Here is a 72,089-nt window from a genome sequence, read left to right on the forward strand (position 1 = left end):
TTGGTTTGAACCACTCACCACTGTGGACTTAAAATATCTCACATGGAAGGTGACGATGCTGTTAGCCCTGGCTTCAGCCAGGCGTGTGTCAGAATTGGCGGCTTTATCATATAAAAGCCCTTATTTAATATTTCATTCTGACAGGGCAGAATTGAGGACTTGTCCTCAATTTCTACCTAAGGTGGTTTCTGCATTTCACATGAAGCAACCTATTGTGGTACCTGCGGCTACTAAGGACTTGGAGGATTCCAAGTTGCTTGACGTGGTCAGGGCCCTGTAAATATATGTTTCCAGGACGGCTGGAGTCAGAAAATCTGACTCGCTGTTTATCCTGTATGCACCCAACAAACTGGGTGCTCCTGCTTCTAAGCAGACGATTGCTCGTTGGATTTGTAGTACAATTCAGCTTGCACATTCTGTGGCAGGCCTGCCACAGCCAAAAATCTTAAAATGCCCACTCCACAAGGAAGGTGGGCTCATCTTGGGCAGCTGCCCGAGGGGTCTCGGCTTTACAACTTTGCCGAGCAGTTACTTGGTCAGGAGCAAATACGTTTGTAAAATTCTACAAATTTGATACCCTGGCTGAGGAGGACCTGGAGTTCTCTCATTCGGTGCTGCAGAGTCATCCGCACTCTCCCGCCCGTTTGGGAGCTTTGGTATAATCCCCATGGTCCTTACGGAGTTCCCAGCATCCACTAGGACGTCAGAGAAAATAAAAATTTACTTACCGATGATTCTATTTCTCGTAGTCCGTAGTGGATGCTGGGCGCCCATCCCAAGTGCGGATTGTCTGCAATACTGGTACATAATTATTGTTACCAAAAAATTCGGGTTATTGTTGTAGTGAGCCATCTTTTATAGAGGCTTCTCTATTATCATGCTGTTAACTGGGTTCAGATCACAAGTTGTACAGTGTGATTGGTGTGGCTGGTATGAGTCTTACCTGGGATTCAAAATCCTTCCTTATTGTGTACGCTCGTCCGGGCACAGTATCCTAACTGAGGCTTGGAGGAGGGTCATAGGGGGAGGAGCCAGTGCACACCAGGTGATCCTAAAGCTTTCTTTAGATGTGCCCTGTCTCCTGCGGAGCCGCTATTCCCCATGGTCCTTACGGAGTTCCCAGCATCCACTACGGACTACGAGAAATAGAATTATCGGTAAGTAAATTCTTATTTTCCCTGTTGTAGGAGGGGTACCTTGATTATCACCTGCTGAGAATACAGCTTGTGAATGGCTTCCAATACCGTCGCCCTTTCTAAGGGAGACGTTGGTAAAGCAGACTTTAGGAACCGGCGCGGGGGAGACTCTGCAGGATCCACGGGTCCACCTGTGAGCGAGCCCACTGATTGCTGAAAATCTTTAGTCGACCCCCCACCGCTCCTGAGTCCGCTAGTAAAGCCCCAGCGTCATGCTGATGGCTTTGTAGAACCCGGGGCGGGCTTCTGTTCCTGGGCAGGGGCTGCTTGCTGCCCTCTCTTACCCTTTCCTCTGCCTCGGGGCAGATAAGACTGTCCTTTTGCCCGCTTGTTTTTATAGGAGCGAAAGGACTGCGGCTGAAAAGACGGTGTCTTTTTCTGTTGGGAGGGGGTCTGAGGTAAAAAAGTGGATTTGCCGGCAGTTGCCGTGGCCACCAGATCCGATAGACCGACCCCAAATAATTCCTCTCCTTTATATGGCAATACTTCCATATGCCTTTTGGAATCCGCATCACCTGACCACTGTCGCGTCCATAAACTTCTTCTGGCAGATATGGACATCGCATTTACTCTCGATGCCAGAGTGCAAATATCCCTCTGAGCATCTCGCATATAAAGAAACGCATCCTTTAATTGCTCTAAAGTCAATAAAATACTGTCCCTATCCAGGGTATCAATATTTTCAGTCAGGGAATCCAACCACACTACCCCAGCACTGCACATCCAGGCTGAGGCTATTGCTGGTCGGAGTATAACACCAGTATGTGTGTAAATACTCTTCAGTGTAGTTTCCAGCCTCCTATCTGCTGGATCCTTGAGGGCGGCCGTATCAGGAGACGGCAACGCCACTTGTTTTGATAAACGTGTGAGCGCTTTATCCACCCTAGGGGGTGTTTCCCAGCGCGCCCTAACCTCTGGTGGGAAAGGGTATAATGCCAATAACTTCTTTGAAATTAGCAGTTTTCTATCGGGGTTAACCCACGCTTCATCACACACGTCATTCAATTCCTCTGATTCAGGAAAAGCTACAGGTAGTTTTTTCACCCCCACATAATACCCCTTTTTGAGGTACCTGCAGTATCAGAGATCTGCAAAGCCTCCTTCATTGCCGTGATCATATAACGTGTGGCCCTATTGAAAAATACGTTTGTTTCTTCACCGTCGACACTAGATTCATCTGTGTCGGTACCTGTGTCGACTGACTGAGGTAAGGGACGTTTTACAGCCCCTGACGGTGTCTGAGACGCCTGAGCAGGTACCAACTGGTTTTCCGGCCGTCTCATTTCGTCAACTGACTTTTGTAATGTACTAACATTATCACGTAATTCCATAATTAAAGCCATCCATTCCGGTGTCGACTCCCTAGGGGGTGACATCACCATTACCGGCAATTGCTCCGCCTGCATACCAACATCGTCCTCATACATGTTGACACACACGTACCGACACACAGGGAATGCTCTTATCGAAGACAGGACCCCACTAGCCCTTTGGGGAGACAGAGGGAGAGTTTGCCAGCACACACCAAAAGCGCTATAAAATGTATATAAACAACCCTAAAAGGTGTTGTTTCTGTTATATGCGCTTTAAATATATAAATATCGCCAAAATATGCCCCCCTTCTCTTTGTTACCCTGTTTCTGTAGTGCAGTGCAGGGGAGAGTCCTGGGAGCCTTCCTCACAGCGGAGCTGAGCAGGAAAATGGCGCTGTGTGCTGAGGAGAATAAGCCCCGCCCCCTTTTCGGCGGGCTTTTCTCCCGGGTTTTGAGATATCTGGCCTGGGTTAAATACATACATATAGCCTCAATGGCTATATGTGATGTATTCCTTTGTCATAAAAGGTATTAAATATTGCTGCCCAGGGCGCCCCCAGCAGCGCCCTGCACCCTCCGTGACTGGTCAGTGTGAAGTGTGTAGCAACAATGGCGCACAGCTGCAGTGCTGTGCGCTACCTTCATGAAGACTGAAGAGCCTTCTGCCGCCTGTTTCCGGACCCTCGATCTTCAGCATCTGTAAGGGGGATCGGCGGCGCGGCTCCGGGACGAACCCCAGGGTGACCTGTGTTCCGACTCCCTCTGGAGCTATGTCCAGTAGCCTAAGACTCCAATCCATCCTGCACGCAGGTGAGTTGAAAATCTCTCCCCTAAGTCCCTCGGTGCAGTGAGCCTGTTGCCAGCAGGACTCGCTGAAAATAAAAAACCTAAAAACTTTTTCTAAGCAGCTCTTTAGGAGAGCCACCTAGATTGCACCCTGCTCGGACGGGCACAAAAACCTAACTGAGGCTTGGAGGAGGGTCATAGGGGGAGGAGCCAGTACACACCATGTGATCCTAAAAGCTTGCTTTTGTGCCCTGTCTCCTGCGGAGCCGCTATTCCCCATGGTCCTGACGGAGTCCCCAGCATCCACTAGGACGTTAGAGAAACAGGGTTAAAACAGAGAGGGGGGGCACTTATTTGGCGATATGACTATATATATTAAAATGCTATAAGGGAAAAACACTTATATAAAGGTTGTCCCTGTATAATTATAGCGTTTTTGGTGTGTGCTGGCAAACTCTCCCTCTGTCTCCCCAAAGGGCTAGTGGGGTCCTGTCCTCTATCAGAGCATTCCCTGTGTGTGTGCTGTGTCGGTACGTGTGTTTCGACATGTATGAGGACGATGTTGGTGAGGAGGCGGAGCAATTGCCTGTAATGGTGATGTCACTCTCTAGGGAGTCGACACAGGAATGGATGGCTTATTTAAGAAATTACGTGATAATGTCAACACGCTGCAAGGTCGGTTGACGACATGAGACGGCCGGCAAACCAATTAGTACCTGTCCAGGCGTCTCAAACACCGTCAGGGGCGTTAAAACGTCCTTTTACCTCAGTCGGTCGACACAGACACAGACACTGACTCCAGTGTCGACGGTGAAGAAACAAACGTATTTTCCTTTAGGGCCACACGTTACTTGTTAAGGGCAATGAAGGAGGTGTTACATATTTCTGATACTACAAGTACCACAAAAAAGGGTATTATGTGGAGTGTGAAAAAACTACCTGTAGTTTTTCCTGAATCAGATAAATTAAATGAAGTGTGTGATGATGCGTGGGTTTCCCCCGATAGAAAATTATTGGCGGTATACCCTTTCCCGCCAGAAGTTAGGGCGCGTTGGGAAACACCCCTTAGGGTGGATAAGGCGCTCACACGCTTATCAAAACAAGTGGCGGTACCGTCTCCAGATAGGGCCGCCCTCAAGGAGCCAGCTGATAGGAGGCTGGAAAATATCCTAAAAAGTATATACACACATACTGGTGTTATACTGCGACCAGCGATTGCCTCAGCCTGGATGTGCAGCGCTGGGGTGGCTTGGTCGGATTCCCTGACTGAAAATATTGATACCCTTGACAGGGACAGTATTTTATTGACTATAGAGCATTTAAAGGATGCATTTCTATATATGCGAGATGCACAGAGGGATATTTGCACTCTGGCATCAAGAGTAAGTGCGATGTCCATATCTGCCAGAAGTTGTTTATGGACACGACAGTGGTCAGGTGATGCAGATTCCAAACGGCACATGGAAGTATTGCCGTATAAAGGAGAAAAAGACAACGTCTTTTCTCTAACGTCCTAGTGGATGCTGGGGACTCCGTCAGGACCATGGGGAATAGCGGCTCCGCAGGAGACAGGGCACAAAAGTAAAAGCTTTAGGATCAGGTGGTGTGCACTGGCTCCTCCCCCTATGACCCTCCTCCAAGCCTCAGTTAGATTTTTGTGCCCGGCCGAGAAGGGTGCAATCTAGGTGGCTCTCCTAAAAGAGCTGCTTAGAGTAAAAGTTTTGTTAGGTTTTTTATTTTCAGTGAGTCCTGCTGGCAACAGGCTCACTGCATCGAGGGACTTAGGGGAGAGAAGTGAACTCACCTGCGTGCAGGATGGATTGGCTTCTTAGGCTACTGGACACCATTAGCTCCAGAGGGAGTCGGAACACAGGTCTCGCCCTGGGGTTCGTCCCGGAGCCGCGCCGCCGACCCCCTTGCAGATGCCGAAAAATGAAGAGGTCCAGAAACCGGCGACAGAAGACTTTTCAGTCTTCATAAGGTAGCGCACAGCACTGCAGCTGTGCGCCATTGTTGTCAGCACACTTCATAACAGCGGTCACTGAGGGTGCAGGATGCTGGGGGGGGGCACCCTGGGCAGCAATGATAGTACCTTATTCTGGCTAAAAATACATCACATATAGCCCCTGGGGGCTATATGGATGTATTTAACCCCTGCCAGGTCTCAGAAAAACGGGAGAAGAAGCCCGCCGAAAAGGGGGCGGGGCCTATTCTCCTCAGCACACAGCGCCATTTTCCCTCACAGAAATGCTGGTGGGAAGGCTCCCAGGCTCTCCCCTGCACTGCACTACAGAAACGGGGTTAAAACAGAGAAGGGGGGCACTGATTTGGCGATATGACTACATATATTAAAATGCTATAAGGGAAAAACACTTATATAAAGGTTGTCCCTGTATAATTATAGCGTTTTTGGTGTGTGCTGGCAAACTCTACCTCTGTCTCCCCAAAGGGCTAGTGGATCCTGTCCTCTATCAGAGCATTCCCTGTGTGTGTGCTGTGTGTCGGTACGTGTGTGTCGACATGTATGAGGACGATGTTGGGAGGCGGAGCAAATTGCCTGTAATGGTGATGTCACTCTCTAGGGAGTCGACACCGGAATAGATGGCTTATTTAAGGAATTACGTGATAATGTCAACACGCTGCAAGTCGGTTGACGACATGAGACGGCCGGCAAACATATTAGTATCTGTCCAGGCGTCTAAAACACCGTCAGGGACGTTATAATGCCCATTTTACCTCAGTCGGTCGACACAGACACAGACACGTACACTGACTCCAGTGTCGACGGTGAAGAAACAAACGTATTTTCCTTTAGGGCCACACGTTACTTGTTAAGGGCAATGAAGGAGGTGTTACATATTTCTCTATCGTCCTAGTGGATGCTGGGGTTCCTGAAAGGACCATGGGGAATAGCGGCTCCGCAGGAGACAGGGCACAAAAGTAAAGCTTTCCGATCAGGTGGTGTGCACTGGCTCCTCCCCCTATGACCCTCCTCCAAGCCAGTTAGATTTTTGTGCCCGGCCGAGAAGGGTGCAATCTAGGTGGCTCTCCTAAAGAGCTGCTTAGAAAAGTTTAGCTTAGGTTTTTTATTTTACAGTGAGTCCTGCTGGCAACAGGATCACTGCAACGAGGGACTTAGGGGAGAAGAAGTGAACTCACCTGCGTGCAGGATGGATTGGCTTCTTGGCTACTGGACACTAGCTCCAGAGGGACGATCACAGGTACAGCCTGGATGGTCACCGGAGCCTTGCCGCCGGCCCCCTTGCAGATGCTGAAGTAAGAAGAGGTCCAGAATCGGCGGCAGAAGACTCCTCAGTCTTCTAAAGGTAGCGCACAGCACTGCAGCTGTGCGCCATTTCCTCTCAGCACACTTCACACGGCAGTCACTGAGGGTGCAGGGCGCTGGGAGGGGGGCGCCCTGGGAGGCAAATGAATACCTATTTTGGCTAAAAATACCTCACATATAGCCTCCGGAGGCTATATGGAGATATTTAACCCCTGCCAGAATCCGTTAAGAGTGGGAGACGAGGCCGCCGAAAAAGGGGGGGGGCCTATCTCCTCAGCACACAGCGCCATTTTCCCTCACAGAAAGGCTGGAGGGAAGGCTCCCAGGCTCTCCCCTGCACTGCACTACAGAAACAGGGTTAAAACAGAGAGGGGGGGCACTAATTTGGCGTTAGAAATATATAAAAGATGCTATAAGGGAAAACACTTATATAAGGTTGTCCCTATATAATTATAGCGTTTTTGGTGTGTGCTGGCAAACTCTCCCTCTGTCTCTCCAAAGGGCTAGTGGGTCCTGTCCTCTATCAGAGCATTCCCTGTGTGTGTGCTGTGTGTCGGTACGTGTGTGTCGACATGTAGGAGGACGATGTTGGTGAGGAGGCGGAGCAATTGCCTGTAATGGTGATGTCACTCTCTAGGGAGTCGACACCGGAATGGATGGCTTATTTAGGGAATTACGTGATAATGTCAACACGCTGCAAGGTCGGTTGACGACATGAGACGGCCGACAAACAATTAGTACCGGTCCAGACGTCTCAAAAACACCGTCAGGGGTTTTTAAAACGCCCGTTTACTTTAGTCGGTCGACACAGACACAGACAGGGACACTGAATCCAGTGTCGACGGTGAATAAACAAACGTATTCCTTATTAGGGCCACACGTTAAAGGCAATGAAGGAGGTGTTACATATTTCTGATACTACAAGTACCACAAAAGAGGGTATTATGTGGGATGTGAAAAAACTACCATAGTTTTTCCTGAATCAGATAAATTAAATGAAGTGTGTGATGATGCGTGGGTTCCCCCCGATAGAAAATTATGGGCGGTATACCCTTTCCCGCCAGAAGTTAGGGCGCGTTGGGAAACACCCCTTAGGGTGGATAAGGCGCTCACACGCTTATCAAAACAAGTGGCGGTACCGTCTATAGATAGGGCCGTCCTCAAGGACCAGCTGACAGGAGGCTGGAAAATATCATAAAAAGTATATACACACATACTGGTGTTATACTGCGACCAGCGATCGCCTCAGCCTGGATGTGCAGAGCTGGGGTGGCTTGGTCGGATTCCCTGACTAAAAATATTGATACCCTTGACAGGGACAGTATTTTATTGACTATAGAGCATTTAAAGGATGCATTTCTATATATGCGAGATGCACAGAGAGATATTTGCACTCTGGCATCAAGAGTAAATGCGATGTCCATAACTGCCAGAAGATGTTATGGACACGACAGTGGTCAGGTGATGCAGATTCCAAACGGCACAAAGGTGTATTGCCGTATAAAGGAAGAGGAGTTATTTGGGGTCGGTCCATCGGATCTGGTGGCCACGGCAACTGCTGGAAAATCCACCGTTTTTACCCTAAGTCACATCTCTGCAGAAAAAGACACCGTCTTTTCAGCCTCAGTCCTTTCGTCCCTATAAGATCATATCTGCCCAGGGATAGAGGAAAGGGAAGAAGACTGCAGCAGGCAGCCCATTCCCAGGAACAGAAGCGTTCCACCGCTTCTGACAAGTTCTCAGCATGGCGCTGTGACCGTACAGGACCCCTGGATCCTACAAGTAGTATCCCAGGGGTACAGATTGGAATGTCGAGACGTTTCCCCTTTGCAGGCTCCTGAAGTCTGCTTTACCAAGGTCTCCCTCCGACAAGGAGGCAGTATGGGAAAAAATTCACAAGCTGTATTCCCAGCAGGTGATAATTAAATTACCCCTCCTACTACAAGAAAAGGGGTATTATTCCACACTATATTGTGGTACTGAAGCCAGAAGGCTAGGTGAAACTTATTCTAAAAAAAAAAAAAAAAAAAAAATTTTTTGAACACTTACAAAGGTTCAAATCAAGATGGAGTCACTCAGAGCAGTGATAACGAACCAGGAAGAAGGGGGTTATATAGTGTCCCGGGACATCAGGGATGCTTACCTTTATGTCCCAAATTTGCCCTTCTCACTAAGGGTACCTCAGGTTCGTGGTGCAGAACTGTCACTATCAGTTTCAGACGCTGCCGTTTGGATTGTCCACGGCACCCCGGGTCTTTACCAAGGTAATGGCCGAAATGATGATTCTTCTTCGAAGAAAAGGCGTCTTAATTATCCCTTACTTGGACGATCTCCTGATAAGGGCATAGTCCAGGGAACAGTTGGAGGTCGGAGTAGCACTATCTAGGATACTGCTACAACAGCACGGGTGGGATTCTAAATATTCCAAAATCGCAGCTGATCCCGACGACACGTCTGCTGTGCCTAGGGATGATTCTGGACACAGTCCAGAAAAAGGTGTTTCTCCCGGAAGAGAAAGCCAGGGAGTTATCCGAGCTAGTCAGGAACCTCCTAAAAACAGTGCATCATTGCACAAGGGTCCTGGTAAAAATGGTGGCTTCCTACGAAGCAATTCCATTCGGCAGATTTCACGCAAGAACTTTTCAGTGGGATCTGCTGGACAAATGGTCCGGATCGCATCTTCAGATGCATCAGCGGATAACCCTATATCCAAGAACAAGGGTGTCTCTCCTGTGGTGGTTATAGAGTGCTCATCTTCTAGAGGGCCGCAGATTCGGCATTCAGGATTGGATGCTGGTGACCACGGAGCCCAGCCCGAGAGGCTGGGGAGCAGTCACACAAGGAAAAAATTTCCAGGGAGTGTGATCAAGTCTGGAGACTTTTCTCCACATAAATATACTGGAGCTAAGGGTAAATTTATAATGCTCTAAGCTTAGCAAGACCTCTGCTTCAAGGTCAGCCGGTATTGATCCAGTGGGAAAAACATCACGGCAGTCGCCCACGTAAACAGACAGGGCGACACAAGAAGCAGGAGGGCAATGGCAAAAACTGCAAGGACTTTTCGCTGGGCGGAAAATCATGTGATAGCACTGTCAGCGGTGTTTCATCCCGGGAATGGAAACTGGGAAGCAGACTTCCTCAGCAGGCACGACCTCCACCCGGGAGAGTGGAAACTTCATCGGGAAGTTTTTTCCACATGATTGTAAACCGTTGGGAAATACCAAAGGTGGACATGATGGCGTCCCGTCTGAACAAAAAACGGGACAGGTATTGCGCCAGGTCAAGAGACCCTCAGGCAATAGCTGTGGACGTTCTGGTAACACCGTGGGTGTACCAGTCGGTGTATGTGTTCCCTCCTCTGCTTCTCATACCTAAGGTGCTGAGAATTATAAGACGTAGAGGAGTAAGAACTATACTCATGGCTCCGGATTGGCCAAGACGGACTTGGTACCCGGAACTTCAAGAGATGCTTACAGAGGTCTTATGGCCTCTGCCGCTAAGAAGGGACTTGCTTCAGCAAGTACCATGTCTGTTCCAAGACTTACCGCAGCTGCGTTTTGTCGGCATGGCGGTGGAAAGCCGGATCCTAAGGGAAAAAGGCATTCCGGAAGAGGTCATTCCTACCCTGGTCAAAGCCAGAAAGGAGGTGACCGCACAACATTATCACCACATGTGGCGAAAATATGTTGCGTGGTGTGAGGCCAGGAAGGCCCCACAAAGAAATTTCAACTCGGTCGTTTCCTGCATTTCCTGCAAACAGGAGTGTCTATGGGCCTCAAATTGGGGTCCATTAAGGTTCAAATTTCGGCCCTGTCGATTTTCTTCCAGAAAGAATTGGCTTCAGTTCCTGAAGTCCAGAAGTTTGTCAAGGGAGTATTGCATATACAACCCCCTTTTGTGCCTCCAGTGGCACTGTGGGATCTCAACGTAGTTCTGGGATTCCTCAAATCACATTGGTTTAAAACCAGTCAAATCTGTGGATTTGAAGCATCTCACATGAAAAGTGACCATGCTCTTGGCCCTGGCCTGGACCAGGCGAGTGTCAAATTGGTGGTTTTTTCTCAAAAAAGCCCATATCTGTTTGTCCATTCGGACAGGGCAGAGCTGCGGACTCGTCCCCAGTTCTCTCCCTAAGGTGGTGTCAGTGTTTCACCTGAACCAGCTTATTATGGTGCCTTGCACCTACTAGGGACTTGGAGGACTCCAAGTTGCTAGATGTTGTCAGGGCCCTGAAAATATGTTCCAGGACGGCTGGAGTCAGGAAAACTGACTTGCTGTTATCCTGTATGCACCCAACAAACTGGGTGCTCTTGCTTCTAAGCAGACTATTGCTAGTTGGATGTGTAATACAATTCAGCTTGCACATTCTGTGGCAGGCCTGCCACAGCCAAAATATGTAAATGCCCATTCCACAAGGAAGGGGGCTCATCTTGGGCGGCTGCCCGAGGGGTCTCGGCTTTACAACTTTGCCGAGCAGCTACTTGGTCAGGGGCAAACACGTTTGCTAAATTCTACAAATTTGATACCCTGGCTAAGGAGGACCTGGAGTTCTCTCATTCGGTGCTGCAGAGTCATCCGCACTCTCCCGCCCGTTTGGGAGCTTTGGTATAATCCCCATGGTCCTTTCAGGAACCCCAGCATCCACTAGGACGATAGAGAAAATAAGAATTTACTTACCGATAATTCTATTTCTCGGAGTCCGTAGTGGATGCTGGGCGCCCATCCCAAGTGCGGATTATCTGCAATACTTGTACATAGTTACAAAAATCGGGTTATTATTGTTGTGAGCCATCTTTTCAGAGGCTCCCTGTTATCATACTGTTAACTGGGTTTAGATCACAAGTTGTACGGTGTGATTGGTGTGGCTGGTATGAGTCTTACCCGGGATTCAAAATTCCTCCCTTATTGTGTACGCTCGTCCGGGCACAGTATCCTAACTGAGGCTTGGAGGAGGGTCATAGGGGGAGGAGCCAGTGCACACCACCTGATCGGAAAGCTTTACTTTTGTGCCCTGTCTCCTGCGGAGCCGCTATTCCCCATGGTCCTTTCAGGAACCCCAGCATCCACTACGGACTCCGAGAAATAGAATTATCGGTAAGTAAATTCTTATTTTCTGATACTACAAGTACCACAAAAAAGGGTATTATGTGGGGTGTGGAAAAACTACCTATAGTTTTCCTGAATCAGATAAATTAAATGAAGTGTGTGATGAGGCGCGGGGTTCCCCCGATTGAAAATTATTGGCGGTATACCCTTTCCCGCCAGAAGTTAGGGCGCGTTGGGAAACACCCCTTAGGGTGGATAAGGCGCTCACATGCTTATCAAAACAAGTGGCGGTACCGTCTCCAGATACGGCCGCCCTCAAGGAGCCAGCTGATAGGAGGCTGGAAAATATCCTAAAAAGTATATACACACATACTGGTGTTATACTGCGACCAGCGATCGCCTCAGCCTGGATGTGCAGCGCGGGGGTGGCTTGGTCGGATTCCCTGACTGAAAATATTGATACCCTTGACAGGGACAGTATTTTATTTACTATAGAGCATTTAAAGAATGCATTTCTATATATGCGAGATGCACAGAGGGATATTTGCACTCTGGCATCAAGAGTAAGTGCGATGTCCATATCTGCCAAAAGATGTTTATAGACACGACAGTGGTCAGGTGATGCAGATTCCAAACGGCACAAAGATGTACTGCCGTATAAAGGGGAGGAGTTATTTGGGGTCGGTCCATCGGACCTGGTGGCCACGGCAACTGCTGGGAAATCCACCGTTTTTACCCTAAGTCACATCTATGCAGAAAAAGACACCGTCTTTTCAGCCTCAGTCCTTTCGTCCCCATAAGCATATCTGCCCAGGGATAGAGGAAAGGGAAGAAGACTGCAGCAGGCAGCCCATTCCCAGGAACAGAAGCCTTCCACCGCTTCTGCCAAGTTCTCAGCATGACGCTGGAGCCGTACAGGACCCCTGGATCCTACAAGTAGTATCCCAGGGGTACAGATTGGAAAGTCGAGACGTTTCCCCTCGCAGGTTCCTGAAGTCTACTTTACCAACGTCTCCCTCCGACAGGGAGCCAGTATTGGAAACAATTCACAAGCTGTATTCCCAGCAGGTGATAATCAAAGTACCCCTCCTACAACAAGGAAAGGGGTATTATTCCACACTATATTGTGGTACTGAAACCAGAAGGCTCGGTGAGACCTATTCTAAATCTGAAATATTTGAACACTTACAAAGGTTCAAATCAAGATGGAGTCACTCAGAGCAGTGATAGCGAACCAGGAAGAAGGGGACTATATGGTGTCCCGGGACATCAGGGATGCTTACCTCCATGTCCCAATTTGCCCTTCTCACCAAGGGTATCTCAGGTTCGTGGTACAGAACTGTCACTATCAGTTTCAGACGCTGCCGTTTGGATTGTCCACGGCACTCCGGGTCTTTACCAAGGTAATGGCCGAAATGATGATTCTTCTTCGAAGAAAAGGCGTATTAATTATCCCTTACTTGGACGATCTCCTGATAAGGGCAAGGTCCAGAGAACAGTTGGAGGTCGGAGTAGCACTATCTCAAGTAGTTCTACGACAGCACGGGTGGATTCTAAATATTCCAAAACCGCAGTTGTTTCCGACGACACGTCTGCTGTTCCTAGGGATGATTCTGGACACAGTCCAGAAAAAGGTGTTTCTCCCGGTGGAGAAAGCCAGGGAGTTATCCGAGCTAGTCGGGAACCTCCTAAAACCAGGAAAAGTGTCAGTGCATCATTGCACAAGAGTCCTGGGAAAAATGGTGGCTTATTACGAAGCGATTCCATTCGGCAGATTTCACGCAAGAACTCTTCAGTGGGATCTGCTGGACAAATGGTCCGGATCGCATCTTCAGATGCATCAGCGGATAACCCTATCTCCAAGGACAAGGGTGTCTCTCCTGTGGTGGTTACAGAGTGCTCATCTTCTAGAGGGCCGCAGATTCGGCATTCAGGATTGGATGCTGGTGACCACGGAGGCCAGCCTGAGAGGCTGGGGAGCAGTCACCCAGGGAAAAAATTTCCAGGGAGTGTGATCAAGTCTGGAGACTTTTCTCCACATAAATATACTGGAGCTAAGGGCAATTTATAATGCTCTAAGCTTAGCAAGACCTCTGCTTCAAGGTCAGCCAGTATTGATCCAGTGGGACAACATCACGGCAGTCGCCCACGTAAACAGACAGGGCGACACAAGAAGCAGGAGGGCAATGGCAAAAACTGCAAGGGTTTTTCGCTGGGCGGAAAATCATGTGATAGCACTGTCAGCAGTGTTCATTCCGGGAGTGGACAACTGGGAAGCAGACTTCCTCAGCAGGCACGACCTCCACCCGGGAGAGTGGGGACTTCATCGGGAAGTTTTCCACATGATTGTGAACCGTTGGGAAAGACCAAAGGTGTACATGATGGCGTCCCGCCTGAACAAAAAACTGGACAGGTATTGCGCCAGGTCAAGAGACTTTCAGGCAATAGCTGTGGACGTTCTGGTAACACCGTGGGCGTACCAGTCGGTGTATGTGTTTCCTCCTCTGCTTCTCATACCCAAGGTATTGAGAATTATAAGACGTAGAGGAGTAAGAACTATACTCGTGGCTCCGGATTGGCCAAGAAGGACTTGGTACCCGGAACTTCAAGAGATACTCACAGAGGACTCATGACCTCTGCCGCTAAGAAGGGACTTGCTTCAACACGTACCATGTCTGTTCCAAGACTTACCGCGGCTGCGTTTGACGGCATGGCGGTTGAACGCCGGATCCTAAGGGAAAAAGGCATTCCGGAAGAGGTCATTCCTACCCTGGTCAAAGCCAGGAAGGACGTGACCGCACAACATTGTCACCACATGTGGCGAAAATATGTTGCGTGGTGTGAGGCCAGGAAGGCTCCACGAAGAAATTTCAACTCGGTCGATTCCTGCATTTCCTGCAAACAGGAGTGTCTTTGGGCCTCAGATTGGGGTCCATTAAGGTTCAAATTTCGGCCCTGTCGATTTTCTTCCAGAAAGAATTGGCTTCAGTTCCTGAAGTCCAGAAGTTTGTCAAGGGAGTATTGCATATACAACCCCCTTTTGTGCCTCCAGTGGCACTGTGGGATCTCAACGTAGTGCTGGGATTCCTCAAATCACATTGGTTTAAACCGCTCAAATCTGTGGATTTGAAATATCTCACATGGAAAGTGACCATGATGTTGGCCCTGGCCTCGGCCAGGCGAGTGTCAGAATTGGCGGCTTTGTCTCACAAAAGCCCATATCTGATTGTCCATTCGGACAGGGCAGAGCTGCGGACTCGTCCCCAGTTTCTCCCTAAGGTGGTGTCAGCGTTTCACCTGAACCAGCTTATTGTGGTACCTGCGGCTACTAGAGACTTGGAGGACTCCAAGTTGCTAGATGTTGTCAGGGCCCTGAAAATATCGGTTTCCAGGACGGCTGGAGTCAGGAAAACTGACTTGCTGTTATCCTGTATGCACCCAACAAACTGGGTGCTCTTGCTTCTAAACAGACGATTGCTAGTTGGATGTGTAGTACAATTCAGCTTGCACATTCTGTGGCAGGCCTGCCACAGCCAAAATATGTAAATGCCCATTCCACAAGGAAGGTGGGCTCATCCTGGGCGGCTGCCCGAGGGGTCTCGGCATTACAACTCTGCCGAGCAGCTACGTGGTCGGGGGGAGAACACGTTTGTAAAATTCTATAAATTTGATACCCTGGCTAAAGAGGACCTGGAGTTCTCTCATTCGGTGCTGCAGAGTCATCCGCACTCTCCCGCCCGTTTGGGAGCTTTGGTATAATCCCCATGGTCCTGACGGAGTCCCCAGCATCCACTAGGACGTTAGAGAAAATAAGATTTTACTTACCGATAAATCTATTTCTCGTAGTCCGTAGTGGATGCTGGGCGCCCATCCCAAGTGCGGATTGTCTGCAATACTTGTACATAGTTATTGGTACAAAAATCGGGTTATTATTGTTGTGAGCCATCTTTTCAGAGGCTCCGCTGTTATCATGCTGTTAACTGGGTTCAGATCACAGGTTGTACAGTGTGATTGGTGTGGCTGGTATGAGTCTTACCCGGGATTCAAAATCCTTCCTTATTGTGTACGCTCGTCCGGGCACAGTATCCTAACTGAGGCTTGGAGGAGGGTCATAGGGGGAGGAGCCAGTGCACACCACCTGATCCTAAAGCTTTTACTTTTGTGCCCTGTCTCCTGCGGAGCCGCTATTCCCCATGGTCCTGACGGAGTCCCCAGCATCCACTACGGACTACGAGAAATAGATTTATCGGTAAGTAAAATCTTATTTTCAGCCTCAGTCCTTTCGTCCCCATAAGGGCAAGCGGGCAAAAGGCCAGTCATATCTGCCATGGGATAGAGGAAAGGGAAGAAGACTGCAGCAGGCAGCCCATTCCCAGAAACAGAAGCCCTCCACCGCTTCTGCCAAGTCCTCAGCATGACGCTGGGGCCGTACAAGCGGACTCAGGTGCGGTGGGGGGGGTCGTCTCAAGAGTTTCAGCACGCAGTGGGCTCACTCGCAAGTGGACCCCTGGATCCTACAAGTAGTATCCCAGGGGTACAGATTGGAAATTCGAGACGTCTCCCCCTCGCAGGTTCCTGAAGTCTGCTTTACCAACGTATCCCTCCGACAGGAAGGCAGTAGTGGAAACAATTCACAAGCTGTATTCCCAGCAGGTGATAATCAAAGTACCCCTCCTACAACAAGGAAAGGGGTATTATTCCACACTATATTGTGGTACTGAAGCCAGACGGCTCGGTGAGACCTATTCTAAATCTGAAATAGTTGAACACTTACATACAAAGGTTCAAATCAAGATGGAGTCACTCAGAGCAGTGATAGCGAACCAGGAAGAAAGGGACTATATGGTGTCCCGGGACATCAGGGATGCTTACCTCCATGTCCCAATTTGCCCTTCTCACCAAGGGTACCTCAGGTTCGTGGTACAGAACTGTCACTATCGGTTTCAGACGCTACCGGTTGGATTGTCCACGGCACCCCGGGTCCTTACCAAGGTAATGGCCGAAATGATGATTCTTCTTCAAAGAAAATGGACGATCTCCTGATAGGGGCAAGGTCCAGAGAACAGTTGGAGGTCGGAGTAGCACTATCTCAAGTAGTTCTACGACAGCACGGGTGGATTCTAAATATTCCAAAACCGCAGCTGTTTCCGACGACACGTCTGCTGTTCCTAGGGATGATTCTGGACACAGTCCAGAAAAAGGTGTTTCTCCCGGAGAAGAAAGCCAGGGAGTTATCCGAGCTAGTCAGGAACCTCCTAAAACCAGGAAAAGTGTCAGTGCATTATTGCACAAGGGTCCTGGGAAAAATGGTGGCTTCTTACGAAGCGATTCCATTCGGTAGATTTCACGCAAGAACTTTTCAGTGGGATCTGCTGGAAAAATGGTCCGGATCGCATCTTCTGATGCATCAGCGGATAACCCTGTCTCCAAGGACAAGGGTGTTTCTTCTGCGGTGGCTGCAGAGTGCTCATCTACTAAAGGGCCGCAGATTCGGCATTCAGGACTGGGTCCTGGTGACCACGGATGCCAGCCTGAGAGGCTGGGGAGCAGTCACACAGAAAAAAAAAAAAAAAAAAAAAAAAAAAAAAAAAAATTTCCAGGGAGTGTGATCAAGTCTGGAGACTTCTCTCCACATAAATATACTGGAGCTAAGGGCAATTTACAATGTTCTAAGCTTAGCAAGACCTCTGCTTCAAGGTCAGCCGGTATTGATCCAGTGGGACAACATCACGGCAGTCGCCCACGTAAACAGACAGGGCGGCACAAGAAGCAGGAGGGCAATGGCAGAAACTGCAAGGATTCTTCGCTGGGCGAAAAATCATGTGATAGCACTGTCAGCAGTGTTCATTCCGGGAGTGGACAACTGGGAAGCAGACTTCCTCAGCAGGCACGACCTCCACCCGGGAGAGTGGGGACTTCATCGGGAAGTATTCCACATGATTGTGAACCGTTGGGAAAGACCAAAGGTGGACATGATGGCGTCCCGCCTGAACAAAAAACTGGACAGGTATTGCGCCAGGTCAAGAGACCCTCAAGCAATATCTGTGGATGTTCTGGTAACACCGTGGGTATACCAGTCGGTGTATGTGTTCCCTCCTCTGCTTCTCATAACCAAGGTACTGAGAATTATAAGACGTAGAGGAGTAAGAACTATACTCGTGGCTCCGGATTGGCCAAGAAGGACGTGGCACCCGGAACTTCAAGAAATGCTCACAGAGGACTCATGGCCTCTGCCGCTAAGAAGGGACTTGCTTCAGCAAGTACCAGGTCTGTTCCAAGACTTACCGCGGCTGCGTTTGACGGCATGGCGGTGGAACGCCAGATCCTAAGGGAAAAAGGCATTCCGGAAGAGGTCATTCCTACCCTGGTCAAAGCCAGGAAGGAGGTGACCGCAAAACATTATCACCACATGTGGCGAAAATATGTTGCGTGGTGTGAGGCCAGAAAGGCCCCACGAAGAAATTTCAACTCGGTCGATTCCTGCATTTCCTGCAAACAGGAGTGTCTATGGGCCTCAAATTGGGGCCCATTAAGGTTCAAATTTCGGCCCTGTCAATTTTCTTCCAGAAAGAATTGGCTTCAGTTCCTGAAGTCCAGAAGTTTGTCAAGGGAGTATTGCATATACAACCCCCTTTTTGTGCCTCCAGTGGCACTGTGGGATCTCAACGTAGTTCTGGGATTCCTCAAATCACATTTTAAACCGCTCAAATCTGTGGATTTGAAATATCTCACATGAAAAGTGACCATGCTGTTGGCCCTGGCCTCGGCCAGGCGAGTGTCAGAATTGGCGGCTTTGTCTCACAAAAGCCATATCTGATTGTCCATTCGGACAGGGCAGAGCTGCGGACTCATCCCCAGTTTCTTCCTAAGGTGGTGTCAGCGTTTCACCTGAACCAGCTTATTGTGGTACCTGCGGCTACTAGGGACTTGGAGGACTCCAAGTTGCTAGATGTTGTCAGGTCCCTGAAAATATCGGTTTCCAGGACGGCTGGAGTCGGGAAAACTGACTTGCTGTTATCCTGTATGCACCCAACAAACTGGGTGCTCTTGCTTCTAAACAGACGATTGCTAGTTGGATGTGTAGTACAATTCAGCTTGCACATTCTGTGGCAGGCCTGCCACAGCCTAAATCTGTCAAGGCCCATTCCACAAGGAAGGTGGGCTCATCTTGGGCGGCTGCCCGAGGGGTCTCGGCATTACAACTCTGCCGAGCAGCTACGTGGTCGGAGGAGAACACGTTTGTAAAATTCTACAAATTTGATACCCTGGCTAAAGAGGACCTGGAGTTCTCTCATTCGGTGCTGCAGAGTCATCCGCACTCTCCCGCCCGTTTGGGAGCTTTGGTATAATCCCCATGGTCCTGACGGAGTCCCCAGCATCCACTAGGACGTCAGAGAAAATAAGATTTTACTTACCGATAAATCTATTTCTCGTAGTCCGTAGTGGATGCTGGGCGCCCATCCCAAGTGCGGATTGTCTGCAATACTTGTACATAGTTATTGTTACAAAAATCGGGTTATTATTGTTGTGAGCCATCTTTTCAGAGGCTCCGCTGTTATCATGCTGTTAACTGGGTTCAGATCACAGGTTGTACAGTGTGATTGGTGTGGCTGGTATGAGTCTTACCCGGGATTCAAAATCCTTCCTTATTGTGTACGCTCGTCCGGGCACAGTATCCTAACTGAGGCTTGGAGGAGGGTCATAGGGGGAGGAGCCAGTGCACACCACCTGATCCTAAAGCTTTTACTTTTGTGCCCTGTCTCCTGCGGAGCCGCTATCCCCCATGGTCCTGACGGAGTCCCCAGCATCCACTACGGACTACGAGAAATAGATTTATCGGTAAGTAAAATCTTATTTCTCTATCGTCCTAGTGGATGCTGGGGTTCCTGAAAGGACCATGGGGAATAGCGGCTCCGCAGGAGACAGGGCACAAAAAGTAAAGCTTTAGGATCAGGTGGTGTGCACTGGCTCCTCCCCCTATGACCCTCCTCCAAGCCTCAGTTAGATTTTTGTGCCCGGCCGAGAAGGGTGCAATCTAGGTGGCTCTCCTAAAGAGCTGCTTAGAAAAGTTTAGCTTAGGTTTTTTATTTTACAGTGAGTCCTGCTGGCAACAGGATCACTGCAACGAGGGACTTAGGGGAGAAGAAGTGAACTCACCTGCGTGCAGGATGGATTGGCTTCTTAGGCTACTGGACATTAGCTCCAGAGGGACGATCACAGGTACAGCCTGGATGGTCACCGGAGCCTCGCCGCCGGCCCCCTTGCAGATGCTGAAAAGAGAAGAAGGTCCAGAATCGGCGGCAGAAGACTCCTCAGTCTTCTTAAGGTAGCGCACAGCACTGCAGCTGTGCGCCATTGCTCTCAGCACACTTCACACGGCAGTCACTGAGGGTGCAGGGCGCTGGGAGGGGGGCGCCCTGGGAGGCAATGTAAACCTATTTTTTGGCAAAAAATACCTCACATATAGCCTCCGGGGGCTATATGGAGATATTTAACCCCTGCCAGAATCCGTTGAAGAGCGGGAGACGAGCCCGCCGAAAAAGGGGCGGGGCCTATCTCCTCAGCACACAGCGCCATTTTCCCTCACAGAAAGGCTGGAGGGAAGGCTCCCAGGCTCTCCCCTGCACTGCACTACAGAAACAGGGTTAAAACAGAGAGGGGGGGCACTAATTTGGCGTTAGAAATATATAAAAAGATGCTATAAGGGAAAACACTTATATAAGGTTGTCCCTATATAATTATAGCGTTTTTTGGTGTGTGCTGGCAAACTCTCCCTCTGTCTCTCCAAAGGGCTAGTGGGTCCTGTCCTCTATCAGAGCATTCCCTGTGTGTGTGCTGTGTGTCGGTACGTGTGTGTCGACATGTATGAGGACGATGTTGGTGAGGAGGCGGAGCAATTGCCTGTAATGGTGATGTCACTCTCTAGGGAGTCGACACCGGAATGGATGGCTTATTTAGGGAATTACGTGATAATGTCAACACGCTGCAAGGTCGGTTGACGACATGAGACGGCCGACAAACAATTTAGTACCGGTCCAGACGTCTCAAAAACACCGTCAGGGGTTTTAAAACGCCCGTTTACCTTAGTCGGTCGACACAGACACAGACACGGACACTGAATCCAGTGTCGGCGGTGAATAAACAAACGTATTCCTTATTAGGGCCACACGTTAAGGGCAATGAAGGAGGTGTTACATATTTCTGATACTACAAGTACCACAAAAGAGGGTATTATGTGGGATGTGAAAAAACTACCGTAGTTTTTCCTGAATCAGATAAATTAAATGAAGTGTGTGATGATGCGTGGGTTCCCCCAGATAGAAAATTATTGGCGGTATACCCTTTCCCGCCAGAAGTTAGGGCGCGTTGGGTAACACCCCTTAGGGTGGATAAGGCGCTCACACGCTTATCAGAACAAGTGGCGGTACCGTCTATAGATAGGGCCGTCCTCAAGGAGCCAGCTGACAGGAGGCTGGAAAATATCATATAAAAGTATATACACATACTGGTGTTATACTGCGACCAGCGATCGCCTCAGCCTGGATGTGCAGAGCTGGGGTGGCTTGGTCGGATTCCCTGACTAAAAATATTGATACCCTTGACAGGGACAGTATTTTATTGACTATAGAGCATTTAAAGGATGCATTTCTATATATGCGAGATGCACAGAGGGATATTTGCACTCTGGCATCAAGAGTAAGTGCGATGTCCATATCTGCCAGAAGATGTTTATGGACACGACAGTGGTCAGGTGATGCAGATTCCAAACGGCACAAAGGTGTATTGCCGTATAAAGGAAGAGGAGTTATTTGGGGTCGGTCCATCGGACCTGGTGGCCACGGCAACTGCTGGAAAATCCACCGTTTTTACCCTAAGTCACATCTCTGCAGAAAAAGACACCGTCTTTTCAGCCTCAGTCCTTTCGTCCCTATAAGAGTCATATTTGCCCAGGGATAGAGGAAAGGGAAGAAGACTGCAGCAGGCAGCCCATTCCCAGGAACAGAAGCCTTCCACCGCTTCTGCCAAGCCCTCAGCATGACACTGGGACCGTACAGGACCCCTGGATCCTACAAGTAGTATCCCAGGGGTACAGATTGGAATGTCGAAACGTTTCCCCCTCGCAGGCTCCTGAAGTCTGCTTTACCAAGGTATCCCTCCGACAAGGAGGCAGTATGGGAAAAAATTCACAAGCTGTATTCCCAGCAGGTGATAATCAAATTACCCCTCCTACAACAAGGAAAGGGGTATTATTCCACACTATATTGTGGTACTGAAGCCAGAAGGCTAGGTGAGACCTATTCTAAATCTAAAAAAATTTGAACACTTACAAAGGTTCAAATCAAGATGGAGTCACTCAGAGCAGTGATAACGAACCAGGAAGAAGGGGACTATATAGTGTCCCGGGACATCAGGGATGCTTACCTCCATGTCCCAAATTTGCCCTTCTCACTAAGGGTACCTCAGGTTCGTGGTATAGAACTGTCACTGTCAGTTTCAGACGCTGCCGTTTGGATTGTCCACGGCACCCCGGGTCTTTACCAAGGTAATGGCCGAAATGATGATTCTTCTTCGAAGAAAAGGCGTCTTAATTACCCCTTACTTGGACGATCTCCTGATAAGGGCAAAGTCCAGGGAACAGTTGGAGGTCGGAGTAGCACTATCTCGGATACTGCTACAACAGCACGGATGGATTCTAAATATTCCAAAATCGCAGCTGATCCTGACGACACGTCTGCTGTGCCTAGGGATGATTCTGGACACAGTCCAGAAAAAGGTGTTTCTCCCGGATGAGAAAGCCAGGGAGTTATCCGAGCTAGTCAAGAACCTCCTAAAACCAGGAAAAGTGTCAGTGCGTCATTGCACAAGGGTCCTGGTAAAAATGGTGGCTTCCTACGAAGCAATTCCATTCGGCAGATTTCACGCAAGAACTTTTCAGTGGGATCTGCTGGACAAATGGTCCGGATCGCATCTTCAGATGCATCAGCGGATAACCCTATATCCAAGGACAAGGGTGTCTCTCCTGTGGTGGTTACAGAGTGCTCATCTTCTAGAGGGCCGCAGATTCGGCATTCAGGATTGGATGCTGGTGACCACGAAGGCCAGCCCGAGAGGCTGGGGAGCAGTCACACAAGGAAAAAATTTCCAGGGAGTGTGATCAAGTCTGGAGACTTTTCTCCACATAAATATACTGGAGCTAAGGGTAAATTTATAATGCTCTAAGCTTAGCAAGACCTCTGCTTCAAGGTCAGCCGGTATTGATCCAGTGGGAAAAACATCACGGCAGTCGCCCACGTAAACAGACAGGGCGGCACAAGAAGCAGGAGGGCAATGGCAAAAACTGAAAGGACTTTTCGCTGGGTGGAAAATCATGTGATAGCACTGTCAGCAGTGTTTCATTCCGGGAGTGGAAACTGGGAAGCAGACTTCCTCAGCAGGCACGACCTCCACCCGGGAGAGTGGAAACTTCATCGGGAAGTTTTTCCACATGATGGTGAACCGTTGGGAAATACCAAAGGTGGACATGATGGCGTCCCGTCTGAACAAAAAACGGGACAGGTATTGCGCCAGGTCAAGAGACCCTCAGGCAATAGCTGTGGACGTTCTGGTAACACCGTGGGTGTACCAGTCGGTGTATGTGTTCCCTCCTCTGCTTCTCATACCTAAGGTACTGAGAATTATAAGACGTAGAGGAGTAAGAACTATACTCATGGCTCCGGATTGGCCAAGAAGGACTTGGTACCCGGAACTTCAAGAGATGCTCACAGAGGACTTATGGCCTCTGCCGCTAAGAAGGGACTTGCTTCAGCAAGTACCATGTCTGTTCCAAGACTTACCGCAGCTGCGTTTGACGGCATGGCGGTGGAACGCCGGATCCTAAGGGAAAAAGGCATTCCGGAAGAGGTCATTCCTACCCTGGTCAAAGCCAGGAAGGAGGTGACCGCACAACATTATCACCACATGTGGCGAAAATGTTGCGTGGTGTGAGGCCAGGAAGGCCCCACGAAGAAATTTCAACTCGGTCGATTCCTGCATTTCCTGCAAACAGGAGTGTCTATGGGCCTCAAATTGGGGCCCATTAAGGTTCAAATTTCGGCCCTGTCGATTTTCTTCCAGAAAGAATTGGCTTCAGTTCCTGAAGTCCAGAAGTTTGTCAAGGGAGTATTGCATATACAACCCCCTTTTGTGCCTCCAGTGGCACTGTGGGATCTCAACGTAGTTCTGGGATTCCTCAAATCACATTGGTTTAAAACCAGTCAAATCTGTGGATTTGAATCATCTCACATGAAAAGTGACCATGCTCTTGGCCCTGGCCTGGGCCAGGCGAGTGTCAAATTGGTGGGGTTTTTCTCAAAAAAGCCCATATCTGTTTGTCCATTCGGACAGGGCAGAGCTGCGGACTCGTCCCCAGTTCTCTCCCTAAGGTGGTGTCAGTGTTTCACCTGAACCAGCTTATTGTGGTGCCTTGCGCCTACTAGGGACTTGGAGGACTCCAAGTTGCTGGATGTTGTCAGGGCCCTGAAAGTATAGGTTCCAGGACGGCTGGTGTCAGGAAAACTGACTTGCTGTTATCCTGTATGCACCCAACAAACTGGGTGCTCTTGCTTCTAAGCAGACTATTGCTAGTTGGATGTGTAATACAATTCAGCTTGCACATTCTGTGGCAGGCCTGCCACAGCCAAAATATGTAAATGCCCATTCCACAAGGAAGGTGGGCTCATCTTGGGCGGCTGCCCGAGGGGTCTCGGCTTTACAACTTTGCCGAGCGGCTATTTAGTCAGGGGCAAACACGTTGGTAAAATCCTACAAATTTGATACCCTGGCTAAGGAGGACCTGGAGTTCTCTCATTCGGTGCTGCAGAGTCATCCGCACTCTCCCGCCCGTTTGGGAGCTTTGGTATAATCCCCATGGTCCTTTCAGGAACCCCAGCATCCACTAGGACGATAGAGAAAATAAGAATTTATTTACCGATATTCTATTTCTCGGAGTCCGTAGTGGATGCTGGGCGCCCATCCCAAGTGCGGATTATCTGCATTACTTGTACATAGTTACAAAAATCGGGTTATTATTGTTGTGAGCCATCTTTTCAGAGGCTCCGCTGTTATCATGCTGTTAACTGGGTTCAGATCACAGGTTGTACAGTGTGATTGGTGTGGCTGGTATGAGTCTTACCCGGGATTCAAAATCCTTCCTTATTGTGTACGCTCGTCCGGGCACAGTATCCTAACTGAGGCTTGGAGGAGGGTCATAGGGGGAGGAGCCAGTGCACACCACCTGATCCTAAAGCTTTACTTTTTGTGCCCTGTCTCCTGCGGAGCCGCTATTCCCCATGGTCCTTTCAGGAACCCCAGCATCCACTACGGACTCCGAGAAATAGAATTATCGGTAAGTAAATTCTTATTTTTTAGAAGCTAGAATAGATTAAAAAAATAAGATAGAAATAAGATAAATACATATATTTTTATAAGGTAGGTAGGTAGATAGATATCGATAGCTAATTGTAGATATATAGGAAGATATAGAGTTCTAGGTAGCTAAGATAGAAAGAACCACGTATCGTTCGCATCGTTTAGCGTTGCAGGCACCGACGGTAAGTGATGCGCGTCCCCGCCGTCGTTTTTTTTTTTTCCCCCCCATGCGTTAGTTTGGACCATCAGATAGGTAGATACACAGTAGGTTGCTATAGATGGCAATCTCTATTCTACCTATCTACTTATCTTTACATACAATATAGGGCATGTGGTTGGAGCTGCGCCCCCAGACTTGCAAAGTACCGTTTTATTTTCGGTACTTAACGCATGAGCAGGACCCCTTCTGCACGTGCGCGACCGGTCCCGCGGAACAAACAGACTCAGTGTTTGACAGTCTGCTGCCCTCTGGAGCCAGGGAAGGGGTGGGGACGACCTCAGTTTGTCAAAACAGAGGCGCGTCACCGCCGATGGTGGGAAGAGGACAGGGATCTCCGTCCTAAGACGGAGTTTTCCTGTCCTCTGCGGGGGGGGGCGGCTTCAGCGGCACCATGGGTGCCCTAAGCCCCCCGATGGTGACAGCAGGAGGCGTTTGCTTGTAGCAGACGCCCCCTGCTGCATCGCCATGCGGAGCTATCCCTGCTGCTTCCAAGGAAGCAGCAGTGATAGCAAACTCCAACCACTTCTTAATTAACCCGCGAGAAGGGTTAGGCTGCGGTGGGAGGTTAGGGTTAGGCTGCGGAGAGGAGGGAGGCGGGCGGCGGGGTTTAGGTTCCGGTAGCGCCGCGGGGATGGTCAAGGTTAGGCACGATAGGTTTAGGTAGAATAGATAAATATTTTTAGAAGCTAGAATAGATAAAAAAAATAAGATAGAAATAAGATAAATAATAAGAATTTACTTACCGATAATTCTATTTCTCGGAGTCCGTAGTGGATGCTGGGGTTCCTGAAAGGACCATGGGGAATAGCGGCTCCGCAGGAGACAGGGCACAAAAAGTAAAGCTTTAGGATCAGGTGGTGTGCACTGGCTCCTCCCCCTATGACCCTCCTCCAAGCCTCAGTTAGGTACTGTGCCCGGACGAGCGTACACAATAAGGAAGGATTTATGAATCCCGGGTAAGACTCATACCAGCCACACCAATCACACTGTACAACCTGTGATCTGAACCCAGTTAACAGTATGATAACAGCGGAGCCTCTGAAAAGATGGCTCACAACAATAATAACCCGATTTTTGTAACTATGTACAAGTAATGCAGATAATCCGCACTTGGGATGGGCGCCCAGCATCCACTACGGACTCCGAGAAATAGAATATCGGTAAGTAAATTCTTATTTTCTCTATCGTCCTAGTGGATGCTGGGGTTCCTGAAAGGACCATGGGGATTATACCAAAGCTCCCAAACGGGCGGGAGAGTGCGGATGACTCTACAGCACCGAATGAGAGAACTCCAGGTCCTCCTTAGCCAGGGTATCAAATTTGTAGGATTTTACAAACGTGTTTGCCCCTGACTAAATCGCCGCTCGGCAAAGTTGTAAAGCCGAGACCCCTCGGGCAGCCGCCCAAGATGAGCCCACCTTCCTTGTGGAATGGGCATTTACATATTTTGGCTGTGGCAGGCCTGCCACAGAATGTGCAAGCTGAATTGCATTACACATCCAACTAGCAAAAGTCTGCTTAAAAGCAAGAGCACCCAGTTTGTTGGGTGCATACAGGATAACAGCAAGTCAGTTTTCCTGACTCCAGCCGTCCTGGAACCTATATTTTCAGGGCCCTGACCACATCTAGCAACTTGGAGTCCTCCAAGTCCCTAGTAGGCGCAAGACACCACAATAAGCTGGTTCAGGTGAAACACTGACACCACCTTAGGGAGAGAACTGAGGACGAGTCCGCAGCTCTGCCCTGTCCGAATGGACAAACAGATATGGGCTTTTTTTGAGAAAAAAACCACCAATTTGACACTCGCCTGGTCCAGGCCAGGTCCAAGAGCATGTTCACTTTTCATGTGAGATGCTTCAAATCCACAGATTTGACTGGTTTTAAACCAATGTGTTTTGAGGAATCCCAGAACTACGTTGAGATCCCACAGTGCCACTGGAGGCACAAAAGGGGGTTGTATATGCAATACTCCCTTGACAAACTTCTGGACTTCAGGAACTGAAGCCAATTCTTTCTGGAAGAAAAATCGACAGGGCCGAAATTTGAACCTTAATGGACCCCAATTTGAGGCCCATAGACACTCCTGTTTGCAAGAAATGCAGGAATCGACCGAGTTGAAATTTCTTCGTGGGGCCTTCCTGGCCTCACAACACGCAACATATTTTCGCCACATGTGGTGATAATGTTGTGCGGTCACCTCCTTTCTGGCTTTGACCAGGGTAGGAATGACCTCTTCCTGAATGCCTTTTCCCTTAGGATCCGGCGTTCCACCGCCATGCCGTCAAACGCAGCTGCGGTAAGTCTTGGAACAGACATGGTACTTGCTGAAACAAGTCCCTTCTTAGCGGCAGAGGCCATAAGTCCTCTGTGAGCATCTCTTGAAGTTCCGGGTACCAAGTCCTTCTTGGCCAATCCGGAGCCATGAGTATAGTTCTTACTCCTCTACGTCTTATAATTCTCAGTACCTTAGGTATGAAAAGCAGAGGATGGAACACATACACCGACTGGTACACCCACGGTGTTACCAGAACGTCCACAGCTATTGCCTGAGGGTCTCTTAACCTGGCGCAATACCTGTCCCGTTTTTTGTTCAGACGGGACGCCATCATGTCCACCTTTGGTAATTCCCAACGGTTTACAATTATGTGGAAAACTTCCCCATGAAGTTCCCACTCTGCCGGGTGGAGGTCGTGCCTACTGAGGAAGTCTGCTTCCCAGTTTCCATTCCCGGAATGAAAACACTGCTGACAGTGCTATCACATGATTTTCCGCCCAGCGAAAAGTCCTTGCAGTTTTTGCCACTGCCCTCCTGCTTCTTGTGCCGCCCTGTCTATTTACGTGGGCGACTGCCGTGATGTTTTATCCCACTGGATCAATACCGGCTGACCTTGAAGAAGAGGTCTTGCTAAGCTTAGAGCATTATAAATTTACCCTTAGCTATATTTATGTGGAGAAAAATCTCCAGACTTGATCACACTCCCTGGAAATTTTTTCCTTGTGTGACTGCTCCCCAGCCTCTCGGGCTGGCCTCCGTGGTCACCAACATCCAAAACTGAATGCCGAATCTGCGGCCCTCTAGAAGATGAGCACTCTGTAACCACCACAGGAGAGACACCCTTGTCCTTGGATATAGGGTTATCCGCTGATGCATCTGAAGATGCGATCCGGACCATTTGTCCAGCAGATCCCACTGAAAAGTTCTTGCATGAAATCTGCCGACTGGAATTGCTTCGAAGGAAGTCACCATTTTTCTACCATGGCCCTTGTGCAATGATGCACTGATTTTAGGAGGTTCCTGACTAGCTCGGATAACTCCCTGGCTTTCTCTTCCGGGAGAAACACCTTTTTCTGGACTGTGTCCAGAATCATCCCTAAGCACAGGAGACTTGTTGTCGGGATCAGCTGCGATTTTGGAATATTTAGAATCCACCCCTGCTGTTGTAACAGTATCCGAGATAGTGCTACTCCGACCTCCAACTGTTCCCTGGACTTTGCCCTTATCAGGAGATCGTCCAAGTAAGGGATAATTTAGACGCCTTTTCTTCGAAGAAGAACCATCATTTCGGCCATTACCTTGGTAAAGACCCGGGGTGCCGTAGACAATCCAAACGGCAGCGTCTGAAACTGATAGTGACAGTTCTGTACCACGAACCTGAGGTACCCTTAGTGATAAGGGCAAATTTGGGACATGGAGGTAAGCATCCCTGATGTCTCGGGACACCAGATAGTCCCCTTCTTCCCGGTTCGTTATCACTGCTCTGAGTGACTCCATCTTGATTTGAACCTTTGTAAGTGTTCAAATTTTTTTAGATTTAGAATAGGTCTCACCTAGCCTTCTGGCTTCAGTACCACAATATAGTGTGGAATAATACCCCCTATTCTTGTTGTAGGAGGGGTAATTTAATTATCACCTGCTGGGAATACAGCTCGTGAATTTTTTCCCATACTGCCTCCTTGTCGGAGGGAGACCTTGGTAAAGCAGACTTCAGGAGCCTGCGCAGGGGAAACGTCTCGACATTCCAAACTGTACCCCTGGGATACTACTTGTAGGATCCAGGGGTCCTGTACGGTCTCAGCGTCATGCTGAGAGCTTGTCAGAAGCGGTGGAACGCTTCTGTTCCTGGGAATGGGCTGCCTGCTGCAGTCTTCTTCCCTTTCCTCTATCCCTGGGCAGATATGACTCTTATAGGGACGAAAGGACTGAAGCTGAAAAGACGGTGTCTTTTTCTGCAGAGATGTGACTTAGGGTAAAAACGGTGGATTTTCCAGCAGTTGCCGTGGCCACCAGGTCCGATGGACCGACCCCAAATAACTCCTCTTCCTTTATACGGCAATACACCTTTGTGCCGTTTGGAATCTGCATCACCTGACCACTGTCGTGTCCATAAACATCTTCTGGCAGATATGGACATCGCATTTACTCTTGATGCCAGAGTGCAAATATCCCTCTGTGCATCTCGCATATATAGAAATACATCCTTTAAATGCTCTATAGTCAATAAAATACTGTCCCTGTCAAGGGTATCAATATTTTTAGTCAGGGAATCCGACCAAGCCACCCCAGCTCTGCACATCCAGGCTGAGGCGATCGCTGGTCGCAGTATAACACCAGTATGTGTGTATATACTTTTTATGATATTTTTCCAGCCTCCTGTCAGCTGGCTCCTTGAGGACGGCCCTATCTATAGACGGTACCGCCACTTGTTCTGATAAGCGTGTGAGCGCCTTGTCCACCCTAAGAGGTGTTTCCCAACGCGCCCTAACTTCTGGCGGGAAAGGGTATACCGCCCATATTTTCTATCGGGGGGAACCCACGCATCATCACACACTTCATTTAATTTATCTGATTCAGGAAAAACTACGGTAGTTTTTTCACATCCCACATAATACCCTCTTTTGTGGTACTTGTAGTATCAGAAATATGTAACACCTCCTTCATTGCCCTTAACGTGTGGCCCTAATAAGGAATACGTTTGTTTATTCACCGTCGACACTGGATTCAGTGTCCCTGTCTGTGTCTGTGTCGACCGACTAAAGTAAACGGGCGTTTTAAAACCCCTGACGGTGTTTTTGAGACGTCTGGACCGGTACTAATTGTTTGTCGGCCGTCTCGTGTCGTCAACCGACCTTGGCGCGTGTTGACATTATCACGTAATTCCCTAAATAAGCCATCCATTCCGGTGTCGACTCCCTAGAGAGTGACATCACCATTACAGGCAATTTGCTCCGCCTCCTCACCAACATCGTCCTCATACATGTCGACACATACGTACCGACACACAGCACACACACAGGGAATGCTCTGATAGAGGACAGGACCCACTAGCCCTTTGGAGAGACAGAGGGAGAGTTTGCCAGCACACACCAAAAACGCTATAATTATATAGGGACAACCTTATATAAGTGTTTTCCCTTATAGCATCTTTTTTATATATTTCTAACGCCAAATTAGTGCCCCCCCTCTCTGTTTTAACCCTGTTTCTGTAGTGCAGTGCAGGGGAGAGCCTGGGAGCCTTCCCTCCAGCCTTTCTGTGAGGGAAAATGGCGCTGTGTGCTGAGGAGATAGGCCCCGCCCCTTTTTCGGCGGCCTCGTCTCCCGCTCTTAACGGATTCTGGCAGGGGTTAAATATCTCCATATAGCCCCCGGAGGCTATATGTGAGGTATTTTTAGCCAAAAAAGGTTTTCATTTGCCTCCCAGGGCGCCCCCCTCCCAGCGCCCTGCACCCTCAGTGACTGCCGTGTGAAGTGTGCTGAGAGGAAAATGGCGCACAGCTGCAGTGCTGTGCGCTACCTTAAGAAGACTGAGGAGTCTTCTGCCGCCGATTCTGGACCTCTTCTCGTTTCAGCATCTGCAAGGGGGCCGGCGGCGAGGCTCCGGTGACCATCCAGGCTGTACCTGTGATCGTCCCTCTGGAGCTAATGTCCAGTAGCCAAGAAGCCAATCCATCCTGCACGCAGGTGAGTACACTTCTTCTCCCCTAAGTCCCTCGTTGCAGTGATCCTGTTGCCAGCAGGACTCACTGTAAAATAAAAAACCTAAGCTAAACTTTTCTAAGCAGCTCTTTAGGAGAGCCACTTAGATTGCACCCTTCTCGGCCGGGCACAAAAATCTAACTGAGGCTTGGAGGAGGGTCATAGGGGGAGGAGCCAGTGCACACCACCTGATCCTAAAGCTTTACTTTTTGTGCCCTGTCTCCTGCGGAGCCGCTATTCCCCATGGTCCTTTCAGGAACCCCAGCATCCACTAGGACGATAGAGAAACATATATTTTTATAAGGTAGGTAGGTAGATATCGATAGCTAATTGTAGATATATAGGAAGATATAGAGTTCTAGGTAACTAAGATAGAAAGAACCACGTATCGTTCGCATCGTTTAGCGTTGCAGGCACCGACGGTAAGTGATACGCGTCCCCGCCGTCGTTTTTTTTTTTTTCCCCCCATGCGTTAGTTTGGACCATCAGATAGGTAGATACACAGTAGGTTGCTATAGATGGCAATCTCTATTCTACCTATCTACTTATCTTTACATACAATATAGGGCATGTGGTTGGAGCTGCGCCCCCAGACTTGCAAAGTACCGTTTTATTTTCGGTACTTAACGCATGAGCAGGACCCCTTCTGCACGTGCACGACCGGTCCCGCGGAACAAACAGACTGTCAGTGTTTGACAGTCTGCTGCCCTCTGGAGCCAGGGAAGGGGTGGGGACGACCTCAGTTTGTCAAAAGAGAGGCGCGTCACCGCCGATGGTGGGAAGAGGACAGGGATCTCCGTCCTAAGACGGAGTTTTCCTGTCCTCTGCGGGGGGGCGGCTTCAGCGGCACCATGGGTGCCCTAAGCCCCCCCGATGGTGACAGCAGGAGGCGTTTGCTTGTAGCAGATGCCCCCTGCTGCATCGCCATGCGGAGCTATCCCTGCTGCTTCCAAGGAAGCAGCAGTGATAGCAAACTCCAACCACTTCTTAATTAACCCGCGAGAAGGGTTAGGCTGCGGTGGGAGGTTAGGGTTAGGCTGCGGAGAGGAGGGAGGCGGGCGGCGGGGTTTAGGTTCCGGTAGCGCCGCTGGGATGGTCAAGGTTAGGCACGATAGGTTTAGGTAGAATAGATAAATATTTTTAGAAGCTAGAATAGATAAAATAAATAAGATAGAATATAAGATAAATACATATATTTTTATAAGGTAGGTAGGTAGATAGATATCGATAGCTAATTGTAGATATGTAGGAAGATATAGAGTTCTAGGTAGCTAAGATAGAAAGAACCACGTATCGTTCGCATCGTTTAGCGTTGCAGGCACCGACGGTAAGTGATGCGCGTCCCCGCCGTCGTTTCCCCCCCCCCCCCCCCCCATGCGTTAGTTTGGACCATCAGATAGGTAGATACACAGTAGGTTGCTATAGATGGCAATCTCTATTCTACCTATCTACTTATCTTTACATACAATATAGGGCATGTGGTTGGAGCTGCGCCCCCAGACTTGCAAAGTACCGTTTTATTTTCGGTACTTAACGCATGAGCAGGACCCCTTCTGCACGTGCGCGACCGGTCCCGCGGAGCAAACAGACTGTCAGTGTTTGACAGTCTGCTGCCCTCTGGAGCCAGGGAAGCGGTGGGGACGACCTCAGTTTGTCAAAACAGAGGCGCGTCACCGCCGATGGTGGGAAGAGGACAGGGATCTCCGTCCTAAGAAGGAGTTTTCCTGTCCTCTGCGGGGGGGCGGCTTCAGCGGCACCATGGGTGCCCTAAGCCCCCCCCGATGGTGACAGCAGGAGGCGTTTGCTTGTAGCAGACGCCCCCTGCTGCATCGCCATGCGGAGCTATCCCTGCTGCTTCCAAGGAAGCAGCAGTGATAGCAAACTCCAACCACTTATTAATTAACCCGCGAGAAGGGTTAGGCTGCGGTGGGAGGTTAGGGTTAGGCTGCGGAGAGGAGGGAGGCGGGCGGCGGGGTTTAGGTTCCGGTAGCGCCGCGGGGATGGTCAAGGTTAGGCACGATAGGTTTAGGTAGAATAGATAAATATTTTTAGAAGCTAGAATAGATAAAAAAAATAAGATAGAAATAAGATAAATACATATATTTTTATAAGGTAGGTAGGTAGATAGATAGATATCGATAGCTAATTGTAGATATATAGGAAGATATAGAGTTCTAGGTAGCTAAGAAAGAAAGAACCACGTATCGTTCGCATCGTTTAGCGTTGCAGGCACCGACGGTAAGTGATGCGCGTCCCCGCCGTCGTTTCCCCCCCCCCATGCGTTAGTTTGGACCATCAGATAGGTAGATACACAGTAGGTTGCTATAGATGGCAATCTCTATTCTACCTATCTACTTATCTTTACATACAATATAGGGCATGTGGTTGGAGCTGCGCCCCCAGACTTGCAAAGTACCGTTTTATTTTCTCTAACGTCCTAGTGGATGCTGGGGACTCCGTCAGGACCATGGGGAATAGCGGGCTCCGCAGGAGACAGGGCACATCTAAAAAAGCTTTTAGGTCACATGGTGTGTACTGGCTCCTCCCCCTATGACCCTCCTCCAAGCCTCAGTTAGGTTTTTGTGCCCGTCCGAGAGGGTGCAATCTAGGTGGCTCTCTTAAAGAGCTGTTTAGAAAAGTTTTTTTTTAGGTTTCTAATCAGTGATTCCTGCTGGCGACAGGATCACTGCAACGAGGGACTTAGGGGAGAGACTTGCAACTCACCTGCGTGCAGGAGGATTGAAGTCTTAGGCTACTGGACACTGAGCTCCAGAGGGAGTCGGAACACAGGTCAGCCTGGGGTTCGTCCCGGAGCCGCGCCGCCGATCCCCCTTACAGACGCTGAAGAACGGCAGAACGGAGGTCCGGAAACAGGCGGCAGAAGACTCCTCAGTCTTCATGAAGGTAGCGCACAGCACTGCAGCTGTGCGCCATTGTTGCTACACGGCTCACTGATCTCGGTCACGGAGGGTGCAGGGCGCTGCTGGGGGCGCCCTGGGCAGCAATATAGATTACCTTATAGGCAAATAAATACATCACATATAGCCATTAAGGCTATATGTATGTATTTAACCCAGGCCAGTTTTCCTAATAACCGGGAGAAAAGCCCGCCGTGAAAGGGGCGGAGCTTATTCTCCTCAGCACTCAGCGCCATTTTCCTGACCAGCTCCGCTGGTAAGGAAGGCTCCCACTCTCCCCTGCACTACAGAAACAGGGTTAAAGAGAAGGGGGGCATAAATTGGCGATATAATTATATATTAAGAGCCCATATATAGAAACAACACCTTCTAGGGTTGTTATATACATTATGGCGCTTTTGGTGTGTGCTGGCAAACTCTCCCTCTGTCTCCCCAAAGGGCTAGTGGGTCCTGTCCTCTATCAGAGCATTCCCTGTGTGTGTGTGCTGTAGGTCGGTACGTGTGTGTCGACATGTATGAGGAAAATGTTGGTGAGGAGACGGAGAAAATTGCCTGTAATGGTGATGTCACTCTCTAGGGAGTCGACACCAGAATGGATGGCTTACTTATGGAATTACGTGATAATGTCAACACGCTGCAAGCCGGTTGACGACATGAGACAGCCGGCGGACAAATTAGTATCGGTCCAGGCGTCTCAGACACCGTCAGGGGCTTGTAAAAACGCCCATTTACCTCAGTCGGTCGACAGACACTGACACGGACACTGACCTCAGTGTCGACGGTGAAGAAACAAACGTATTTTTCCTTTAGGGCCACAAGTTTACATGTTAAGGGCAATGAAGGAGGTGTTACGTATTTCTGATACCACAAGTACCACAAATAAGGGTATTTTGTAGGGTGGGAATAAACTACTTGTAGTTTTGCCTGAATCAGATAAATTAAATGAAGTGTGTGATGATACGTGGGGTTCCTCCGACAGAAAGTTATGGGCGGTATACCCTTTTCCCGCCAGAAGTAAGGGCGAGTTGGAAAACACACCTTAGGGTGGATAAGGCGCTCACACGCTTATAAAAAACATGGCGTTACCGTTTCCAGATACGGCCGCCCTCAAGGAGCCAGCTGATAGGAAGCTGGAAAATATCATAACAGTATATACACACATACTGGTGTTATACTACGACCAGCAATCGCCTCAGCCTGGATGTGCAGCGCTGAGGGGGCTTGGTCGGATTTCCTGACTGAAAATTTTGATACCCTTGACAGGGACAGGATTTTATTGTCTATAGAGCATTTTAAGGATGCATTTCTATATATGTGTGATGCGCAGAGGCATATTTGCATTCTGGCATCAAGAGTAAATGTGATGTACATATCTGCCAGACGAAGACACGACAGTGGTCAGGTGAGGCAGATTCCAGACGGCATATGGAAGTATTGCCGTATAAAGGGGCGGTCCATTGGACCTGGTGGCCATGGCATCAGCTGAAAAATCCACTTTTTGTTACCCCGAGTCACATATTGGCAGAAAAGGACACAGTCTTTTCAGTCTCAGTCCTTTCGTCCCCATACGGGCAGGCGGGCGAAGGCCAGTCATATCTGCCCAGGGGGAGAGGAAAGGGAAGAAGACTGCAGCAAGCAGCTCATTCCCAGGAACAGAAGCTCCTCACGGCTTCTGCCAAGTCCGCAGCATAACGCTGGGACCGTACAAGCGGACTCAGGTGCGGTAGGGGGTCATCTCAAGAGTTTCAGCAACACTCGCAAGGGAACTCCGGGATCCTACATGTAATATCCCAGGTGTACATTGGAAATTCGAGACGTCTCCCCCTCACACAATTCACAGGCTGTATTCCCAGCAGGTGATAATCAAAGTACCCTTCTTACAACAAGGAAGGGGGTAGTATTCCACACTATATTGTGGTACTGAAGCCAACCGGCTCGGTGAGATCTGAAATATTTGAACACTTACATACAAGCGTTCAAATCAAGATGGAGTCACTCGGAGCAGTGATAGCGAACCAGGAAGAAGGGGACGATATGATGTCACTGGATATCAGGGACGTTTACCTACAGGTCCAAATTTGCCCTTCTCACCAAGGGTACTTCAGGTTCCTGGTACAGAACTGTCACTATCAGTTCAGACGCTGCCGTTTGGATTGTCCACGGCGCCCCGGGTCTTTACCAAGGTAATGGCCGGAATGATGATTTTTCTTAAAATAAACATGGACGCTTTCCTGATAAGGGCAAGGTCCAGAGAACAGTTGGAGGTCGGAGTAGCACTATCTTAAGTAGTTCTACGACAGCACGAGTGGATTCTAAATATTCCAAAATCGCAGCTTTTTCCGACGACACGTCTACTGTTCCTAGGGAAGATTCTGGACACAGTCCAGAAAAACGTGTTTCTCCCAGTGGAGAAAACCAGGGAGTTATCCGAGCTAATCAGGGATCCTCCTAAAACCAGGAAAAGTGTCAGTGCATCATTGCACAAGAGTCCTGGTAAAAATGGTGGCTTATTACAAAGCAATTCCATTCGGCAGATTTCCCGCAAGAACTCTTCAGTGGGATCTGCTGGACAAATGGTCCGGATCGCATCCTCAGATGCATCAGCGGATAACCCTATATCCAAGGAAAAGGGTGTCTCTCCTGTGGTGATTACAGAGTGCTCATCTTCTAGAGGGCCGCAGATTCGGCATTCAGGATTGGATGCCGGTGACCACGGAGGCCAGCCTGAGAGGCTGGGGAACAGTCACACAGGGAAAAAATTTCGAGGGAAGTGTGATTAAGTCTGGAGAATTCTCTCCGCATAAATAAGCTTAGAGCAAATTTATAATGCTCTAAACTTAGCTAGACCTCTGCTTCAAGGTCAGCCGGTATTGATCCAGTGGGATAACATCACGGCAGTCGCCCACGTAAACAGAAGGGCGGCACAAGAAGCAGGAGGGCAGTGAAAACTGCAAGGATTTTTCGCTAGGCGGAAAATCATGTGATAGCACTGTCAGCAGTGTTCTTTCCGGGAGTGGACGACTGGGAAGCAGACTTCCTCAGCAGGCATGACCTCCACCCGGGAGAGTGGAAACTTCATAGGGAAGTTTTTCAACATGATTGTGGACCGTTGGCAAAGACCAAAGGTGGACATGATGGCGTCCCGCCCGAACAAAAAACGGGACAGGTATTCCGCCAGGTCATGAGACCTTCAGGCGATAGCTGTGGATGTTCTGGTAACACCGTGGGTGTACCAGTCAGTGTAGGTGTTCCCTCCTCTGTTTCTCATAACCAGGGTATTGAGAATTATAAGACATAGAGGAGTATGAACTATACTAGTGGCTCCGGATTGGCCAAGAGGGACTTGGTACCCGGAACTTCAAGAAATGCTCACAGAGGACTAAGGGCCCGGGGAGCTAAGAAGGGACTTGATTCAGCAAGTACCATGTCTATTCCAAGACTTACCGCGGCTGCGTTTGACGGCATGGCGGTTGAATGCCGGTTCCTGAAGGGAAAAGGCATTCCATAAGAGGTCATACCTACCCTGGTCAAAGCCAGGAAGGAGGTGACCGCACAACGTCATCACCACATGTGGTGAAAATATGTTGCGTGGGTGAGGCCAGGAAGGCTCCACGACGGAAATTCAACTAGGTCGATTTCTACACTTCCTGAAAACAGGAGTGTTTTGGGCCTCAAATTGGGGTTCATTAACATTTAAATTTCGGCCCTGTAGATTTTCTTCCAGAAAGAATTGACTTCAGTTCCTGAAGTCCAGATTGTAAAGGATGTATTGCATATACAGCTTTTTGTGCCCCTAGGGGCACCGTGAGATCTCAACATAGTGTTGGGATTTCTTAAAATCATATTGGTTTGAACCGCTCAAATCTGTGGATTTGAAATATCTCACATGGCAAGTGACCATGCTGTTGACAGATATCTCACATGGGAAGTGACCATGTTGTTAGCCCTGGCCTCGGCCAGGCGATTGTCAGAAGGGGCGGCTTTGTCTTACAAAAGCCCATATTAAAAATTTTCCATTTGGACAGAACTGGGACTCGTCTCCAGTTTCTTCATAAAGGGGTGCCAGCGTTTTCACCTGAAACAACCTGTTGTGGTGCCTGCGGCTACTAGGGACTTGGAGGACTCCAAGTTACTAGACGTGGTCAGGGCCCTAAAAAAAAAATATATATATATATATATATATATATATATATATATATAATATATATATATATATATATAGTTAGGACGGCTGGAGTCAGAAAGTCTGACTTGCTGTTTATATTGTATACACCCAACAAGCTGGGTGCTCATGCTTCTAAGCAGTCTATTGCACGCTGGATTTGTAGTACAATTCAGCTTGCACATTCTGTGGCAGGCCTGCCACAGCCGAAATATGTAGATGCCCATTCCACAAGGAAGGTGGGCTCATCCTGGGCGGCTGCCCGAGGAGTCTCGGCATTACAACTTTGCCGAGCAGCTACGTGGTCAGGGGAGAACACGTTTGTAAAATTTTACAAATTTTGATACTCTGGCTAAGGAGGACCTGGAGTTCTCTCATTCGGTGCTGCAGAGTCATCCGCACTCTCCCGCCCGTTTGGGAGCTTTGGTATAATCCCCATGGTCCTGACGGAGTCCCCAGCATCCACTAGGACGTTAGAGAAAATAAGAATTTACTTACCGATAATTCTATTTCTCGTAGTCCGTAGTGGATGCTGGGCGCCCATCCCAAGTGCGGATTGTCTGCAATGCTTGTACATAGTTATTGTTACAAAAATCGGGTTATTACTATTGTTGTGAGCCATCTTTTCGGAGGCTACTTCGTTTTGTTATCATACTGTTAACTGGGTTCAGATCACAAGTTGTACGGTGTGATTGGTGTGGCTGGTATGAGTCTTACCCGGGATTCAAGATCCTTCCTTATTGTGTACGCTCGTCCGGGCACAGTACCTAACTGAGGCTTGGAGGAGGGTCATAGGGGGAGGAGCCAGTACACACCATGTGACCTAAAAGCTTTTTTAGATGTGCCCTGTCTCCTGCGGAGCCCGCTATTCCCCATGGTCCTGACGGAGTCCCCAGCATCCACTACGGACTACGAGAAATAGAATTATCGGTAAGTAAATTCTTATTATTTTCGGTACTTAACGCATGAGCAGGACCCCTTCTGCACGTGCGCGACCGGTCCCGCGGAACAAACAGACTGTCAGTGTTTGACAGTCTGCTGCCCTCTGGAGCCAGGGAAGGGGTGGGGACGACCTCAGTTTGTCAAAAGAGAGGCGCGTCACCGCCGATGGTGGGAAGAGGACAGGGATCTCCGTCCTAAGACGGAGTTTTCCTGTCCTCTGCGGGGGGGCGGCTTCAGCGGCACCATGGGTGCCCTAAGCCCCCCCGATGGTGACAGCAGGAGGCGTTTGCTTGTAGCAGACGCCCCCTGCTGCATCGCCATGCGGAGCTATCCCTGCTGCTTCCAAGGAAGCAGCAGTGATAGCAAACTCCAACCACTTCTTAATTAACCCGCGAGAAGGGTTAGGCTGCGGTGGGAGGTTAGGGTTAGGCTGCGGAGAGGAGGGAGGCGGGCGGCGGGGTTTAGGTTCCGGTAGCGCCGCGGGGATGGTCAAGGTTAGGCACGATAGGTTTAGGTAGAATAGATAAATATTTTTAGAAGCTAGAATAGATAAAAAAAATAAGATAGAAATAAGATAAATACATATATTTCTCTATCGTCCTAGTGGATGCTGGGGTTCCTGAAAGGACCATGGGGAATAGCGGCTCCGCAGGAGACAGGGCACAAAAGTAAAGCTTTCCGATCAGGTGGTGTGCACTGGCTCCTCCCCCTATGACCCTCCTCCAAGCCAGTTAGATTTTTGTGCCCGGCCGAGAAGGGTGCAATCTAGGTGGCTCTCCTAAAGAGCTGCTTAGAAAAAGTTTAGCTAGGTTTTTTATTTTACAGTGATTCCTGCTGGCAACAGGATCACTGCAGCGAGGGACTGAGGGGAGAAGGAGTCAACTCACCTGCGTGCAGGATGGATTGGCTTCTTGGCTACTGGACATCAAGCTCCAGAGGGACGATCACAGGTACAGCCTGGATGGTCACCGGAGCCGCGCCGCCGGCCCCCTTACAGATGCTGAAGTCAGAAGAGGTCCAGAATCGGCGGCTGAAGACTCCTGCAGTCTTCTAAAGGTAGCGCACAGCACTGCAGCTGTGCGCCATTTTCCTCTCAGCACACTTCACACGGCAGTCACTGAGGGTGCAGGGCGCTGGGAGGGGGGCGCCCTGGGAGGCAAATGTAACCTATATAAAGGCTAAAAATACCTCACATATAGCCCCCAGAGGCTATATGGAGATATTTAACCCCTGCCTGATTTCTCTAAATAGCGGGAGACGAGCCCGCCAGAAAAGGGGCGGGGCCTATCTCCTCAGCACACAGCGCCATTTTCTCTCACAGAAAGGCTGGAGAGAAGGCTCCCAGGCTCTCCCCTGCACTGCACTACAGAAACAGGGTTTAAACAGAGAGGGGGGGCACTAATTGGCGATATAAATATCTATATAAAGATGCTATTAGGGAGAAACACTTATATAAGGTTGTCCCTATATAAAATTATAGCGTTTTTGGTGTGTGCTGGCAAACTCTCCCTCTGTCTCTCCAAAGGGCTAGTGGGTCCTGTCCTCTATCAGAGCATTCCCTGTGTGTGTGCTGTGTGTCGGTACGTGTGTGTCGACATGTAGGAGGACGATGTTGGTGAGGAGGCGGAGCAATTGCCTGTAATGGTGATGTCACTCTCTAGGGAGTCGACACCGGAATGGATGGCTTATTTAGGGAATTACGTGATAATGTCAACACGCTGCAAGGTCGGTTGACGACATGAGACGGCCGACAAACAATTAGTACCGGTCCAGACGTCTCAAAAACACCGTCAGGGGTTTTTAAAACGCCCGTTTACTTTAGTCGGTCGACACAGACACAGACAGGGACACTGAATCCAGTGTCGACGGTGAATAAACAAACGTATTCCTTATTAGGGCCACACGTTAAAGGCAATGAAGGAGGTGTTACATATTTCTGATACTACAAGTACCACAAAAGAGGGTATTATGTGGGATGTGAAAAAACTACCATAGTTTTTCCTGAATCAGATAAATTAAATAAAGTGTGTGATGATGCGTGGGTTCCCCCCGATAGAAAATTATGGGCGGTATACCCTTTCCCGCCAGAAGTTAGGGCGCGTTGGGAAACAACCCTTAGGGTGGATAAGGCGCTCACACGCTTATCAAAACAAGTGGCGGTACCGTCTATAGATAGGGCCGTCCTCAAGGATCAGCTGACGGGAGGCTGGAAAATATCATAAAAAGTATATACACACATACTGGTGTTATACTGCGACCAGCGATCGCCGCAGCCTGGATGTGCAGAGCTGGGGTGGCTTGGTCGGATTCCCTGACTAAAAATATTGATACCCTTGACAGGGACAGTATTTTATTGACTATAGAGCATTTAAAGGATGCATTTCTATATATGCGAGATGCACAGAGGGATATTTGCACTCTGGCATCAAGAGTAAGTGCGATGTCCATATCTGCCAGAAGATGTTTATGGACACGACAGTGGTCAGGTGATGCAGATTCCAAACGGCACAAAGGTGTATTGCCGTATAAAGGAAGAGGAGTTATTTGGGGTCGGTCCATCGGACCTGGTGGCCACGGCAACTGCTGGAAAATCCACCGTTTTTACCCTAAGTCACATCTCTGCAGAAAAAGACACCGTCTTTTCAGCCTCAATCCTTTCGTCCCTATAAGATCATATCTGCCCAGGGATAGAGGAAAGGGAAGAAGACTGCAGCAGGCAGCCCATTCCCAGGAACAGAAGCGTTCCACCGCTTCTGACAAGTTCTCAGCATGGCGCTGAGACCGTACAGGACCCCTGGATCCTACAAGTAGTATCCCAGGGGTACAGATTGGAATGTCGAGACGTTTCCCCTTCGCAGGCTCCTGAAGTCTGCTTTACCAAGGTCTCCCTCCGACAAGGAGGCAGTATGGGAAAAAATTCACAAGCTGTATTCCCAGCAGGTGATAATTAAATTACCCCTCCTACTACAAGAAAGGGGTATTATTCCACACTATATTGTGGTACTGAAGCCAGAAGGCTAGGTGAGACTTATTTTAAAAATTTTTTTGAACACTTACAAAGGTTCAAATCAAGATGGAGTCACTCAGAGCAGTGATAACGAACCAGGAAGAAGGGGACTATATAGTGTCCCGGGACATCAGGGATGCTTACCTCTATGTCCCAAATTTGCCCTTCTCACTAAGGGTACCTCAGGTTCGTGGTGCAGAACTGTCACTATCCGTTTCAGACGCTGCCGTTTGGATTGTCCACGGCACCCCGGGTCTTTACCAAGGTAATGGCCGAAATGATGATTCTTCTTCGAAGAAAAGGCGTCTTAATTATCCCTTACTTGGACGATCTCCTGATAAGGGCATAGTCCAGGGAACAGTTGGAGGTCGGAGTAGCACTATCTCGGATACTGCTACAACAGCACGGGTGGATTCTAAATATTCCAAAATCGCAGCTGATCCCGACGACACGTCTGCTGTGCCTAGGGATGATTCTGGACACAGTCCAGAAAAAGGTGTTTCTCCCGGAAGAGAAAGCCAGGGAGTTATCCGAGCTAGTCAGGAACCTCCTAAAAACAGTGCATCATTGCACAAGGGTCCTGGTAAAAATGGTGGCTTCCTACGAAGCAATTCCATTCGACAGATTTCACGCAAGAACTTTTCAGTGGGATCTGCTGGACAAATGGTCCGGATCGCATCTTCAGATGCATCAGCGGATAACCCTATATCCAAGGACAAGGGTGTCTCTCCTGTGGTGGTTATAGAGTGCTCATCTTCTAGAGGGCCGCAGATTCGGCATTCAGGATTGGATGCTGGTGACCACGGAGCCCAGCCCGAGAGGCTGGGGAGCAGTCACACAAGGAAAAAATTTCCAGGGAGTGTGATCAAGTCTGGAGACTTTTCTCCACATAAATATACTGGAGCTAAGGGTAAATTTATAATGCTCTAAGCTTAGCAAGACCTCTGCTTCAAGGTCAGCCGGTATTGATCCAGTGGGAAAAACATCACGGCAGTCGCCCACGTAAACAGACAGGGCGACACAAGAAGCAGGAGGGCAATGGCAAAAACTGCAAGGACTTTTCGCTGGGCGGAAAATCATGTGATAGCACTGTCAGCAGTGTTTCATCCCGGGAATGGAAACTGGGAAGCAGACTTCCTCAGCAGGCACGACCTCCACCCGGGAGAGTGGAAACTTCATCGGGAAGTTTTTTCCACATGATTGTAAACCGTTGGGAAATACCAAAGGTGGACATGATGGCGTCCCGTCTGAACAAAAAACGGGACAGGTATTGCGCCAGGTCAAGAGACCCTCAGGCAATAGCTGTGGACGTTCTGGTAACACCGTGGGTGTACCAGTCGGTGTATGTGTTCCCTCCTCTGCTTCTCATACCTAAGGTGCTGAGAATTATAAGACGTAGAGGAGTAAGAACTATACTCATGGCTCCGGATTGGCCAAGAAGGACTTGGTACCCGGAACTTCAAGAGATGCTTACAGAGGTCTTATGGCCTCTGCCGCTAAGAAGGGACTTGCTTCAGCAAGTACCATGTCTGTTCCAAGACTTACCGCAGCTGCGTTTGTCGGCATGGCGGTGGAAAGCCGGATCCTAAGGGAAAAAGGCATTCCGGAAGAGGTCATTCCTACCCTGGTCAAAGCCAGAAAGGAGGTGACCGCACAACATTATCACCACATGTGGCGAAAATATGTTGCGTGGTGTGAGGCCAGGAAGGCCCCACAAAGAAATTTCAACTCGGTCGTTTCCTGCATTTCCTGCAAACAGGAGTGTCTATGGGCCTCAAATTGGGGTCCATTAAGGTTCAAATTTCGGCCCTGTCGATTTTCTTCCAGAAAGAATTGGCTTCAGTTCCTGAAGTCCAGAAGTTTGTCAAGGGAGTATTGCATATACAACCCTCTTTTGTGCCTCCAGTGGCACTGTGGGATCTCAACGTAGTTCTGGGATTCCTCAAATCACATTGGTTTAAAACCAGTCAAATCTGTGGATTTGAAACATCTCACATGAAAAGTGACCATGCTCTTGGCCCTGGCCTGGACCAGGCGAGTGTCAAATTGGTGGTTTTTTCTCAAAAAAGCCCATATCTGTTTGTCCATTCGGACAGGGCAGAGCTGCGGACTCGTCCCCAGTTCTCTCCCTAAGGTGGTGTCAGTGTTTCACCTGAACCAGCTTATTGTGGTGCCTTGCACCTACTAGGGACTTGGAGGACTCCAAGTTGCTAGATGTTGTCAGGGCCCTGAAAATATGTTCCAGGACGGCTGGAGTCAGGAAAACTGACTTGCTGTTATCCTGTATGCACCCAACAAACTGGGTGCTCTTGCTTCTAAGCAGACTATTGCTAGTTGGATGTGTAATACAATTCAGCTTGCACATTCTGTGGCAGGCCTGCCACAGCCAAAATATGTAAATGCCCATTCCACAAGGAAGGTGGGCTCATCTTGGGCGGCTGCCCGAGGGGTCTCGGCTTTACAACTTTGCCGAGCAGCTACTTGGTCAGGGGCAAACACGTTTGCTAAATTCTACAAATTTGATACCCTGGCTAAGGAGGACCTGGAGTTCTCTCATTCGGTGCTGCAGAGTCATCCGCACTCTCCCGCCCGTTTGGGAGCTTTGGTATAATCCCCATGGTCCTTTCAGGAACCCCAGCATCCACTAGGACGATAGAGAAAATAAGAATTTACTTACCGATAATTCTATTTCTCGGAGTCCGTAGTGGATGCTGGGCGCCCATCCCAAGTGCGGATTATCTGCAATACTTGTACATAGTTACAAAAATCGGGTTATTATTGTTGTGAGCCATCTTTTCAGAGGCTCCGCTGTTATCATACTGTTAACTGGGTTTAGATCACAAGTTGTACGGTGTGATTGGTGTGGCTGGTATGAGTCTTACCAGGGATTCAAAATTCCTCCCTTATTGTGTACGCTCGTCCGGGCACAGTACCTAACTGGCTTGGAGGAGGGTCATAGGGGGAGGAGCCAGTGCACACCACCTGATCGGAAAGCTTTACTTTTGTGCCCTGTCTCCTGCGGAGCCGCTATTCCCCATGGTCCTTTCAGGAACCCCAGCATCCACTACGGACTCCGAGAAATAGAATTATCGGTAAGTAAATTCTTATTTTATAAGGTAGGTAGGTAGATAGATAGATATCGATAGCTAATTGTAGATATATAGGAAGATATAGAGTTCTAGGTAGCTAAGATAGAAAGAACCACGTATCGTTCGCATCGTTTAGCTTTGCAGGCACCGACGGTAAGTGATGCGCGTCCCCGCCGTCGTTTTTTTTTTTTTCCCCCATGCGTTAGTTTGGACCATCAGATAGGTAGATACACAGTAGGTTGCTATAGATGGCAATCTCTATTCTACCTATCTACTTATCTTTACATACAATATAGGGCATGTGGTTGGAGCTGCGCCCCCAGACTTGCAAAGTACCGTTTTATTTTCGGTACTTAACGCATGAGCAGGACCCCTTCTGCACGTGCGCGACCGGTCCCGCGGAACAAACAGACTGTCAGTGTTTGACAGTCTGCTGCCCTCTGGAGCCAGGGAAGGGGTGGGGACGACCTCAGTTTGTCAAAACAGAGGCGCGTCACCGCCGATGGTGGGAAGAGGACAGGGATCTCCGTCCTAAGACGGAGTTTTCCTGTCCTCTGCGGGGGGGCGGCTTCAGCGGCACCATGGGTGCCCTAAGCCCCCCCGATGGTGACAGCAGGAGGCGTTTGCTTGTAGCAGACGCCCCCTGCTGCATCGCCATGCGGAGCTATCCCTGCTGCTTCCAAGGAAGCAGCAGTGATAGCAAACTCCAACCACTTCTTAATTAACCCGCGAGAAGGGTTAGGCTGCGGTGGGAGGTTAGGGTTAGGCTGCGGAGAGGAGGGAGGCGGGCGGCGGGGTTTAGGTTCCGGTAGCGCCGCGGGGATGGTCAAGGTTAGGCACGATAGGTTTAGGTAGAATAGATAAATATTTTTAGAAGCTAGAATAGATAAAAAAAAATAAGATAGAAATAAGATAAATACATATATTTCTCTAACGTCCTAGTGGATGCTGGGGACTCCGTCAGGACCATGGGGAATAGCGGCTCCGCAGGAGACAGGGCACAAAAGCAAGCTTTTAGGATCACATGGTGTGTACTGGCTCCTCCCCCTATGACCCTCCTCCAAGCCTCAGTTAGGTTTTTGTGCCCGGCCGAGAAGGGTGCAATCTAGGTGGCTCTCTTAAAGAGTTACTTAGAAAAAGTTTTTAGGTTCTTTATTTTCAGTGAGTACTGCTGGCAACAGGCTCACTGCATCGAGGGACTTAGGGGAGAGATTTTCAACTCACCTGCGTGCAGGATGGATTGGATTCTTAGGCTACTGGACATAGCTCCAGAGGGAGTCGGAACACAGGGCTCGCCCTGGGGTTCGTCCCGGAGCCGCGCCGCCGACCCCCCTTGCAGACGCTGAAGATGAAGAGGTCCGGAACCAGGCGGCAGAAGACTCTCAGTCTTCATCAGGTAGCGCACAGCACTGCAGCTGTGCGCCATTGTTGTCAGCACACTTCACACAGCGGTCACGGAGGGTGCAGGGCGCTGGAGGGGGGCGCCCTGGGCAGCAATGTATAATACCTGTATGGCGAAAAATACATCACATATAGCCCTTGAGGCTATATGGATGTATTTAACCCCTGCCAGATATCTAAAACTCCGGAGAGAAGCCCGCCGAAAAGGGGGCGGGGCCTATTCTCCTCAGCACACAGCGCCATTTTCCCTCACAGAAAGGCTGGTGGGAAGGCTCCCATGCTCTCCCCTGCACTGCACTACAGAAACAGGGTTAAAACAGAGAGGGGGGGCACTGATTTGGCGATATGTATATATATTAAAATGCTATAAGGGAGGAACACTTATATAAAGGTTGTCCCTGGATAATTATAGCGTTTCTCTATCGTCCTAGTGGATGCTGGGGTTCCTGAAAGGACCATGGGGAATAGCGGCTCCGCAGGAGACAGGGCACAAAAAGTAAAGCTTTTTCCGATCAGGTGGTGTGCACTGGCTCCTCCCCCTATGACCCTCCTCCAGACTTCAGTTAGATTTTTGTGCCCGGCCGAGAAGGGTGCAATCTAGGTGGCTCTCCTAAAGAGCTGCTTAGAAAAAGTTTAGCTAGGTTTTTTATTTTACAGTGATTCCTGCTGGCAACAGGATCACTGCAGCGAGGGACTGAGGGGAGAAGGAGTCAACTCACCTGCGTGCAGGATGGATTGGCTTCTTGGCTACTGGACATCAAGCTCCAGAGGGACGATCACAGGTACAGCCTGGATGGTCACCGGAGCCACGCCGCCGGCCCCCTTGCAGATGCTGAAATCAGAAGAGGTCCAGAATCGGCGGCTGAAGACTCCTGCAGTCTTCTAAAGGTAGCGCACAGCACTGCAGCTGTGCGCCATTTTCCTCTCAGCACACTTCACACGGCAGTCACTGAGGGTGCAGGGTGCTGGGAGGGGGGCGCCCTGGGAGGCAAATGATTACCTATAAAGGCTAAAAATACCTCACATATAGCCCTAGAGGCTATATGGAGATATTTAACCCCTGCCTAATTTTTCTAAATAGCGGGAGACGAGCCCGCCAGAAAAGGGGCGGGGCCTATCTCCTCAGCACACGGCGCCATTTCCTCTCACAGCTCCGCTGGTCAGGACTGCTCCCAAGTCTCTCCCCTGCACTGCACTACAGAAACAGGGTAAAACAGAGAGGGGGGGGCACATTTATGGCGATATTTTGATATAACAAAGCAGCTATAAGGGAGCACTTATTATAAGGCTATCCCTGATATATATATATAGCGCTTTTGGTATGTGCTGGCAAACTCTCCCTCTGTCTCCCCAAAGGGCTAGTGGGTCCTGTCTTCGTTAGGAGCATTCCCTGTGTGTCTGCTGTGTGTCGGTACGTGTGTGTCGACATGTATGAGGACGATATTGGTGTGGAGGCGGAGCAATTGCCAAATATGAGGATGTCACCCCCTAGGGAGTCGACACCAGAATGGATGCCTTTATTTATGGAACTACGGGATAGTGTCAACACGCTAAAGCAGTCGTTTGACGACATGAGACGGCCGGACAATCAATTAGTGCCTGTCCAGGCGACTCAAACACCGTCAGGGGCTGTGAAACGCCCTTTGCCTCAGTCGGTCGACACAGACCCAGACACAGGCGATGACTCCAGTGGTGACGGTGACGAATCAACCGTATTTTCCAGTAGGGCCACACGTTATATGATTTTGGCAATGAAGGAGGCGTTACATTTAGCTGATACTACAGGTACCACTAAACAGGGTATTATGTGGGGTATGAAAAAACTACCTATAGTTTTTCCTGAATCAGAAGAATTAAATGACGTGTGTAATGAAGCGTGGGTTGCCCCTGATAAAAAGCTGATAATTTCAAAGAAATTATTGGCATTATACCCTTTCCCGCCAGAGGTTAGGGAGCGCTGGGAAACACCTCCTAGGGTGGACAAGGCGCTAACACGCTTATCTAAACAAGTGGCGTTACCCTCTCCTGAGACGGCCGCACTTAAAGATCCATCAGATAGGAGGATGGAAAATATCCAAAAAAGTATATACACACATGCAGGTGTTATACTACGACCAGCTGTAGCGACTGCCTGGATGGGCAGTGCTGGGGTAGTTTGGTCAGAGTCCCTGATTGAAAATATTGATACCCTGGACAGGGACAATATTTTACTGTCGTTAGAACAAATAAAGGATGCATTTCTTTATATGCGTGATGCACAGAGGGATATCTGCACACTGGCATCACGGGTAAGTGCTATGTCCATTTCGGCCAGAAGAACTTTATGGACGCGACAGTGGACAGGCGATGCGGATTCAAAACGGCATATGGAAGTTTTGCCGTATAAAGGGGAGGAGTTATTTGGAGTCGGTCTATCAGATTTGGTGGCCACGGCTACAGCCGGGAAATCCACCTTTCTACCTCAAGTCACTCCCCAACAGAAAAAGGCACCGACTTTTCAACCGCAGCCCTTTCGTTCCTTTAAAAATAAGAGAGCAAAGGGCTATTCATATCTGCCACGAGGCAAAGGTCGAGGGAAGAGACAGCAACACGCAGCTCCTTCCCAGGAACAGAAGCCCTCCCCGGCTTCTACAAAAGCCTCAGCATGACGCTGGGGCTTCTCAAGCGGACTCGGGGACGGTGGGCGGTCGTCTCAAAAATTACAGCGCGCAGTGGGCTCACTCGCAGGTAGATCCCTGGATCCTGCAGATAATATCTCAAGGGTACAGGTTGGAATTAGAGACAGATCCACCTCGCCGTTTCCTGAAGTCTGCTTTACCAACGTCCCCCTCCGAAAGGGGGACGGTTTTGGAAGCCATTCACAAGCTGTACTCTCAGCAGGTGATAGTCAAGGTACCTCTTCTACAACAAGGGAAGGGGTATTATTCCACTCTTTTTGTGGTACCGAAGCCGGATGGCTCGGTAAGGCCTATTCTAAATCTGAAGTCCTTGAACCTGTACATAAAGAAGTTCAAGTTCAAAATGGAGTCACTCAGAGCAGTGATAGCGAACCTGGAAGAGGGGGACTTTATGGTATCCTTGGACATCAAGGATGCGTATCTCCACGTTCCAATTTACCCCTCACACCAGGGGTACCTCAGGTTCGTTGTACAAAACTGTCACTATCAGTTTCAGACGCTGCCGTTCGGATTGTCCACGGCACCTCGGATCTTTACAAAGGTAATGGCCGAGATGATGATTCTTCTTCGAAGAAAAGGCGTATTAATTATCCCATACTTGGACGATCTCCTAATAAGGGCGAGGTCCAGAGAACAGCTAGAGATGGGATTAGCACTGTCTCAAGAAGTGCTAAAACAGCACGGGTGGATTCTGAATATTCCAAAATCCCAGTTAATGCCGACAACTCGTCTGCTGTTCCTAGGGATGATTCTGGACACGGTTCAGAAAAAGGTTTTTCTCCCGGAGGAAAAAGCCAAGGAGTTATCCGAGCTTGTCAGGAACCTCCTAAAACCAGGAAAGGTGTCTGTACATCAATGCACAAGAGTCCTGGGAAAAATGGTGGCTTCTTACGAAGCAATTCCATTCGGCAGATTCCACGCAAGAATTTTCCAAAGGGATCTGTTGGACAAATGGTCAGGGTCGCATCTTCAGATGCACCTGCGGATAACCCTGTCTCCAAGGACAAGGGTGTCTCTTCTGTGGTGGTTGCAGAGTGCTCATCTATTGGAGGGCCGCAGATTCGGCATACAGGATTGGATCCTGGTGACCACGGACGCCAGCCTGAGAGGCTGGGGAGCAGTCACACAAGGAAGAAACTTCCAGGGAGTATGGACGAGCCTGGAAACGTCTCTTCACATAAACATTCTGGAACTAAGAGCAATATACAATGCTCTAAGCCAGGCAGAACCTCTGCTTCAGGGAAAACCGGTGTTGATCCAGTCGGACAACATCACGGCAGTCGCCCATGTGAACAGACAGGGCGGCACAAGAAGCAGGAGTGCAATGGCAGAAGCTGCAAGGATTCTTCGCTGGGCAGAGAATCATGTGATAGCACTGTCAGCAGTGTTCATCCCGGGAGTGGACAACTGGGAAGCAGACTTCCTCAGCAGACACGATCTTCACCCGGGAGAGTGGGGACTTCATCCAGAAGTCTTCCACATGCTGGTAACCCGTTGGGAAAGACCAATGGTGGACATGATGGCGTCTCGCCTCAACAAAAAACTGGACAGGTATTGCGCCAGGTCAAGAGATCCGCAGGCAATAGCTGTGGACGCGCTGGTAACGCCTTGGGTGTACCAGTCGGTGTATGTGTTTCCTCCTCTGCCTCTCATACCAAAAGTATTGAGAATTATACGGCAAAGAGGCGTAAGAACGATACTAGTGGTTCCGGATTGGCCAAGAAGGACTTGGTACCCGGAACTTCAAGAGATGATCACGGAAGATCCGTGGCCTCTACCTCTAAGGAGGGACTTGCTTCAGCAGGGTCCCTGTCTGTTTCAAGACTTACCGCGGCTGCGTTTGACGGCATGGCGGTTGAACGCCGGATCCTAAAGGAAAAAGGCATGCCGGAAGAAGTCATTCCTACTTTGATTAAAGCAAGGAAGGAAGTAACCGTGCAACATTATCACCGAATTTGGCGAAAATATGTTGCGTGGTGCGAAGATCGGAGTGCTCCGACGGAGGAATTTCAACTGGGTCGATTCCTACATTTCCTGCAATCAGGATTGTCTATGGGTCTCAAATTGGGATCTATTAAGGTTCAAATTTCGGCCCTGTCGATTTTCTTTCAAAAAGAATTGGCTTCAGTCCCTGAAGTCCAGACCTTTGTTAAGGGAGTGCTGCATATACAGCCTCCTGTGGTGCCTCCAGTGGCACCGTGGGATCTCAATGTGGTTTTGGACTTCCTAAAATCTCATTGGTTTGAACCACTAAAAAAGGTGGATTTGAAATATCTCACATGGAAAGTGACCATGCTTCTAGCCCTGGCTTCTGCCAGGAGAGTGTCAGAATTGGCAGCTTTATCTTACAAAAGCCCATATCTGATTTTCCATTCGGACAGGGCAGAACTGCGGACTCGTCCGCATTTTCTCCCTAAGGTGGTGTCAGCATTTCATCTGAACCAGCCTATTGTAGTGCCTGCGGCTACAAGTGACTTGGAGGACTCCAAGTTACTGGACGTTGTCAGAGCATTAAAAATATATATTGCAAGGACAGCTGGAGTCAGAAAATCTGACTCGTTGTTTATATTGTATGCACCCAACAAGATGGGTGCTCCTGCGTCTAAGCAGACGATTGCTCGTTGGATCTGTAGCACAATCCAACTTGCACATTCTGTGGCAGGCCTGCCACAGCCTAAATCTGTAAAGGCCCACTCCACAAGGAAGGTGGGCTCATCTTGGGCGGCTGCCCGAGGGGTCTCGGCATTACAACTTTGCCGAGCAGCTACGTGGTCAGGGGAGAACACGTTTGTAAAATTTTACAAATTTGATACTCTGGCTAAGGAGGACCTGGAGTTCTCTCATTCGGTGCTGCAGAGTCATCCGCACTCTCCCGCCCGTTTGGGAGCTTTGGTATAATCCCCATGGTCCTTTCAGGAACCCCAGCATCCACTAGGACGATAGAGAAAATAAGATTTTACTTACCGATAAATCTATTTCTCGGAGTCCGTAGTGGATGCTGGGCGCCCATCCCAAGTGCGGATTATCTGCATAAATTGTACATAGTTATTGTTAACTAATTCGGGTTATTGTTGAAGGAAGCCATCTTTCAGAGGCTCCGCTGTTATCATACTGTTAACTGGGTTTAGATCACAAGTTGTACGGTGTGATTGGTGTGGCTGGTATGAGTCTTACCCGGGATTCAAAATCCTCCCTTATTGTGTACGCTCGTCCGGGCACAGTACCTAACTGGAGTCTGGAGGAGGGTCATAGGGGGAGGAGCCAGTGCACACCACCTGATCGGAAAAAGCTTTACTTTTTGTGCCCTGTCTCCTGCGGAGCCGCTATTCCCCATGGTCCTTTCAGGAACCCCAGCATCCACTACGGACTCCGAGAAATAGATTTATCGGTAAGTAAAATCTTATTTTTGGTGTGTGCTGGCAAACTCTCCCTCTGTCTCCCCAAAGGGCTAGTGGGTCCTGTCCTCTATCAGAGCATTCCCTATGTGTGTGCTGTATGTCGGTACGTGTGTGTCGACATGTATGAGGAAAATATTGGTGAGGAGGCGGAGCAAATTGCCTGTATGGTGATGTCACTCTCTAGGGAGTCGACACCGGAATGGATGGCTTATTTATGGAAATTACGTGACAATGTCAACACGCTGCTAGCCGGTTGACGACATGAGAGGGCCGGCGAACAAATTAGTATCTGTCCAGGCGTCTCAAACACCGTCAGGGGCTGTAAAATGCCCATTTACCTCAGTCGGTCGACACAGACCCAGACACGGACACTGATTTCAGTGTCGACGGTGAAGAAACAAACGTATTTCTTTTAGGGCCACACGTTAAGGGCAATGAAGGAGGTGTTACATATTTCTGATACTCCAAGTACCACAAAAAAGGGTATTATGTGTGAGGTGAAAAAACTACCTGTAGTTTCTCTATCGTCCTAAGTGGATGCTGGGGTTCCTGAAAGGACCATGGGGAATAGCGGCTCCGCAGGAGACAGGGCACAAAAAAGTAAAGCTTTTACCAGATCAGGTGGTGTGCACTGGCTCCTCCCCCTATGACCCTCCTCCAGACTCCAGTTAGATTTTGTGCCCGAACGAGAAGGGTGCAATCTAGGTGGCTCTCCTAAAGAGCTGCTTAGAGAAAGTTTAGCTTAGGTTTTTTACTTTACAGTGAGTCCTGCTGGCAACAGGATCACTGCAACGAGGGACTTAGGGGAGAAGTAGTGAACTCACCTGCGTGCAGAGTGGATTTGCTGCTTGGCTACTGGACACTAGCTCCAGAGGGACGATCACAGGTACAGCCTGGATGGTCACCGGAGCCGCGCCGCCGGCCCCCTTGCAGACGCTGAAGAGAGAAGAGGTCCAAAATCGGCGGCTGAAGACTCCTGAGTCTTCATAAAGGTAGCGCACAGCACTGCAGCTGTGCGCCATTTTCCTCTCAGCACACTTCACACAACAGTCACTGAGGGTGCAGAGCGCTGGGGGGGGCGCTCTGAGAGGCAAATAAAAACCTTATTAGAGGCAAAAAATACCTCACATATAGCCCACAGAGGCTATATGGAGATATTTAACCCCTGCCTAACTTCAAAAATAGCGGGAGACGAGGCCGCCGAAAAAGGGGCGGGGCCTATCTCCTCAGCACACAGCGCCATTTTCTCTCACAGAAAAGCTGGAGAGAAGGCTCCCAGGCTCTCCCCTGCACTGCACTACAGAAACAGGGTTAAAACAGAGAGGGGGGGCACTGATTTTGGCGATATTGTATATATATAAAAGATGCTATAAGGGAGAAACACTTATATAAGGTTGTCCCTATATAATTATAGCGTTTTTGGTGTGTGCTGGCAGACTCTCCCTCTGTCTCCCCAAAGGGCTAGTGGGTCCTGTCCTCTGTCAGAGCATTCCCGGTGTGTGTGCTGTGTGTCGGTACGTGTGTGTCGACATGTATGAGGACGATGTTGGTGAGGAGGCGGAGAAATTGCCTGTAATGGTGATGTCACTCTCTAGGGAGTCGACACCGGAATGGATGGCTTATTTAGAGAATTACGTGAGAATGTCAACACGCTGCAAGGTCGGTTGACGACATGAGACGGCCGACAATCTATTAGGACCGGTCCAGGCGTCTCAGAAACACCGTCAGGGGTTTTAAAAACGCCCATTTACCTCAGTCGGTCGACACAGACACAGACACGGACACTGAATACAGTGTCGACGGTGAATAAACAAACGTATTTCTCATTAGGGCCACACGTTAAGGGCAATGAAGGAGGTGTTACGTGTTTCTGATACTACAAGTACCACAAGAAAGGGTATTATGTGGGAGTGAAAAAACTACCTGTAGTTTTTCCTGAATCAGATAAAATAAAATGAAGTGTGTGATGATGCGTAGGGTTACCCCGATAGCAAATATTGGCGTTATACCCTTTCCCGCCAGAAATTAGGGTACGTTGGGAAACACCCCTTAGGGTGATAAGGCGCTCACACGCTTATCAAGTGGCGTTACCGTCTCCAGATACGGCCGCCCTCAAGGAGCCAGCTGATAGGAAGCTGGAAAAATATCCTAAAAAGTATATACACACATACGGTGGTTATACTGCGACCAGCGATCGCCATCAGCCTGGAGATGCAGTGCTGGGTTGGCTTGGTCGGATTCCCTGACTGAAAATATTTTATTCATGTAGAGCATTTAATAGGATGCATTCTATATATATGTATGTGAGATGCACAGAGGGATATTTGCTCTCTGGCATCAAGATAAGTGCGTTGTCCATATCTCCCAGAAGATGTCAGGGACACGACAGTGGTCAGGTGATACAGATCCCATACGGCAGATGGAAGTATTGCTGTATAAAGGGAAGGAGTTATTTGGGGGTCGGTCCATCGGACCTGGGGACCACAGCAACAGCTGGGAAATCCAACCTTTTTTACCCCAAGTTACATCTCAGCTAAAAAAGACACCGTCTTTTCAGCCTCAATCTTTCCTTTCCCATGAGGGCATGCAGGCAAAAGGCCAGTCATATCTGCCCAGACATAGAGGTAAGGGAAGTAGACTGCAGCAGGCAGCCCTTTCCCAGGAAAAGAAGCCCTCCACCGCGTCTGCCAAGTCCTCAGCATGACGCTGGGGCCGTGCAAGCGGACTCAAGGTGGGGGGGTAGTCTCAAGAGTCTCAGGGCGCAGTGGGATCACTCGCAAGTTGACCCCTAGATCGTACGAGTATTATCCCAGGGGTAAAGATTGGAGAGTCGAGACATCTTCTCCTCGCAGCTTCCTGAAGTCTGCTTTACCAACGGCTCCCTCCGACAGGGAGGCAGCATTGGAAACAATTCACAAGCTGTATATCCAGCAGGTGATAATCAAAGTACCCCTCCTACGACAAGGAAAAGGGTATTATTTTTCCACACTATATTGTGGTACTGAAGCCAGACGGCTTGGTGACACATAGTCTAAATCTAAAATGTTTTGAACACTTACATAAAAGGTTCAAATCGAGATAAAGTCACTCAGAGCAGTGATAGCGAACCGGAAAAAAGGGGACTATATGGTGTCCCTGGACATCAAGGATTACCTCCATGTCCAAAATTTGTCCTTCTCATCAAGGGTACCTCTGGTTCGTGGTACAGAACTGTCAATATCAGTTTCAGACGATGCCGTTTGAATTATCCACGGCACCCCGGGCCTTTTTACCAAGGTAATGGCCGAAAAGATGTTTCTTCAAAGAAAAAAGGCATCTAAATTATTCCTTACTTGCACGACCTAAAAAGGGCAAGTTCCAGAGAACAGTTGGAGGTCGGAAGAGCACTATCTAAAGTAGTTCTTCGACGGCACGACTGGATTCTAAATATTCCAAGAATCGCAGCTGTTTTCCGACGATACGTCTGCTGTTCCTAGGGATGATTCTGGACACGGTTCAGAAAAAGGTTTTTCTTCCCGAGGAAAAAGCCAAGGAGTTATCCGACCTGTCAGGAACCTCCTAAAACCAGGAAAGGTGTCTGTACATCAATGCACAAGAGTCCTGGGAAAAATGGTGGCTTTTTACGAAGCAATTCCATTCGGCAGATTCCATGCAAGAATTTTCCAAAGGGATCTGTTGGACAAATGGTCAGGGTCGCATCCTCAGATGCACCTGCGAATAACCCTGTCGCCAAGGACAAGGGTATATCTTCTGTGGTGGTTGCAAAAGGCTCATCTATTGGAGGGCCGCAGATTCGGCATACAGGATTTGATCCTGGTGACCACGGACGCCAGCCTGAGAGGTTGGGGAGCAGTCACACAAGGAAGAAACTTCCAGGGGGTATGGACGAACCTGGAAAAGTCTATTCACATAAACATTCTGGTACTAAGAGCAATCTAAAATGCTCTAAGCCAGGCGGAACCACTCCTGCAAGGAAAACCGGTGTTGATTCAGTCGGACAACATCACGGCGGTCGCCCATGTAAACAGACAGGGCGGCACAAGAAGCAGGAGTGCAATGGCAGAAGCTGCCAAGATTCTTCGCTGGGCGGAGAATCACGTAATAGCACTGTCAGCAGTGTTCTTCCCGGGCGTGGACAACTGGGAAGCAGACTTCCTCAGCAGACACGATATACACCCGGGAGAGGGGGGTCTTCATCCAGAAGTCTTCCACATGCTAATAAACTGTTGGGAAAGACCAATGGTAGACATGATGGCGTCTCGCCTCAACAAGAAACTGGACAAGTATTGCGCCAGGTCAAGAGATCCACAGGCAATAGCTGTGGACGCACTGGTAACACCTTGGGTGTACAAATCAGTATATGTGTTTCCTCCTCTGCCTCTCATACCAAAGGTATTGAAGATTATACGGTGAGGAGGAGTAAGAAATACTAGTGGCTCCGGATTGGCCAAGAAGGACTTGGTACCCGGAACTTCAAGAGTTGGTCACGGACGACCCGTGCCCTCTACTTCTGAGAAGGGACCTGCTACAACAGGGTCCCTGTCTCTTTCAAGACTTACCGCGGCTGCGTTTGACGGCATGGCGGTTGAACGCCAGATCCTAAAAGGGAAAGGCATTCCAGAAGAAGTCATTCCTACCTTGATTAAGGCAAGGAAGGAAGTCACCGCGAAACATTATCACCGCATTTGGCGAAAATATGTCGCGTGGTGCGAGGATCGGAGTGTTCCGACGGAGGAATTTCAACTGGGTCGTTTCCTACATTTCCTACAATCAGGATTGTCTAGGGGTCTCAAATTGAGATCTATTAAGGTTCAAATTTCGGCCCTGTCAATATTCTTCCAAAAAGAATTGGCCTCAGTTCCTGAGGTACAGACTTTTGTTAAAGGAGTACTGCATATACAGCCTCCTGTGGTGCCTCCGGTGGCACCGTGGGATCTAAATGTAGTTTTAGATTTCCTCAAATCCCATTGGTTTGAACCATTGAAAAAGGTGGATTTTAAATATCTCACATGGAAAGTGACTATGTTACTGGCCCTGGCTTCCGCCAGGAGAGTATCTGAATTGGCGGCTTTATCTTATAAAAGCCCTTATCTAATCTTCCATTCGGATAGGGCAGAACTGAGGACTCGTCCGCATTTTCTCCCTAAGGTGGTATCAGCGTTTCACCTGAACCAACCTATTGTGGTGCCTGCGGCCACTGGCGACTTGGAGGACTCCAAGTTGTTGGACGTTGTCAGAGCCTTAAAAATATACATTTCAAGGACGGCTGAAGTCAGAAAATCTGACTCGCTGTTGATACTATATGCACCCAACAAGTTGGGTGCCCCTGCTTCTAAGCAGACGATTGCTCGTTGGATTTGTAACACAATTCAACTTGCTCATTCTGTGGCAGGCCTGCCACAGCCTAAATCTGTTAAGGCCCATTCCACAAGGAAGGTGGGCTCATCTTGGGCGGCTGCCCGAGGGGTCTCGGCATTACAATTCTGCCGAGCAGCTACGTGGTCGGGGGAAAACACGTTTGTAAAATTCTACAAATTTGATACCCTGGCAAAAGAGGACTTGGAATTCTCTCATTCGGTGCTGCAGAGTCATCCGCACTCTCCCGCCCGTTTGGGAGCTTTGGTATAATCCCCATGGTCCTTTCAGGAACCCCAGCATCCACTTAGGACGATAGAGAAAATAAGAATTTACTTACCGATAATTCTATTTCTCGGAGTCCGTAGTGGATGCTGGGCGCCCATCCCAAGTGCGGATTATCTGCAATACTGTACATAGTTATTGTTAACAAATTCGGGTTATATTGTTAAGGAGCCATCTTTAAGAGGCTCTTTCTGTTATCATACTGTTAACTGGGTTTAGATCACAAGTTGTACGGTGTGATTGGTGTGGCTGGTATGAGTCTTACCCGGGATTCAAATTGCCTCCCTTATTGTGTACGCTCGTCCGGGCACAGTACCTAACTGGAGTCTGGAGGAGGGTCATAGGGGGAGGAGCCAGTGCACACCACCTGATCTGGTAAAAGCTTTACTTTTTTGTGCCCTGTCTCCTGCGGAGCCGCTATTCCCCATGGTCCTTTCAGGAACCCCAGCATCCACTACGGACTCCGAGAAATAGAATTATCGGTAAGTAAATTCTTATTTTTTCCTGAATCAGATAAATTAAATGAAGTGTGTGATGATGCGTGGGTTTCCCCCGATAGAAAATTATTGGCGGTATACCCTTTCCCGCCTGAAGTTAAGGCGCGGTGGGAAACACCCCTCAGGGTGGATAAGGCGCTCACACGCTTAGCAGAACAAGTAGCGGTACCATCTACGGATAGGGCCGTACTTAAGGAGCCAGCTGATAGGAGGCTGAAAAATATCCTAAAAAGTATACACACACATGCTGGTGTTATACTGCGACCAGCGATCGCCTCAGCCTGGATGTGCAGAGCTGAGGTGGCTTGGTCGAATTCCCTGACTAAAAATATTGATACCTTTGACAGGGACAGTATTTTATTGACTATAGAGCATTTAAAGGATGCATTTCTATATATGCGAGATGCGCAGAGGGATATTTGCACTCTGGCATCAAGAGTAAATGCGATGTCCATATCTGCAAGAAGATGTTTATGGACACGGCAGGGGTCAGGTGATGCAGATTCCAAACGGCACAAAGATGTATTGCCGTATAAAGGGGAGGAGTTATTTGGGGTCGGTCCATGGGACCTGGTGGCCAGGGCAACTGCTGGAAAATCCACCGTTTTTTACCCTAAGTCACATCTCTGCAGAAAAAGACACCGTCTTTTCAGCCTCAGTCCTTTCGTCCCTATAAGAGTCATATCTGCCCAGGGATAGAGGAAAGGGAAGAAGACTGCAGCAGGCAGCCCATTCCCAGGAACAGAAGCCTTCCACCGCTTCTACCAAGTTCTCAGCATGACGCTGAGACCGTACAGGACCCCTGGATCCTACAAGTAATATCCAAGGGGTACAGATTGGAATGTCGAGAGGTTTCCCCCCTCGCAGTTTCCTGTAGTCTGCTGTACCAATGTCTCCCTCCGACAGGGAGGCAGTATTGAAAACAATTCACAAGCTGTATTCGCAGCAGGTGATAATAAAATTACCCCTCCGACAACAAGGAAAATAAGAATTTACTTACCGATAATTCTATTTCTCATAGTCCGTAGTGGATGCTGGGGACTCCGTCAGGACCATGGGGAATAGCGGGCTCCGCAGGAGACAGGGCACATCTAAAAAAGCTTTTAGGTCACATGGTGCGTACTGGCTCCTCCCCCTATGACCCTCCTCCAAGCCTCAGTTAGGTACTGTGCCCGGACGAGCGTACACAATAAGGAAGGATCTTGAATCCCGGGTAAGACTCATACCAGCCACACCAATCACACCGTACAACTTGTGATCTGAACCCAGTTAACAGTATGATAACAAAACGAAGTAGCCTCTGAAAAGATGGCTCACAACAACAGTAATAACCCGATTTTGTAACAATAACTATGTACAAGCATTGCAGACAATCCGCACTTGGGATGGGCGCCCAGCATCCACTACGGACTATGAGAAATAGAATTATCGGTAAGTAAATTCTTATTTTCTCTAACGTCCTAGTGGATGCTGGGGACTCCGTCAGGACCATGGGGATTATACCAAAGCTCCCAAACGGGCGGGAGAGTGCGGATGACTCTGCAGCACCGAATGAGAAAACTCCAGGTCCTCTGTAGCCAGAGTATCAAATTTGTAAAATTTTACAAACGTGTTCTCCCCTGACCACGTAGCTGCTCGGCAAAGTTGTAATGCCGAGACTCCTCGGGCAGCCGCCCAAGATGAGCCCACCTTCCTTGTGGAGTGGGCCTTTACAGATTTAGGCTGTGGCACGCCTGCCACAGAATGTGCAAGTTGGATTGTGCTACAGATCCAACGTGCAATCGTCTGTTTAGACGCAGGAGCACCCATCTTGTTGGGTGCATACAATGTAAACAACGAGTCAGTTTTTCTGACTCCAGCTGTCCTTGAAATATATATTTTTAATGCTCTGACAACGTCCAGTAACTTGGAGTCCTCCAAGTCGCTAGTAGCCGCAGGCACCACAATAGGCTGGTTTAAGTGAAATGCCGAAACCACCTTAGGGAGAAATTGAGGACGTGTCCTCAATTCTGCCCTGTCCGAATGGAATATCAGATATGGGCTCTTGTATGACAAAGCTGCCAACTCTGAAACTCTCCTGGCAGAAGCCAGGGCCAGCAGCATGGTTACCTTCCATGTAAGGTATTTTAATTCTACCGATTTTAACGGCTCAAACCAATGAGATTTGAGAAAATTTAGAACCACGTTCAAATCCCACGGTGCCACTGGAGGCACTATTGGGGGTTGTATATGTAGTACACCTTTGACAAAAGTTTGTACTTCAGGCACTGACGCCAATTCCTTCTGGAAGAAAATTGATAAGGCCGAAATTTGAACTTTAATAGACCCCAATTTTAGGCCCATAGACAATCCTGCTTGCAGGAAATGTAAGAATCGACCCAATTGAAATTCTTCCGTTGGAGCCTTCTTGGCCTCACACCACGCAACATATTTTCGCCAAATGCGGTGATAATGTTGTACAGTCACTTCCTTCCTAGCCTTAATCAAGGTAGGAATAACTTCCTCTGGAATGCCCTTTTCTTTTAGAATCCGGCGTTCAACCGCCATGCCGTCAAACGCAGACGCGGTAAGTCTTGGAACATACAAGGTCCCTGCTGAAGCAGATCCCTTCTTAGAGGTAGAGGCCACGGATCCTCCGTGAGCATCTCTTGAAGTTCCGGATACCAAGTTCTCCTTGGCCAGTCCGGAGCCACCAGTATCGTTCTTACTCCTCTTTTCCGTATAATTCTCAGTACCTTTGGTATGAGAGGCAGAGGAGGGAACACATACACTGATTGGTACACCCACGGTGTTACCAGAGCGTCCACAGCTATTGCCTGAGGGTCTCTTGACCTGGCGCAATACCTGTCCAATTTTTTGTTGAGGCGAGACGCCATCATGTCTACCTTTGGTTTTTCCCAACGGTTCACAATCATGTGGAAAACTTCTGGATGAAGTCCCCACTCTCCCGGGTGAAGGTCGTGTCTGCTGAGGAAATCTGCTTCCCAGTTGTCCACTCCCGGGATGAACACTGCTGACAGTGCTATGACATGATTCTCCGCCCAGCGCAGAATCCTTGCCGCTTCTGCCATTGCACTCCTGCTTCTCGTGCCGCCTTGTCGGTTTACGTGGGCGACTGCCGTGATGTTGTCGGACTGGATCAACACCGGCTGACCCTGAAGCAGCGGTTTTGCCAGACTTAGAGCATTGTAGATCGCTCTTAGCTCCAGTATATTTATGTGAAGAGACGTCTCCAGGTTTGACCACACGCCCTGGAAGTTTCTTCCCTTTGTGACTGCTCCCCAACCTCGTAGGCTGGCATCCGTAGTCACCAGGACCCAGTCCTGTATGCCGAATCTGCGGCCCACTAACAGATGGGCAGTCTGCAGCCACCACAGGAGAGACAACCTTGTTCTTGGTGACAGTGCTATCCGCTGATGCATGTGCAGATGCGATCCGGACCATTTGTCCAGCAGATCCCACTGAAATGTCCGTGCATGGAATCTGCCGAATGGAATCGCTTCGTACGAAGCCACCATCTTTCCCAGGACTCTTGTGCATTGATGTACTGACACCGTTCCTGGTTTTAGGAGGTTCCTGACAAGTTCGGATAACTCCCTTGCTTTCTCCTCCGGGAGAAACACCTTTTTCTGAACCGTGTCCAGAATCATTCCCAGGAACAGCAGACGAGTTGTCGGGGTCAATTGAGATTTTGGAAGATTCAGAATCCACCCGTGTTGCTGAAGCACTACCTGGGTTAGTGCTACACCGACTTCCAGCTGTTCTCTGGACTTTGCCCTTATCAGGAGATCGTCCAAGTAAGGGATAATTAATACGCCTTTTCTTCGTAGAAGAACCATCATTTCGGTCATTACCTTGGTAAAGACCCGAGGGGCCGTGGACAAACCAAACGGCATCGTTTGAAACTGATAATGACAGTCTTGTATCACGAACCTGAGATACCCTTGGTGTGAGGGGTAAATTGGGACATGCAGATAAGCATCCTTTATGTCCAGGGACACCATGAAGTCCCCTTCTTCCAGATTCGCTATCACTGCTCTGAGTGACTCCATCTTGAACTTGAATTTCTGTATGTACAGGTTCAAGGATTTCAGATTTAGAATAGGTCTTACCGAACCGTCCGGCTTCGGTACCACAAATAGTGTGGAATAATACCCCTTTCCCTGTTGTAGGAGGGGTACCTTGACTATCACCTGCTGAGAATACAGCTTGTGAATGGCTTCCAAAACCGACGTCCTTTCTGAGGGAGACGTTGGTAAAGCAGACTTTAGGAACCGGCGAGGGGGAAACCTTTCGAACTCCAGCATGTAACCCTGAGATATTATCTGCAGGACCCACGGGTCCACTTGTGAGTGAGCCCATTGATTGCTGAAAATCTTGAGTCGACCCCCCACCGTTCCTGGGTCCGCTTGTAAAGCCCCAGCGTCATGCTGATGGCTTTGTAGAAGCCGGGGCGGGCTTCTGTTCCTGGGCAGGGGCTGCGTGCTGCCCTTTCTTACCCTTTCCTCTGCCTCTCGGCAGATAAGACTGTCCTTTTGGTCGCTTTTTATAGGAGCGAAAGGACTGCGGCTGAAAAGACGGTGTCTTTTTCTGTTGTGAAGGGGTCTGAGGTAAAAAGGTGGATTTGCCGGCAGTTGCCGTGGTCACCAGGTCCGAAAGACCGACCCCAAACAATTCCTCTCCTTTATATGGCAATACTTCCATATGCCTCTTGGAATCCGCATCACCTGACCACTGTCGCGTCCATAAACTTCTTCTAGCAGATATGGACATCGCGCTTACTCTTGATGCTAGAGTACAAACATCCCTCTGAGCATCTCGCATATAAAGAAAAGCATCCTTTAATTGCTCTAGAGTCAATAAAATACTGTCCCTATCCAGGGTCTCAATATTTTCAGTCAGAGAATCCAACCACACTACCCCAGCACTGCACATCCAGGCTGAGGCTATTGCCGGTCGCAGTATAACACCCGTATGTGTGTATATACTCTTCAGTGTAGTTTCCAGCCTCCTATCTGCTGGATCCTTGAGGGCGGCCGTATCAGGAGACGGCAACGCCACTTGCTTTGATAAACGTGTGAGCGCCTTATCTACCTTAGGGGGTGTTTCCCAGCGCGCCCTAACCTCTGGTGGGAAAGGGTATAATGCCAACAACTTCTTTGAAATTAGCATTTTTCTATCGGGGGTAACCCACGCTTCATCACACAGATCATTCAATTCCTCTGATTCTGGGAAAAATACAGGTAGTTTTTTCACCCCCCACATAATACCCCTTTTTGAGGTACCAGCAGTATCAGAGATCTGTAACGCCTCCTTCATTGCCGTGATCATATAACGTGTGGCCCTATTGGAAAATACGTTTGTTTCTTCACCGTCGACACTAGATTCATCTGTGTCGGTACCCGTGTCGACTGACTGAGGTAAAGGACGTTTTACAGCCCCTGACGGTGTCTGAGACGCCTGAACCGGTACTAACTGGTTTGCCGGGCGTCTTATTTCGTCAACTGACTTTTGCAGTGTGCTGACATTATCACGTAATTCCATAACTAAAGCCATCCATTCCGGTGTCGACTCCCTAGGGGGTGACATTACCATCATCGGCAATTGCTCTGCCTCCACACCAACATCGTCCTCATACATGTCGACACACACGTACCGACACACAGCAGCCACACAGGGAATGCTCTAATCGAAGACAGGACCCCTTAGCCCTTTGGGGAGACAGAGGGAGAGTTTGCCAGCACACACCAAAAGCGCTATAAATGTATAAAAACAACCCTTGAAGGTGTTGTTTACTATATATGCGCTCTTAATATATAAATATCGCCAATTTCTCTATCGTCCTAAGTGGATGCTGGGGTTCCTGAAAGGACCATGGGGAATAGCGGCTCCGCAGGAGACAGGGCACAAAAAAGTAAAGCTTTACTAGGTCAGGTGGTGTGCACAGGCTCCTCCCCCCATGACCCTCCTCCAGACTCCAGTTAGATTTTGTGCCCGAACGAGAAGGGTGCAATCTAGGTGGCTCTCCTAAAGAGCTGCTTAGAGAAAGTTTAGTTTAGGTTTTTTTCTTTACAGTGAGTCCTGCTGGCAACAGGATCACTGCAACGTGGGACTTAGGGGGAAAGTAGTAAACTCACCTGCATGCAGAGTGGATTTGCTGCTTGGCTACTGGACACCATTAGCTCCAGAGGGATCGAACACAGGCCCAGCCGTGGAGTCCGGTCCCGGAGCCGCGCCGCCGACCCCCTTGCAGATGCTGAAGCGTGAAGAGGTCCGGAAACCGGCGGCTGAAGACTCCTCAGTCTTCATAAGGTAGCGCACAGCACTGCAGCTGTGCGCCATTTTCCTCTCAGCACACTTCACTGGGCAGTCACTGAGGGTGCAGAGCGCTGGGGGGGGGCGCTCTGAGAGGCAAATATAAACCTTATACAAGGCTAAAAATACCTCACATATAGCCCATAGGGGCTATATGGAGATATTTAACCCCTGCCTGACTGGAAAAATAGCGGGAGAAGAACCCGCCGAAAAAGGGGCGGGGCCTATCTCCTCAGCACACGGCGCCATTTTCTGTCACAGCTCCGCTGGTCAGAACGGCTCCCAGGTCTCTCCCCTGCACTGCACTACAGAAACAGGGTAAAACAGAGAGGGGGGGCACATTAATGGCTATATATATATATATATTAAAGCAGCTATAAGGGAGCACTTAATATAAGGATATCCCTTGTATATATAGCGCTTTGTGGTGTGTGCTGGCAGACTCTCCCTCTGTCTCCCCAAAAGGGCTAGTGGGTCCTGTCTTCATTAGAGCATTCCCTGTGAGTTTGCGGTGTGTGTCGGTACGTGGTGTCGACATGTATGAGGACGATATTGGTGTGGAGGCGGAGCAATTGCCAAATATGCAGATGTCACCCCCCAGGGGGTCGACACCAGAATGGATGCCTTTATTTGTGGAATTACGTGATGGTTTATCTTCCCTTAAACAGTCAGTTGAGGACATGAGGCGGCCGGACAATCAATTAATGCCTGTCCAGGCGCCTCAAACACCGTCAGGGGCTGTAAAACGCCCTTTGCCTCAGTCGGTCGACACAGACCCAGACACGGGCACTGATTCCAGTGACGACGGTAGAAATTCAAACGTATTTTCCAGTAGGGCCACACGTTATATGATTTTGGCAATGAAGGAGACGTTACATTTAGCTGATACTACAGATACCGTAAAACAGGGTATTATGTATGGTGTGAAAAAACTACAAACCGTTTTTCCTGAATCAGAAGAATTAAATGACGTGTGTGATGAAGCGTGGGTTGCTCCTGATAAAAAGTTGATAATTTCAAAAAAGTTATTGGCATTATACCCTTTCCCGCCAGAGGTTAGGGCGCGCTGGGAAACACCCCCTAAGGTGGACAAGGCGCTCACACGCTTATCCAAACAAGTGGCGTTACCCTCTCCTGAGACGGCCGCACTTAAGGATCCATCAGATAGAAAGATGGAAGTTATTCAAAAGAATATATACACACATGCAGGTGTTATACTACGACCAGCTATAGCAACTGCCTGGATGTGCAGTGCTGGAGTAGTTTGGTCAGAATCCCTGATTGAAAATATTGATACCCTAGATAGGGACAATGTTTTACTGTCGTTAGAACAAATAAAGGATGCATTTATCTATATGCGTGATGCACAGAGGGATATTTGCACACTGGCATCTCGGGTGAGTGCTATGTCCATTTCAGCCAGAAGAGCCTTATGGACACGACAGTGGACAGGCGATGCGGATTCAAAACGTCACATGGAGGTTTTGCCGTATAAAGGGGAGGAGTTATTTGGAGTTGGTCTATCAGACTTGGTGGCCACGGCTACTGCCGGGAAATCCACTTTTTTACCTCAAGTCACTCCCCAACAGAGAAAGGCACCGACCTTTCAACCGCAGCCTTTTCGCTCCTACAAAAATAAGAGAGCAAAGGGCTTGTCGTACCTGCCACGAGGCAGAGGAAGAGGGAAGAGACACCAACAGGCAGCTCCTTCCCAGGAACAGAAGCCCTCCCCGGCTCCTGCAAAAACCTCAGCATGACGCTGGGGCCTCTCAAGCGGACTCGGGGACAGTGGGGGGCCGTCTCAAAAATTACAGCGCGCAGTGGGCTCACTCGCAGGTAGACCCCTGGATCCTGCAGATAATATCTCAGGGGTACAGGTTGGAATTAGAGACGGATCCTCCTCATCGTTTCCTGAAGTCTGCCTTACCAACCGTCTCTTCCGAAAGGGAGAGGGTGTTGGAAGCCATTCACAAGCTGTACGCTCAGCAGGTGATAGTCAAAGTACCCCTATTACAACAAGGAAAGGGGTATTATTCCACTCTATTTGTGGTACCGAAGCCGGATGGCTCGGTAAGGCCTATTCTAAATCTGAAGTCCTTGAACCTCTACATAAAAAAGTTCAAGTTCAAGATGGAGTCACTCAGAGCAGTGATAGCGAACCTGGAAGAAGGGGACTTTATGGTATCCTTGGACATCAAGGATGCGTATCTACACGTTCCGATTTACCCCGCACACCAGGGGTACCTCAGGTTCATTGTTCAAAAACTGTCACTATCAGTTTCAGACGCTGCCGTTCAGATTGTCCACGGCGCCTCGGGTCTTTACCAAGGTAATGGCCGAGATGATGATTCTTCTTCGAAGAAAAGGCGTATTAGTTATCCCATACTTGGACGATCTCCTAATAAGGGCAAGGTCCAGAGAACAGCTGGAGACAGCTTTAGCACTATCTCAAGAGGTGCTAAGACAACACGGGTGGATTCTGAATATTCCAAAATCCCATTTAATCCCGACAACTCGTCTGCTGTTCCTAGGAATGATTCTGGACACGGTTCAGAAAAAGGTTTTCCTTCCAGAGGAAAAAGCCAAGGAGTTATCCGATCTGGTCAGGAACCTCCTAAAACCAGGAAAAGTGTCAGTACATCAATGCACAAGAGTCCTGGGAAAAATGGTGGCTTCTTACGAAGCAATTCCATTCGGCAGATTCCAGGCAAGAATATTCCAAAGGGATCTGTTGGACAAATGGTCAGGGTCGCATCTGCAGATGCACCTGCGAATAACCCTGTCACCAAAGACAAGGGTGTCACTTCTGTGGTGGTTGCAGAAGGCTCACCTATTAGAAGGCCGCAGATTCGGCATTCAGGATTGGATCCTGGTGACCACGGATGCCAGCCCGAGAGGCTGGGGAGCAGTCACACAAGGAAGAAACTTCCAGGGAGTATGGACGAGTCTGGAAAAGTCTCTTCACATAAACATTCTGGAACTAAGAGCAATCTACAATGCTCTAAGCCAGGCGGAACTTCTCCTGCAAGGAAAGCCGGTGTTGATTCAGTCGGACAACATCACGGCGGTCGCCCATGTAAACAGGCAGGGCGGCACAAGAAGCAGGAGTGCAATGGCAGAAGCTGCCAAGATTCTTCGCTGGGCGGAGAATCACGTGATAGCACTGTCAGCAGTGTTCATCCCGGGCGTGGACAACTGGGAAGCAGACTTCCTCAGCAGACACGATCTTCATCCGGGAGAGTGGGGTCTACATCCAGAAGTCTTCAACATGTTAATAGACCGTTGGGAAAGACCAATTGTAGACATGATGGCGTCTCGCCTCAACAAGAAACTGGACAAATATTGCGCCAGGTCAAGAGATCCACAGGCAATAGCTGTGGACGCACTGGTAACTCCTTGGGTGTACCAGTCAGTGTATGTGTTTCCTCCTCTGCCGCTCATACCAAAGGTATTGAAGATCATACGGCAAAGAAGAGTAAGAACAATACTAGTGGTTCCGGATTGGCCGAGAAGGACTTGGTATCCGGAACTTCAAGAGATGCTCACGGACGAACCGTGGCCTCTACCTCTGAGAAGGGACCTGCTACAGCAGGGTCCCTGTCTTTTTCAAGACTTACCGCGGCTGCGTTTGACGGCATGGCGGTTGAACGCCAGATCCTAAAAGGGAAAGGCATTCCAGAAGAAGTCATTCCTACCTTGATTAAGGCACGGAAGGAAGTCACCGTGAAACATTATCACCGCATTTGGCGAAAATATGTAGCGTGGTGCGAGGATCGGAGGGTTCCGACGGAGGAATTCCAACTGGGTCGTTTCCTACATTTCCTGCAATCAGGATTATCTATGGGTCTCAAATTGGGATCCATTAAGGTTCAAATTTCGGCCCTGTCAATATTCTTCCAAAAAGAATTGGCCTCTGTCCCTGAGGTCCAGACTTTTGTCAAGGGAGTACTGCATATACAGCCTCCTGTGGTGCCTCCGGTGGCACCGTGGGATCTAAATGTAGTTTTAGATTTCCTCAAATCCCATTGGTTTGAACCATTGAAAAAGGTGGATTTGAAATATCTCACATTGAAAGTGACTATGTTACTAGCCCTGGCCTCTGCCAGGAGAGTATCTGAATTGGCGGCTTTATCTTATAAAAGTCCTTATCTAATCTTCCATTCGGATAGGGCAGAACTGCGGACTCGTCCGCATTTTCTCCCTAAAGTGGTATCAGCATTTCATCTGAACCAACCTATTGTGGTGCCTGCGGCCACTAGCGACTTGGAGGACTCCAAGTTGTTGGACGTTGTCAGAGCCTTAAAAATATACATTGCAAGGACGGCTGGAGTCAGAAAATCTGACTCGCTGTTTATATTGTATGCACCCAACAAGTTGGGCGCACCTGCTTCTAAGCAGTCGATTGCTCGTTGGATTTGTAACACAATTCAACTTGCACATTCTGTGGCAGGCCTGCCACAGCCTAAAACTGTAAAAGCCCACTCCACAAGGAAGGTGGGCTCATCTTGGGCGGCTGCCCGAGGGGTCTCGGCATTACAACTCTGCCGAGCAGCTACGTGGTCGGGGGAGAACACGTTTGTAAAATTTTACAAATTTGATACCCTGGCAAAGGAGGACCTGGAGTTCTCTCATTCGGTGCTGCAGAGTCATCCGCACTCTCCCGCCCGTTTGGGAGCTTTGGTATAATCCCCATGGTCCTTTCAGGAACCCCAGCATCCACTTAGGACGATAGAGAAAATAAGAATTTACTTACCGATAATTCTATTTCTCGGAGTCCGTAGTGGATGCTGGGCGCCCATCCCAAGTGCGGATTATCTGCAATACTTGTACATAGTTATTGTTAACTAATTCGGGTTATTGTTAAGGAGCCATCTTTAAGAGGCCCTTTCTGTTGTCATACTGTTAACTGGGTTTAGATCACAAGTTGTACGGTGTGATTGGTGTGGCTGGTATGAGTCTTACCCGGGATTCAAAATGCCTCCCTTATTGTGTATGCTCGTCCGGGCACAGTACCTAACTGGAGTCTGGAGGAGGGTCATGGGGGGAGGAGCCAGTGCACACCACCTGACCTAGTAAAGCTTTACTTTTTTGTGCCCTGTCTCCTGCGGAGCCGCTATTCCCCATGGTCCTTTCAGGAACCCCAGCATCCACTACGGACTCCGAGAAATAGAATTATCGGTAAGTAAATTCTTATTTTATGCCCCCCTTCTCTTTGTTACCCTGTTTCTGTAGTGCAGTGCAGGGGAGAGTCCTGGGAGCCTTCCTCACCAGCGGAGCTGAGCAGGAAAATGGCGCTGAGTGCTGAGGAGAATAAGCTCCGCCCCTTTTTCGGCGGGATTTTTCTCCCGGTTTTTAAGAAACTGGCCTGGGTCAAAATACATACATATAGCCTTAATGGGTATATGTGATGTATTTCTTTTGCCACTAAAGGTAATTATATTGCTGCCCAGGGCGCCCCCAGCAGCGCCCTGCACCCTCCGTGACTGAGTCAGTGAGCCGTGTGACAACAATGGCGCACAGCTGCAGTGCTGTGCGCTACCGTCATGAAGACTGTGGAGTCTTCTGCCGCCTGTTTTCCGGACCTCCGTTCTGCCGTCTCTTCAGCGTCTGTAAGGGGGATCGGCGGCGCGGCTCCGGGACGAACCCCAGGCTGACCTGTGTTCCGACTCCCGCTGGAGCTAAGTGTCCAGTAGCCTAAGACTCCAATCCATCCTGCACGCAGGTGAGTTGGAAATCTCTCCCCTAAGTCCCTCGATGCAGTGATCCTGTTGCCAGCAGGAATCACTGAGATTGAAACCTAAAAAAAAACTTTTCTAAACAGCTCTTTAAGAGAGCCACCTAGATTGCACCCTCTCGGACGGGCACAAAAACCTAACTGAGGCTTGGAGGAGGGTCATAGGGGGAGGAGCCAGTACGCACCATGTGACCTAAAAGCTTTTTTAGATGTGCCCTGTCTCCTGCGGAGCCCGCTATTCCCCATGGTCCTGACGGAGTCCCCAGCATCCACTAGGACGTTAGAGAAAGGGGTATTACTCCACACTATATGGTGGTACTGAAGGCTAGGTGAGACCTATTCTAAATCTGAAAAATTTGAACACTTACAAGGGTTCAAATCCAGATGGAGTCACTCAGAGCAGTGATAGCAAAGAACAAGGGGACTATATGGTGTCCCGGGACATCAGGGATGCTTACCTCCATGTCCTAAAATTTGCCTTTTCTCACCAAGGGTACCTCAGGTTCGTGGTACAGAACTGTCACTATCCGTTTCAAGACGATGCCGTTGGATTGTCCAAGGCACCCCGGGTCCTTACCAAGGTAATGACCGAAAGGAGGATTCGTCTTCAAAGAAAATGGACGACCTCCTGATAAGAACAAGGTCCAGAGAACAGTTGGAGGTCGGAGTAGCACTATCTCAAGTAGTTCTACGACAGCACGGGTGGATTCTAAATATTCCAAAACCGCAGTTGTTCCGACGACACGTCTGCTGGTCCTAGGGATGATTCTGGACACAGTCCAGGAAAAGGTGTTTCTCCCAGAGGAGAAAGCCAGGGAGTTATCCGAGCTAATCGGGATCCTCCTAAAACCAGGAAAAGTGTCAGTGCATCATTGCACAAGAGTCCTGGTAAAAATGGTGGCTTATTACGAAGCGCTTCCATTCGGCAGATTTCACGCAAGAACTCTTCAGTGGGATCTGCTGGACAAATGGTCCGGATCGCATCTTCAGATGCATCAGCGGATAACCCTATATCCAAGGACAAGGGTGTCTCTCCTGTGGTGATTACAGAGTGCTCATCTTCTAGAGGGCCGCAGATTC

This window comes from Pseudophryne corroboree, chromosome 12, assembly GCF_028390025.1.
Source record: "Pseudophryne corroboree isolate aPseCor3 chromosome 12, aPseCor3.hap2, whole genome shotgun sequence".
In the NCBI taxonomy this organism is placed as follows: Eukaryota; Metazoa; Chordata; class Amphibia; order Anura; family Myobatrachidae; genus Pseudophryne; species Pseudophryne corroboree.